The 72089-nt window shown below is 41.5% G+C and overlaps 1 protein-coding gene across 4 annotated transcripts; it reads right to left on the bottom strand.

Annotated features, from left to right (window-relative positions):
• Positions 1-19331: 19331 nt before the first annotated feature.
• LOC147263935 (putative G protein-coupled receptor 85) lies at positions 19332-66404 on the bottom strand. 4 transcript variants are annotated; one of them, XR_015112643.1, is made up of 3 exons: positions 66016-66397; positions 63262-65268; positions 19332-19492 (listed from the first exon to the last, which is right to left on the bottom strand). XR_015112643.1 is itself a non-coding variant. In XM_086202494.1 (2 exons), exon 2 carries the CDS (start codon positions 65115-65117, stop codon positions 63984-63986), a length of 1134 nt encoding a protein of 377 aa, XP_086058620.1. In that variant the 5' UTR covers positions 65118-65268; positions 66272-66404; the 3' UTR covers positions 62045-63983. The 4 variants fall into 4 exon arrangements, 3 of the variants coding, with proteins under 3 accessions (XP_086058620.1, XP_086058619.1, XP_086058621.1); XM_086202494.1 differs by lacking the exon at positions 19332-19492 and having other exon boundaries at positions 62045-65268; positions 66272-66404; XM_086202493.1 differs by lacking the exon at positions 19332-19492 and having other exon boundaries at positions 62045-65268.
• Positions 66405-72089: the final 5685 nt, after the last annotated feature.

Below are 72089 nucleotides of genomic sequence, written 5' to 3'. Positions count from 1 at the left end.
AGAGTAACTACAGGTAGAAGGTCCTGTGTTTGGACTAGTGCAAATTTCTACTGCTTTTTTTTCCCTGCACAAACCGCAACAGTTGACTCTCTTACCTATCCGAAAACGCAAGAACACGGACACACAAGAGTTCTTTTGGAAGCCAACCTTGTTTGGTTCGCTTTTGATGTTCACCATAGTGGGATGGCTGGGTTCACACATGCCCAAACAAGTCACACTCAGGCTGTTTTTCATCTTGATATGACACTTTTGGATTAAACAAGGCAGATGTGGAAATACACTCAAGCCTTTGTAGAGGGCACACATACAGTATTTAGAATATGACTGCATGATGAAATTGAGCGCAAAGATCTATGTTCACAATCAAACCAATATATCTCTATTTTCATGAAAGGAACAATAGACAATATTGGGAAAACAAATAGTTAAATAAAACATCCACGGAATTTTTTTTTTCGAAAAATGCAGAATTTAATGAAAAAATATTATGATGGTGAAATAATTATTTACAATATTAATATTCCAGCAAGTTTGCCGACAAACCGCGAAGGATCTCTGGGCCAAAAGCAGGAGCTGCAGCATGGTGACTATGTGTCGTCACTGAACGCAGGAGCCAGTCAACCAGACAAATGGCTGACAAAAATAAATCTTCACTCTGTTATCCATCTCAGATACAAACAAAGGAGCAAGACAAGTGTTATCAACGTCACGAAATGTATTGCAATGAGAAAGACCACAGGAATTGTCTGCCTCACCGCTTAACGCTTTTCCAACTCTGACCATACGTGGTTTGTTGTGTCTAGCAACCAGAAGAATAGCTTCGTGCGGCAAGACTGACCATTACACCTTGAAGTTAAAGATTTGATGACATCACGCTCTCACAAGATGTTAGGGTAGACTTTCATCATCATTGTGAGACAGATTCTCTTTGAGAAACTGGATGACATAAAGTCATTAGAGCTCCTGTTAATCTACTCTTTAATTCATTACATCCATTTATTTCTGGATAAAGAACAAGGTAGATAATACAATGAAGGAGTCACCACATTTATTTAATTAGCGCCTTAATGTTGCATTCATGTATAATTAAAGAATCTGGTGATGAAATCATCTTCCAGATCTGTAGTGTGTGCTGGTTGGGTATAATGAGGCATCTCTAAGGAGGGCAATACCACAGCCTGATCAGAGCTCGTGAGGTGAAAACATGTTATCATCTCCTGAAGGTTAAAGTGCTAAAAGATCTTCAAAAACACACATGGAGAGAGGCAGAGGAGAGAATGAAAACGAGAGAGATTTTAAATGAGGGTTACACGAGGATAGCAAAGAGTGAGAGAGAGCGGAGAGGAATATAGGAAATGAAAGGAGACAGGCTCATCTGAATTATGCAGAGGGTACCTTCATTCTAATGTCAGACACACCTCCACATCACCTGCATGTGCCTGACTACCAAATGTACTGCTGCACAGAAACGGACACACACACACACACACACACACACACACACACACACACACACACACACACAGATTTACCTTAATTACTCAGAGACATTGGTGTTCAAGTCAGTAATCAGTTGTCTGCAAATACGGGATGATCATGACTAAAATGAAACAACACTAAATTCAGACACTTCAGCTTCAAGGTCGCACACAAAAAATAAATCATCCCAATCACCACATCTTCAGTTTTTACTTAATTACATAATGGGTACATTGCTTCCCGCATACCCAAGGACTTGCAGTGGAGGTACAGTTTTTCACTGTAACACTGGACCCAGGGAGGGGACTAAAGGGCAGGGAATATTTAGCTCCCCTTAGCCACCATCTACAAACAACAGCAAAACTGTACAAACACACCAGTTTACCAACTCAAGTTCATCATCTGAATCGGAGAATTGAGCTGTATTCTCAGGATAACTAAAGCATGGAAAACACGGCTTTGTATTCACAGGAGACAAATCAATAGGCCCTGTATTACCTGGTATTAACATGTACCTGACGAAAAGTGTGAACACACTCAGGACACACAGAGATGGTATGACTCGAGGCTGGATTGCATCCAAAGTGCCCGATGTTTGGTTATCAAAACACAAAGTAGTAATAAATAAAATGTTGTGATGGGTATAAAACTGCCATCTGCTCTAAACTAGTTTGGAGTTTAGTGCATCAGAGAGGCCTTGGCCTGATTTGAATCCAATCCCTGCCATTTAGAACGCCTGTGACGGGTGGAGTACTAGCCTTAATGGACGGTCCCATTCAGCTGATCAGCGCAACAAAACGTGACACCAAATTTGAAAAAAACATTTTTTTTCCTCCAAGAAACTCTGCTTGCGCATCCACTTGTTCTTATTTAATTGCTGTAAATCAGCATATTTCCACAATCACTGAACTGCCAGCTTGTTTGTTCTCCTAACTGTAGCACTTGTTTGATGGTGTTCTCTACTACGCTCTTTTTCCAGCAGTGGTATAAATTCAACATCATCAAGTATGAGAACTAGAAAAACTACATAACTCTGACTTTCTGAATTATAATAGAGGTTCTAGGGATATCTGTCACCCCAAATTCCTGGCACCTATATCTTACTGCTTGAATTGTTCACTGCCAAAATTTATAGAGCTGGGATCGCTGCCTTGGAAAAGAGGGCATATGAGGCAGAGCATGTGTGAGGTGGACTTGTCTGGTTTTGGATTCATCTGGACCATCATTCTTGGATGTTGTGATGTGATGGGGACCAAGCAATAATTACGATAATTAAATTATTAAATTAAATGGCGTATATAAAAATGTGGTGGTGCAGTGGTTAGCACTGTGGCCTCACAGCAAGAAGGTGCCAGGTTCGAACCCCGGCTCGGGCACGGGGATCTTTCAGTGTGGAGTCTGCATGTTCTCCCTGTTCCTGTGTGGGTTCTCTCTGGTACTCCAGCTTCCTCCCACAGTCCAAAGACATCAAGAGGGGACGAGGCTGATTGATACTCTAAATTGACCGTAGGTGTGAATGTGAGTGTGAATGGTTGTCTGTCTCTATGTGTTGGCCCTGCGATGGACTGCCGACCCGTCCAGGGTGAACCCCGCCTCTCGCCCAAAGGCTGCTGTGATAGGCTTTAGCCCCCAACCCCCCACCCCCGTGACCCTTAACAAGATAAGTGGTAGAAAATGGATGGATGGATATAAAAATGTTGCCACCTTTTCCTAAAATAGGGCTAGCTGTGTGGTGTGGTTTAGAAAATCTGACACAAGCTCCATAGGGGTGTTACAAAACAAGATTCACTTGCTATGCGTTTGGGCTGTAAGACTACACTTGGGATAGGTCACATTTTATGAACAATTGGAACACAAATGTGTCTCAAGCACAATCATGTACAGCAGCACGTCATTTATCTTCTTATGGCGCGTCTGATCATTTTTCTATGGTTCAAGGAGAAAGGGACATAAACGGCACAAAGCAGCTGTGGGAGCCATTTAATTATACACTCACTGTAGCAGTGCGGATTTCAGTTCAAAGGAATCCAGATACTGTACAGCTAACTTTATATAAGTCATTTATAAATAGGTTGTAGAGAGTGCACTGGTTCGCTAGCAAATTGCAAGAGAACATCTCACACCGCTCACTGGGTAGGTTACAGGGTATTTCAGCATCCTCATGCTGCCGCAGTGGAAGACACAGGTGTGGGCCTTGACCACCAGGAACGGTCGGTTCGATCAGAGTTTCATCTTCAGCCAAATCAGTGCAATAGAGTGGTTCACCAAGAGTGGATGTTGGAAGCAGACGGCATCAGAAACTGAAATCAAAAGATGTATGTGGTTAGTACATTCATCAAGGCTGAAATGAAAAACCTCGAGATTTGAAATCGAGAAAAAGAAAAGGCTGGGAAAGTTGACAAGGGAGAGAACATGGAATATAGGGCCACAAGATAAGATGCTCGACTTTTGTCTCTCCTTTTCAAGAAGAAAATGTCCTTTCCCTATGAACAGATTCGGAGCATCTTGTTGGAGTCTAGTGTCAAAGAGGAGGGAGACAAGGAGAGAATATGAACTAGGAGAAATCTTTAAAATCTCAGGATATGATAATAGCTTTCATCCTTCCTGTCTTACATCCCTGACATCAATATTCATAACAGCCTGGGACTTTATTTTTCTGTTTTTTTTGCTGGACAGCCTGTATTGCACAGCAAGAATGCAAAAAATGTATCCCTTTTCCTGATTGAGGCTGACGGAACTGAAATCCACCACTCGCAATCATGTACGGCTCAAAAGGAAAGCCATCTTTTTCGGACAAGGCTGCCAAGACGCGTCATTTCGCAGTGGATTGGCTCGACCAAATGACATGCCGCTTTATCTCCTGTTAACAGACATGACGATGATGTTGGTGACGATAACGAACAGAAATGAACCCTCATGTCATATTGAATGAAAAAAATAGTGGAAAAAGTTCAAACTCATGCCACTTTAAGAAGGGTAGAGTTTGTTATGAAAAGAAAACCAAGACTCTGTTGACATTTCTCAGTTTGATAGTAGCTGTTACCTGAAACTATACTCTCAGTCTCTCCGTGGGCATGAACTTTGAAAAGAATCACAAATGGGGGGGGGGGAGACCACTTTACAAAACTAATGTATTCCTTTGCCTGAGAACCCTGAGGGAAGGGACAATGACTTTTTAATAACCTGACCAGTTCAGTTTCATTGAGCTGTGACGATGAAAAGTCTGATTCATTAATTGCGCTGACAGGGGGGAAAATTAGGATTCAAATAATTAATCTGTTTGTGCCATTGTCGGAAATGCTGTACTCTCCCTTAAAGTCTACCGCACACCTCCACCGAATGAATTTTCATTCATTGATTAACGTTGCTGATGATAATAGCATTGTTCATTAAACACCCACTTTTGCAAATGAGGGATTTGACTTCTATCTCCATTGCAGAGCTTTAGTGCTCGTCCTGTAATTGGCCTGGATTAGTCATCGGTTTGTCAAGAGTGAACACAGTTAAGTTGCACTTGCCTCCCCTTGCCAGATGGATCTGAGATAAAGATTTGGTCACTTGATTTTTTTCCACTCAGTTCTACAGAGTGCCCACGCCAGCTCAAAATGGGCTCGTCGAGGAAACCATGCCAGAGATTGGGCCAGCGCTCAGGAGTCTTGCTGTGCTTTCTCAGGTTTAACAAATCAGCATCTGTTGGCCAGTCTCCCTGCCAAAAACCCACTGACTCCAACCTGGAAAAGAGAGAGAGAGAGAGAGGGGGAATGAAGGGGCTGGGAGATGGTGAGGAATGCTGAGATGTTAATCGTTGAAGTTTAGGGTACGGCATCAAAATGAGCTGAAGTGCCATTTTGCCTGACATTGCTGTTTTTTGCCTTTAGCCATGACAGCACAGCACCGATGTTCGTCCATTACTCTGGTCCAAACAAAAGGATGAATCTAGTTAACCCCGTGAACCTCTGGAGTTCAATATTGTAAGTTGTACAGCAGTAACGATCGCCACTGATATCAGGGAGTCTGGCCGAATAAATTCGACTGATGAAACTAGATTGTGAGGTGATTTTGAAGTCCTAGCATGCAACCCTGTTTTAAGATGCATTGTGTTGAAAACACAGTTGTCTAAACTCACTCTTGAAAAAATGATTACGTCAGGTATAACATTTTGTTCGGCATATTATACACCTGGTTATAGGCTGTTCCCACCAAAATATTGTTTTTCTAATGAGCACTTTGAAAGACACTGACAATCTCAACAAAATTTGAAAAGAAGTCGGTATAAGGTACTGTTCGACCTTTGCTTCACTCAATAAGGATGCAACCACACAGAAAGATCCAGACAGACCGACTTGTCTGTCTGTGTGGGTTCATGAGATTTAATTCATCATTTAATTCAGTCAACTGACCTAAATACATCGAGGGTGCTAAATATTTCCTCACGTGTGCCGCCACTGGGAACATAGCAACATTGCTGGAGATGCAGTTTGAATGGTGAATGCTCATCGTTGTTGTAGGCTGCCAGTGTCTTACAAATACACATATACTTCTTTATGAATGACCAACATACACTCGCATAGAGTTGACACAGTTCTCCCCATACCAATGCTGTGCAAATCTTTACAGTAAACGTTTGACTGATCATCTGAAGCGTGAGTTGCCTTAGAACAGAGAATTGACAAAGTGTCGGCACACAAGCAGGATTCATTGCGGTGTGAAGAGGTTTGCGTCATTTTCAAGATCATTATTACTGCATGACTCTAGCAGAAAGTAAACCACTGGAGCACAAATTCTTGTATCAAATGACGAACAAACATATAAATGCTACACTGGCTGTTAGTTGGTGTGCAAATTATGGAAATGTGCCATCCACAACTAGTGGCAACATTTGGGGTAGGACACCTTCTGTGCAATAGATGATGACTCACTTATACCACTGAGCGTACTCATTGTTAGAGTGCAGCTTCACAGGAGGTACTCATCATCATCATCTCTCTGCCTCCTCTCTTTTATTGTATCACATACGCCATTTTTTTGTGTCACTCCGTCTCCCGTTTGCATCACGCTCTTCAAATCATCTCTCCTTCTTGAAGACCGCGCCCGCACACACACACTGACACACACACTGACACACACACACACACACTTACACAGTGTCAAGGTGAGCGAGTTAAGCACTTTCATGCATCATTAGAGCAGTGATAACAGCACAGACATAAAAGGAGAGATGCTTGATTGACTTGGGAATGACTTTTACTTCACAAGATTATAATCGGGGAAAATGTCATGTAGGTGTGTATGTGTGAGTACATTGTGAGCCTATATTATGTGACTTGAGAAGCAAGTCTGTGTTGGATAATTAGTAGCCATAAATAATCAAAGCACAAGATGATTCACTCATCTTTTATTGAAGACAAACATAGCATTGTATGGTGGCCCTGCAGGGCAAAACAAAAATTGCAATTACGATATCAGAAAACACATTTCAGAAATGCTTATCGATTTTGTCACGTCAAGATCTGAGTATTGTGACAGCAAGTAGCACAAGCGAGGTCTGCCCACCATCTTGGACAACTCCTTCTCGTTTCAGTGTTGTGTAAAAAAAAAGAAAAAAACGAAAGAAAAGAAAGGAAAGACTATACTTGAAAAACATAAATCAAGGTCTGGTCAGTTATGCTTTCATGTGAACTTCAACAATGAAAAAGTGTGGCTATTTAGTTTTGCTAGTCGTATACTAAAGCAATATGCCTTTGAGTGTGCAAATATGTATGTTTTTTATTCTTTTTTTTATCAATCCAAAATCTTATTGTGGGGCGGCACGGTGGTGCAGTGGTTAGCACTGTGGCCTCACAGCAAGAAGGTTCTGGGTTCGAGCCCCGGCTCGATCACGGGAGCTTTCTGTGTGGAGTTTGTGTGTTCTCCCTCTGTCTGGGTGGGGCTGAATTTGGCCTGCCATATATTGCATTTTCCAAATATAAAAAAATATAAATAAATAAATATTGCTTAACAATCATCATCATCATCATCATTTAACTCAAGTTTTGGCTCTCAAAGGAAAAAAAAAATTGGGCAACCCTGCTATAGGGAGTCATAGTTAAATGTTAGCTTAAGATAAGAATATTGATTTACTGTATGCTTCCTTGCTAAGCAAAAATATTGCTATTCCTGTGGTATACCTTGCCCTTCACATGGATAGTCACGGCATAAGGTGCCTGCCGGTCAGCTATGTCTTGATTTTGATGTCCTCTTCATTCACCATCAAGAAATTATAATGTGAGTGTAATGCTAGCTTGTGAGTTAAGCTAGCACATGCGTGCATTACTCCTTTAGTCCTAAGATTGTCACGGCTCTCTTCATCATCATACTGGATTTTCTGCTGAAGCACCATTGAGCTTTCCAGCTGTCTGAATATTTTATTGCCAGCTAAGAGGGCACTACACTGCTACAAATCAGCAAACTATTTGAAAGAGAACAAACATTTTAAGAGCAAGAGAAAGTTGAAGAGAGAGAAAGATGGGGACTTCAACGAAATTAAATGAAAGAAAAATAAATGACAAGCTCGAAGCTAAATGCAGATTTATTGCAACTCAAGAACAAGCCAATAAAAAAAAGTTAAAACTGAAAGCTTGATTAATGATTTCATATACTGAATCATACATTGTCTACTACTGTTGAGTCCGAGGATTCAGAAAAAAAGACCCAAGCTAACACATGCCTGCATAAAGCTTGCTTTTGGTCTTCAAAACAGAGAGTCGGTATCAATAAGCCATTCTTGAAAATGTTTTCGCTGGATGAGTCGGAAGGTGTAAACTCAAGCGTTGCCAGCATTCAGCACAGTTGCTCCCCTTCTCCCTCATTCTCTCCATTTCCCAGCAGAGCTTTCAGTGCCATGGTTCACCTGCAGCAATGTTTTCAGTCATAAAACAGCCGCAGTGTTTATTCGGAGCCAGCCTTCTCACTTTTTATGTGGTGACACCATTTAGTATATTGACCCAGCAAGAGCAACACACACACACACACACACACACACACACACACACACACACACTAGTAAGAATTAACTGTGCACAATCTTGACTAATGAAATGAATCATGAAATATATATGTGTGAAGGAGAGGTTCCGCAGGTCCTTCCTACCTGCAGCTGTCAGACTGTACAACAAGCACTGCTCCCAGTAACCACCCCTACCAGACCCTGGAAAATCTCATGTGCAATATTTAACACTTGCTGTGCAATACTTAACACGGTACTATACAATATCCAACACAACACTTATGCTGCTAATATTTATTGTAGTTGTTTGTAGTTAACGATAGTGTATCATAGCGTATTATAGTTTTTTATTGTAGTTTCTTGTAGTTTCTTCTATTTATTGCTTTGTCATTTTTCTGCTGCCTCTTCTGTTTTTCTGCTGCTGTAACAATGCCAATTTCCTCCCTGTGGGACGAATAAAGGCTTATCTCATCTCATCTTATCTGATCTTAACTTATCTTATCTCATCTCATCTCATCTCATCTTATCTGATCTTATCTCATCTCATCTCATCTTATCTGATCTTAACTTATCTTATCTCATCTTATCTGATCTTAACTTATCTTATTTCATCTCATCTAATCTTATCTGATCTTAACTTATCTTATCTCATCTTATCTCATCTTAACTTATCTTATCTCATCTCATCTTATCTTATCTCATCTCATCTTATCTTATCTCATCTTATCTCATCTCATCTTATCAGGAGCAATGGCATAAAATTATATTTGTTCTGTTTGTACAGGTCCTCTTGCTGGCAAGTTTATCCCTAGTGCCCACCCGCCCCGAAAGACTTTAATCCACACCCACATGAATGATGGACCTCTATTCTTGAGTGTGAGTTGAAACGAATAACTCCTGATAACAATGCTGATATTGAACCAATCAATACCGATATTAGTTACAAAAAGACACTTAAGATTGGTTTTGTAATTTTACTACCACACAAACCTGACAAAGCAAAGCACAGTCAATTTGCTTTATTGCAGACAGGAAATTTCAATTTATGTACATGTGACAAGTCCTAATCTTGCTTGTATGGTAGTGACAGTACATTCATGACACAGTATGACTCTAACCATCTTAAAAATATTCCAAAGATCAGAGGCTTGATGTCAAGACAGGATGTAGAGAAACACATGCTTCTATTTCTAGGCAGGATGACTGCAAAGGACTTTTCTGTCTGAGACAGCAATAAGACAGCCTCAGCTGCCAAGGTTAGACGAGAAATAGAACTTCAGTTGTCAGGTCACTGCATCCATTACAAGTTTCCTGCTTCAGAATTATATTTACTTAACCATTAATGACTAAATGGTTTAGGTCCAAGATGCCCATCACACCTTTAATTCTGAATGATCCTTGTAGACCTCTCAAGTCGGCTGGTTCAGGGCTGTAGACGATCGTTATCTGAGCCAAAACTCAATTTTCATAGTTTTCTCCTGAACCTTGTCTTGTTCCTCTTTGCTTTTCATTTTGTTTCTCCTGCTCTCATACCTTTCATCATCTTTCATCCTAGTTTGGACCCTCCCTCTCTGGCACCAATCTGTCCACACCCCCATCCCACCCCACCCCCTTCTTCTGTGCAGCCAGTGTTTGATAATGACATATCAATCTGTAATGTACTCTGGTCATGACTCACCCACAGATGGCTTGGAGAAATGCACTTTTTCTTCCCCTGCAGTGGCCCAGTTACCAATAAAGAGCTGCCCACAGCTGTCCAACCATGCTCTTTCTTGTGGTGTGATATTGAAATTAGATGATTTAGATGCTGTGGAGCACGGTGCCTGTGGGCTGGCAACTCTCATTCATAATTTGGAAATTGGGCCTCCATATATGTTATGATTAGGTGTGGTGCCCAAACCATGCAGAGACATTGGGGTAGCTGGATTTTCTTCTGATGTGCATCAAAACTGTCTGTATTGAGTGTTTTTTCCGATTGTAATCAGAAGTGACAGGGAATGTCTCGGAGACGAATGATACAGTTGAGACTGCTGGAAATGTAGGTGATGATGATGATGATGACCCCAAAACAGGACAATCGATATATGTGGGTATGTATAGGGGCTACAAATGTGGAAATGAAGAATGATGGGAGTGTCAAGGGGCTGAGGGGAAGATATTTGACAACAACAAAGGCAGTCAAAACAGAAGAGGCTACTGAACATTTTTCAGTGATACAGATCTTGTTTTTTAAAAAAGAGTAATTCGTCAACCGTACAGTTTTGGAGAAGGTGGAAGGCAGAGACAAGGGTGTCTCATAGTACTGTTGAGATATACCCGATCAACTCCTGTCCTTTAGATCTGTTAATGGTCATCTGTCTGTCATTGTCAATGTAGTTGTTGCAGTTAAGTCTAACAGAAAATATATACAACATTTTAACACATTGGTTGGTGTGTTAAAGTTCCGTGCATTCACCAGAGAAACAATGTAAATCAGTGGTTCCCAAGCTACGGCCCGTGGAACGGACACGGCCCGCCTCCATATTTGGCCCGGCCCCCTGAACAATACCTGAGACGCATTTTGATTTTTTTTTCATATATGTGTGTTTGTATTTGATAATAAAATTTGGCTTTTGCAATAAAATGTTCCTTAGCTATGAACTACTTTCATTGTTAACAATACTGTGTGTTCACACCAAATGCCAATTCGCACTTTCGCCTTCACAGTTTCCATACACAGTCTATGCAGACTGGATGATTAATGAATTTTGCGTCGCGAAATTCGAGTCATTTGTGCAAGTTGAAAATATTCAACTTTGGCGAAAAATTTGCGTTGAGCTCGTTGAGGTTGTCCCGACATCACTCTGCTGACTGTGTCACAAGATGGACGACAAGTTGATTGTGGCTGTGTGTGGGAACCCGGTGCTTTATGACACAACGTGTAAAAATCACAAGAACCGGTTGAATATGTTGCTGTCCATTCGTGAAATTCTGTCACCAATCCTAGTTAGCTCGCCTCTAGATGGTGTTGTGAGCAAAGATACGACGGTGTTTAGTTTTCCTACGTATTTCGGCCTTCCACAGCAGGTACAACGCAACAGTTCTTTGAATATCCATGGTAAAATGGCGGTAAGAAACGTTGCCGGAAATTGTCGCTACTCGGGCAAGTGATCGAATTCGCGTTTGATGTGAACACACAGTCAGTTAATTAACTATTAAATACACGCATAGAACGTGACATTCTATTCCCCCCTTTGGCAGTCTGTGCCCATATCTGGCATTTGGTAGTGTTATTATGTATTTCCTGACTTTTTTCTGTGAAGAACCCAGAGAGGGTTATTTGGTTGTGTGGCTTTCTGGAGAACAATAAATTTTTACATTTAGGCACCCCTGCGATCGTCACACTTTTTCTGTTACAAACTGACCCCGGCCCCCCCTCAGAGAAGGGGAAAGTTATGTGGCCCTCACAGGAAAAAGTTAGGGGACCCCTGATGTAGATCATGAAGGATTATTTCTCTTGGTGGGCACAAGAGGCACCAGTTCCCTCGTTTAGCATAACACGTTAGCAGACAAGGTATTTGGTGCCAACAGCAGTGGACTCTCCTCTCTGCAAGCTTTATGGAGACCCAGACCCATATCAGACAGCTGACTGCCAGTTAGCTTAGCTTCAATGAACGCGAGCAGTGGGAAAGGAAAGAAAGCTGACTATTTGTGCCTGAATCTAACCAAAGCTGAACTGTATTGAAACATAAAAAAAGTATTTTATCCTGATATGATTTATCCATCCAACCACATGACCGCACTCTCTGTGTTACAACATGATTTGCTATGTCTCCCATTCGTTTTACTCTGGGGGACAACTGGGGTGACCGTCATCAAAGTTTGTCCTTGACAAAATGTAAATGACGTGGGTTTGTTAGTGGATATGCTCACTGCCATTAAAGCATTCAGAAAACTCTGTACTACTGTAGATTTTCCATGTCTTGTATCATCCCTGTGGCTCGAGGTATTTTTTTTCTTTTGTTATTTGCAAGAAAACCGGCTGCACGGTGGTGCAGTGGTCAGCACTGTCGCCCCACAGCAAGAAGTTTCCAGGTTCCAGTCCCGACTCGGACGCGGGATCTTTCTGTGTGGAGTCTGCATGTTCTCCCTGTGCCTGTGTGGGTTCTCTCTGGTACTCCAGGTTCCTCCCACAGTCCAAAGACATCAAGAGGGGACGAGGCTGATTGATACTCTAAATTGACTGTAGGTGTGACTGCGAGTGTGAATGGTTGTCTGTCTCTATGTGTTGGCCCTGTGATGGACTGGCGACCTGTTCAGGGTGTACCCCGCCTCTCGCCCAAAAGCCGCTGGGATAGGCTCCAGCCCCCCCCCCCCCCCCCGCGACCCTTAATGTAGGAATAAGCAGAAGTCAGTGGATGGATGGATTTGCAAGAAAACACTTAATATGGACCACAGTAACAACATGACAAAAAGGTTGCATGTCAAACTCTTGTAAGGAAGTTACATTGAATATAGTTATTTATTGTGGGCGGGTGTCTTCACTCATTAGTTGGACTTTGCTGTAGCATGTAAAAAGTAATGTAAACTGAATATTACAATAAATAGTCGGATTATTGTCTGTGTAGGTTCTCATTCATCCAGGTCATCGCAGATCGAAGCGAAGTAAAATCTGGTCAACTGGACGTAAGTTTATCTTGAAGACGTTTCACCTCTCATCCGAGAGGCTTCTTCAGTTCTAGTGAAGAGTGTGGAAACTCCAGCTTATAAACCTATGTGGGATAGTCGATGATAGTCGGATTATTGTCATCCATGTAAATGTAGCCATAATAGGAATTCAATCAAATTCTGCCAAAAATGTACACCATCGCTGCCTCCCATTCCCTGAGTCACAGAACAGACACCCATCACAAACACCCTGCTGCCTTCACCCTCAATACGTAGGGGTCCAAGACTGAGTTGACAGTTAGTTAGCAATGTATGCAGAACTGATGCTGGGACCCCAATTGTCATCACTCAGTTTTGGAAAAGTCTTATTTTTCTGTTGGTGAATGTGACACTGCAGCCTAAACGGTACAAGCTGGAAGTTCAACTATAATGATTGGTACATACCACTGCACATACCATGGCTGAGACATACACACACACACACACAAATTATACTGTATATACCCACCACTGGGTGGAATTATAATGAAAATCAAAAATTTTAGATACATGTGGGCTCATGATTCTGAGAAACAATGCCCCAAAATTTTTTTAGTATATATGGAAACATTTGCTGCGAGTGAACTCAAATTCTTTTCCATCAGTATATTTTTTTGGGGCAAAATCTCCTGATCAACAGTTTGTCTGATCAAAATGAAACTTGGCAGTGAGGATCCATGGACGGTCCTGACAAAATTTATCAAAAGAATTTGGATCCTGTCCAAAATGCAGAAATTATGAGGAAAAAAATCCTATGTGATGAAATCAAAACAGAAAGTTGTACATACCTTTCTAACAGAAATTTCTATCATCAACAAACTTTGGATTCTTAGTCCTAATGCATTTGAACTTAAATGCCAAATTTAACAACATTTTGCCACTAGGGGGCTTCAAAACTGAAAGTATATCATATTTTAAGAACATTAAGTTCAATCACTACCAATTATGAAGAGTAGTACACCACTGTACACGATGAGTAAAAAATAAAAAAGGCATCTATTGACTACTAGGTGGTACTTGCAAAAGACATTCAGAGAAAAACTTTTGTAAAAGGGCAGCACAGTGGTGCAGTGGTTAGCACTGTCACCTCACAGCAAGAAGGTTCCAGGTCTGAGCCCCGGCTCAAGCACAGGGTCTGTCTGTGTAGAGTTTCCCTGTGACTGCATAGGTTCTCTGCAGGTACTCTGACTTCCTCCCACAGTCCAGAGACATGCAAATGGGGACGAGGCTGATTGATACTCTAAACTGACTGTAGGTGTGGCTGTGAGTGTGAATGGTTGCCTGTCTATATGTTTTAGCCCTGCGATGGACTGGTGACCTGTCCAGGGTGAACCCTGGCTCTCGGCCGAAGGCAGGTGGTATAGGCACCAGCCCCCCTGCAACCCATAATGGGATGGATGGATGGATGGATGGATGGATATATATAAGCATCATGTAGAACATATGAAATAAACATATTTATTGATGAAAAAAAATATATAAAATGATATATGACTCTTACTTACTCAATATTTTTCCTAAACAATTACAAAACCTGCTTTCGACCACAAAATTACAAAACCTGCTTTCTGTTGGCCCATTTTAGATTTTATATACAAACATTAGGGGTATAACGAGATATGTATTTGTATGGAAAGGTTTCGATATCGTGTTCAAGCCCACCCTCCTGTTTGGACTTATCCCGGACCTTTTATTTTAACACGGCTTCAGGAGATAAAAGACCAAGAGGCTAGTCTTTAAATCTATGAGTGGTGTATTCACTCTTCACAGCAGAATTACAGGCACAGACAAGCCCAGTGCTGGAAGACCTCAGACATAGCTTCCGTGGAAACCCGGTGAAAAGTTCTATTAGCCTACATTATTTTAGAAATGCCCCTGAGTGGCCAATTTGGTGGAATGACAAATATTGGCAGAGCGTGGCACATATTGTATCAAAATGTTTTGAATCAAACAAAGATGTTCTGGGTGTGTGTGTGTGTGTGTGTGTGTGTTGAAGCAAATCTGGTCAGTGCTAGCCACATTCAAGGATATCATCATCGTTAGTGAGGCAACGGGAGGAGAATTGGAGCAAATAAGCTTCACTTCTTTGGCCAATCTCCAAAAATCCCCCTTTTGATGTGTTCAATCAACACATAACTACACAGACTTAGGGTTAGAGATACACCTCTGGCCTTATTGGAATAGACTCATTTCCAGTCCCCCTTTAGAATTCCGATTTCTGAGAGGAGTTGGCTCACATCTTGGTTAGGTTATTTTTACAAACATCATTCAACGATTTAATCATATAATAGCATTTATGAATAGCAGACTCGAAGCATTCTTCATTGCAGACTACAAGCACCAAGCATCTCTCAGCACCCTTCGGGCGAGATGTGGGGTTCACCCTGGGTGACTTGCCAGTCCACTGCAGGGCCTCATTCTGTTCTTGGAGTCTATCAATATGATGTGTAACGTGTTTTCCAATTCAGATTCAGAAAACATTTTTCATCCCCGTGGCCGTGGGGTGCAATTAAGGGAGCAGGGAGTGGTACAGTTGGTTACACAACAACAACAACACAACAACATACATTAGGTAAAGGAAGTACAAGGACATTTATACCTCCCAGGGTTAGCAGCAGTTGCCTTGTAAAGTGCATGATGGAAGTAGTAGTGCAGTAGAGGTAGTAGTGCTGAAGAAGTAATAGTGCACAATAGATAAGTAGTATAATTACATGAATGAATTTACATTAATGAATGAGAATCGTTGAAAAACATAGTGCTTCACGCCACTGTTCCCTTTAAGCCAGTCTGTATTGGGGGAGGTTGAGATTGCTCCAGAGCTCACTGGAACAGTAACACCATAAGTGTCCTGGCCTGGAGACCCCCTCCTATGCAGTGTTCCCATATCTTGAGTACCTCACTAAATATTGGGTACCCATTTCTCTGGACTGCAATGGCATCTTCACTAACTCTGGTGTGTTTATTTTGGCTGGATAGTGTCCTCTCAGACCCAGCCATAGTGTGTTGACAAAATCTGACAATGGCTCACTGTCCTCGTGTGTGTCTATACCTGCATGTCTTTCCACCTTCCTGAGTTCTTCCAGGGATAATTCAGAGTGAATTCCAGTCACCTGAGCTATAGGTTATTCCCTTTCCTAATTCTAAAATTTCTTTATCCATGTAGAGGTGTTGTCCTTGATGGAAGGCAATTTAGTTTTAAGCCCTTCTTTATCTTACAAAGGGTGTACAGGTTACTTGTATATGGCCCTGGGAGTTGGTGGATGGAATCGGGGGCATCATGTAGTTAGTTTTCTGCATACAATGGTATGCATTTCCCCCTTGTTGTTTCTGCTTTCCTAGCCTTTCATGTGTGTTAGCTCCTGCTCCATTTCGATAGGCTATTGGCTCATCCTCCGATTCATTGTCTTCTTGATCCCTCCTCTCACTATCTTCTCATCCCTTTCTTTCCCTCTCTCTCTCTCTGCCCTGTCTTTTTCTGCTTCCTCCTTTTGCAACTTTTCGAAGAGCTGTCGCGTTGTCATCCAGGTGCCATCTTTATGCTGCACCAGTTTTTCCATATTAGTTGAGACCCAATCAGCTGTTCTTCTCTCAGGTACTGAGGTGAATATATGGCTATAAACTTGACAAAATCATCCTCCCTTTGAAATTTCTGTACTTATCTCCCTTTTGTGATTGCTGAGGCAATAGGATGTTCGATTGGGTACAGAGCTGTGCATGCATGAGTTCCCTGTAGGTTCTGGTTGTATTCTGCTTGGCCTGCCAGATGCTGTTGCTCATAAGAAAAGCCAAACATGATGCAGCACCCAAGCCGATCTGGCATCCCAAGCAGATCTGGTACCTATACCGGAATGGAAACTGTCTGTTTATTCTCCACCTGCAGCTACAGGCAGAGCCTGTGTATGTCATGGCTACGGCTGGCGAGAAACCAGAGCTTGAAGACCCTCCCTTTCTCATTAAAGTCTCCTGCTTGGGAACACTTTGGCTTTTTGGTTAAATATTGCAATAGAGAAAGATGAATGGATAAAACAAGGGCAGTGTGCTGACATTGTTCAGCCAAGATCGGGTACGTTTGTGGCAACACGTCAAACATGCTAACTCACTTCAAATGGCACCACCCAAGTGTGAATATCACTGCTACAAGAAAAAATTGCCTCAGTGCAAACGGAACTGACTTCAACATTCAAGCAGCCTCTCCCTAGCAGTTCAGATTGGGCCAAAGCAATAACAACTGCCATCAGACTTTTTATTGCAGCAGATCTAAGTCTGTAAACAGTTTTTGGAAATGCTGGTTTTAAACACATGCTAAATAGTGATTGAGCCCTGGTATGAAGTACTCACTCATCTACACTTCAGCCAGAAAATAATACCAGGCCTTTATGAAGAAGCTTAATTTGCTGTTGTCCAAGACTTGTCAAAGGTATGTGGAGGAGCACTCACCACTGATGGATGAACATCCAGAGCTCACGAGAGCTACATAACTGTGACTGCCCATCACATCACCCCTGACTAGAACATGGTGAGCCATGTTCTACAAAATCAGCCCATGTGTTAACAACACACCAATGCAAACCTGGCAGAGGGACTTTAAGAGGCAGTGTTGGAGTGGACATTGGAGAGCCCAGGAACAACAATTACAGTCACAACAGACAATGCCAGTATTATGGTAAATGCAGTGAGTGAAGCTGGAATGGGCCCCCTTATTGGGGGTTTTGCGCACATTATCAATCTAGCTTCACAGAAAGCAACAGGTCTTAACCAAATATCAAGACTCCTTGGTAAAGTGAGACGGATTGTGTCTCTATTTGACTGTGCCCCGACAGCTGCACACATATTGGAGAGTGAACAGGAGATGCTTAATGTAGCAAAACACACCCTTATTCAGGACGTCACCACCTGCCCAGAGACAGGACACCCAGAGGCATCTGAATCATCTCTTGTCAAAACGTCAGCAATGGCTGAACTGTTTGGTGAGCTGATGCAGGTGGGAAACAAGGAAACTTTGCAGCTGTTGAAGGAAGAGGTTGCCGCATATAAGGCAGTGAGCTATATTTCAGTAAACTCTGACCCACTTCAATGGTGGTGGACCAATGAGCAAATATATCCCGTACCTGGGCTGCACGGTGGTGCAGTGGTTAGCACTGTGGCCTCACAGCAAGAAGGTTCCGGGTTCGAGTCCCGGCTCGGGCGTGGGATCTTTCTGTGTGGAGTTTGCATGTTCTCCCTGTGCCTGCGTTGGTTCTCTCTGGTACTCCAGTTTCCTCCCACCGTCCAAAGACATGCGATTTGGGGACTAGGCTGACTGGATTCTCTAAATTGACCGTAGGTATGAATGTGAGTGTGAATGGTTGTTCGTCTCTGTATGTTGGCCCTGCGATGGACTGGCGACCTGTCCAGGGTGTACCCTGCCTCTTGCCCGTTGATGCTGGGATAGGCTCCAGCCCCCCCGCGACCCTTACTAGTAAGGAATAAGCGGAAGATGACGATGGATGGATCCCGTACCTGCCAACTTAGCAAAGGGCTACCTTGCTATAAGCCGTTACCTCTGCCCCTAACAAGAGGGTATTTTCAATCACTGGGGACAGTGAAACCGCCAGCAGTTCTGCACTAACTGCAGACAATGTCGACAAATTAATATTTCTGTTAAAAAATATGAAGGATGAATAGAGCAGAACAGGGCTACATGATGGAACTGTTAGTGCTGCACTTTACATTTTGACGTTTGTTAATCTGAGCTACCTCAAACTCTGAGGAATTTAGTTTTATAATATTTTATGTATTTTTATTTGAGAACATTTTATTTGAAAGCTTATTTTTTAGATATTTTGTTAATTTGATAATTTTATTTAAATTACCGACCTCAAAACCAAGGTATGTATCGAACCGTGATCTCTTTGTATCTTTGCACCCCTAACAAACATACATGAAAAGTTTGCAAAAAAGTTTTGACTACCCCAAAAATGCAAAGGTTATAAAAAAATGTTGCAGTTCAAACAGAGATTGCTGTGCAGTGCTGTAGTAACACAGGATTCTCCAGTGCTCCAGGCTTTTCATTAAATAAAGCTGGCGCTCTCAGAATAGGACCTTAGATGTTGCAACAGGTGGCTGATGGACCAAACAGTCGGCTGATGGACCAAACAGGCAGACACGGGTTAGCTCGAAAACACGATTTATTCAAGGCACTGAGGGGTGAATGGCAGAGGGAGTGTGGGGGCTGCTGGTGGTTCAGCGGGGTAACTGACGGTGGTGACAGACGGAGGAGGAGGTCCAGGATGAGGCCCAGGGAGGATTGAGGTCAAGGAGGGAGAGGGTCCTTTTGGCTGCTAACTGGCACGGCCAGGGATTCTGGGGAGGTAGGAGAGCAGAGCGAAGACGTGAGACAGGAAGCACAGGAGATCAAAACTCGAGGTAGCAAGTGATAAAAAAAAACAATACTCGAGGGGCCTGACACAGACACCACATGGTAGACTGTAAAGATCTGGTGGGGAGTGGGTGGAGAACCGGAGCATTTAAGCTGGACAGTGATGAGTTGATGAGTAGCAGGTGTGCCAGTCAGCAGCTGCCACCATTGGGACCCGCCCCTGAGGAGGAAGGAGGAAACGCACACAAGGAGGGAAGGGGGCACTGGGGGAAGACCAAGGTGGGTGTAACATCAGATGTGTAAAAAAATAGTTCAATGGACTCTTTAACACAGGTAAAATCCAAAGAAACAGTCCAAAGCAAACAAATCCATGTGTGTATCTGGGCAAAAGTTGGTCCAATCAAAATTAAACTTTACCTTTAAATTTTACTTTTCTACATTTTATTCCTGTACCCCTGAACAGCTTTACCAAATTTGTTGGTGGTAGGAGCCACTGTGGCACAAAATTGCACCTAGATTTTTTTGTTGTTCATGTTTGGATTGAAATTGGCAAATATTGTATATACGCTGTCAATGAAAACTTATCAGAATAATTTTGATAACCAACTGCAATGGTGCAGTCCAAATGGGAAGACATGCCTATCTTGGCGTTGCACAAAAATGAATGACTTACTTTACCAAACTCACTTGCCAATTTTGGAAAAACAAATTCCACACCTAATGCATTTGCATTGAAAAGGATAAGTTATTGAAAGTATTTTGATAAAATGAACGACCAAACATTATGAACACATTTTTGAATACCACACAAGAAGTATGGAGTTTCTCTAAAACAAACAGTCATATGAAAAAAAAAATGAAAAGAGGCTGAGTTGTTTCTGACATTTGGATGAGTCTTTGTAAAATGGGAGGTCCAATTTACATCATATCCATTCCATTATCACCAGGTTTTGACTTGGCAGGACTTGTTTTTTTGTGTTTTTCACACTTCATTAAAAAATAACAATCAAAGTTAATAAAGATGTGGTAAAAAAAGATACTAGGTTGCCTCTGGTTTTATCTATGATAAAAATACACATTGTAAAATAAGGAATCAATTTATGAAAGTGATCAGAGTAAAAAAAAAGGCAAAAAATTGATAGAGCGCAGCATGACAGTAAGAAATGGTGGACGGTGATGAATGAAATAATAGGCAGGTGTACCAGTAATTCTGCATCCTTCACTGAAACTGATAATCGTGTATTTATTACTAAGCCTAAGGATATGTCAAACTACCTTCATAATTATTTCGTGGATAAAGCTGAAAAATGAAGGGGGCGCTTATGCGCAAATGTAAACAACGAATCATGTAAGCTCACTGATGATCTCATAATGAGCGGCAAACATTGTACTTCTGAGTTCAATTTGGTTGAAATCAAGGAGGTTGAAAAAAATATTCCGGTCCATGTTTCGAGACAACTCTGCTGGCACAGATTTTTTTGATGGTAAATAATTCAGAATAGCTGTTGATTATATAGCTCTTCCTGTTTGTCATATATTTAATCCCTGTCAGTCAAATGGAACCTGTCCAAAGCACTGGAAACAGGGAAAAATCATTCCCATACCAAAAGATCCCGCATCTACATTCAGTGGTCCTAACTGTAGACCACCGTAGACCTATGACAATCCTAGTTGTGCACAACATGCACCCAGACAGGGTCATTCCATTTGTACAGTCTTGGTAAAAATGACCGATGATTGGTTAAGGGGGACTGACAATTCAATGTTACTTGGTGCTGTTATGTTGGACTTCAGCGCTGCTTTTGTCCTTATTGACCTCACATTGTTGATTGAAAAACTAACACACTGTGGTTTTGGACCTACAGCAGTCTCTTGGTTTGAGAATTACTTATCATTAAGAACTCAGCGGGTTCTCTTAAATGGTACTCTGTCCACTAGCATTAATATTGATTGTGGTTTACCGCAAGGAGGTTGTTTGGGTCCACATATTTTCAATTCTTACAAATGATCTCCCTCTTTATTCAAAAATCCACTTTGGTTTCATGTGTCGACGACTCTACTCTGTATTGTTCTGCATCTACATGTTGTAAACTTAAGTCTGTTCTGTCACAAGATGCAGTGGTGAAGTGGGTTACAGCAAATAGACTTGTTTTAAACATATTAAAAACTGTGAGCACTGTCTTTGGATCATGGCATAGTCTTGCCACTGAGCCTACGTTTGATTTGCAGATTTCTGGACAGCCAGTCAAGCAGGAGAGAAAGATAAAGCTTCTAGGACTTTCCATTTGTAACACTGTCCTGTACTGATCATGTTGGGCTGACAGCTGCTAAGATGAGTAGAACTATTGCTGTAGTCCAGAAATGTGCCATCTTATCAGCTGCTCTATGGAGAAAAGGTGTTCAGACAGACGTATTATGCCATCTTGACGACTGTTCTGTAATTTGGGCCTCCACCTCTAAACCTGACCTAAGCATACTTCATATTTTACAAAACAGGCTGCAAACTTGCCCTTGCTGGCTCCTACAGATCAAACGTTGACTGGATGCATTCTAATCAGAATTGGCTTAAAGTTCATGATCCATTAGGTCCTTGATATTTATGAAGAATGTAATTTCCTCTCATGTTCCAAGAGTTTTCTCCAATGAAATTGATTTCTGCTCTGAAGTGCATTCGTACGGTACTAAAGCCGCAACAGCAGGACGAGTTCTACTACCACACTGTAGAACGAGTGCAACGAAGCCTTTGAATAGGAAACTTTTAGAATATGTTTACAAGTGTATCGGGTGCAATTCTTTCTTTTTTTTTAATCTATTTAAGAGGAACATCACACCTCAGTTTTCATTATGTATAGAAATACACAATGTACATACGCTCAGTGAGAAGTTAGCAAGAATGGTTATTTGCATCCCTAGTCACTCAGGAGGTACATCCAGCCATCAATCATAAACCCTTTATCCTGTTAAGGATTGTAGGGGGACTCCATTTTTTAATTCCGCCTCATAACATGCCATCTCAAGTTCAATAATCAAATTTACCGGAAGGGACCTTATTTAAAAGCTTTTCTAGTCATGCAGGAAGAGTTTGCTAATCCCATTCTCAGTTTTGCATTTTTAAATTCCTCAAATGGGTGATTTACACTGCGTTGTCTTTATTACTCTAAAAGCTGGGAGTGAGTGAGGAGCTATGACAGAAGAGAAGAAGGACAATAATGCATGAGGATCTTAAACTGCCGAAGGCTCAGGGCAACACTCTCCAGTGTTGTAGCACACTGAAGCAGGCAAAACTAACAAATGACTCCCTGGATACATAAGCCAGACCTCTTAGCTGTGAAAGCCTGAAATCCCACCCACCACAGCTATGATGGTCTCGTCTAGCGTAAGCAACAATGAGGGCTGTATCACCGCTGCAGGCTGTCCTTGGCTACGCCATCATGGTGAACCACAACACGTTCACATAGAGAATGGCAACCCTTTCTTGTCACATATTTATAGCATATCCATCCATTACAGAGGGTGTGACAGCACTAATTGGAGGATACCTGTTTGTTTGTTCTGTGATAATAGAGGTGAACTGAAAAGGAAGCGGGTGGAGGTAAAAAATGAGAGGATGAGAGCAGTTGAGACAAAAGCATGTGTCACAGTCACTGTCTGTTGACTGTGATAAGCATGTTGAGGTGCAGCCCTCACTGCTCCCTGAAAAAAGCCCGAAACATAAAGAATGCAAAATTTCTGCTCTTTTGCTTTTTCTTCTCTGCCGTGATATTTTTACATCCAGGCTTGTTTGCCATATTTGTAGTAAAAAAAAGCTAAAAAAATTTTCAGGTTCCTCTGTGCTTGATTTTTTTCTTGAGAACGTTTTACTTTTTCTCCCTCCATTTAACACACATATAAATGTTCTTTCTACTTCATAAACAGGCTCAAAATTGACTTTTGATGCAACAAAACAACAATGATAGGCGTAAGAAGAGAAACAGAAAAGTTCTGTTCAGGAGCAGATGTTTTTTTCAATCTCCCACATAGGGGGCAGTAATGCTATATGGGTTTGTTGCAACTCGCCAAAAAAATTGAAAGGAAGAGGGAGAAAGATGAAGGATCTTGATGAACATATTGGTCATAGTCACTAAATAAAAAGAACAACAGAGTCATGTAAGGGACACTTGAACACAAAGTGGTGTCTTGTCTAGTTAAGAATGTGTTGTCTATGCTGTGTCAGAGCAGTAGCATCAAGTGAGTGACGACATGGATGAAGCTAATACTGAAGGAAAAGCAGAAAAAATACATGATGTACATTTAAGAGCCTGCATTTCTTTTCTTTGAGTAATTGATTGAATCAGAGATTCAAATTTTGCCAGAGTCTTGAATGATGAATGTGCACTTTTGCCAGTTCTGTACAGTATATGCACATCCCTTTTTTAAAATGTAGGCAATACATTTTTGTGTGTGTGTGTGTGTGTGTGTGAATCACTTTTTACTATTGGACTGTCAAGTGAATTAAAAAATGTATCCAGTTACTTACTTGTTTTGTATTTCATTATTTTATCAAAATGAATGACAATTTTGGCCGTGGCAAGCATTTGATAATCTTCTGTTCAAACTGATTTTGGTAAATGCGTATGTCACGCTTTTACTGTGAATTTCTTTTTTTCCTTAAGCAGACTAGTTGCTATCTGTAATCATCCATCCATCAAACAACCATTCACACCTACGGTCAATTTAGAGTATCCAATCAGCCTCGTCCCCAATTGCATGTCTTTGGACTGTGGGAGGAAGCTGGAGTACCAGAGAGAACCCACACAGGAACAGGGAGAACATGCAGACTCCACACAGAAAGATCCCACGCCCGAGCCGGGACTCGAACCCGGAACCTCCTTGCTGTGAGGCAACAGTGCTGACCACTGCATCACCGTGCAGTCCATCTGTGATCAATTTATTGAAATAAAGCACTGTTTTCCAACCACACTGTTTATGCAAAATTATGTGATTATGAGCATCTTTGATGGTGGCTCACAGACTGCTCTAAAAGGGCCATTAAAAAAAAGTAATGACTGAATTTAAGATGACTCATCTAAAATTTGGTAAACTATGGGGAATTGGTCATAAATAGTTATGAACTTGTGTGTGTATTCATCCTCCTTCATGGCTACAGTTGAATGTCATCTCAGTCACATCTAGTTTTAGGCTTCCTATTTGCTTTAGTGCTGGCCAGTGCCCTGGGGGCTGAGGAGGAGGAAATAGCTCAGCACGCTGAGGCAAAGTTCAGCAGAACAAAAGACATTTCGGTTTAAGTGACGCAGTGAAACTCTCCTGGCTCTGCAGCATTATGTATACCACCACACAGCTACAAGGCATACAGCTGCTTGCTAGTAGACCACTGTTCTGATAAATGGAGATAGAAAGGAGAGGGAAGAATTTCCGAAATTTTTTTTTTTAAAAAACCCATTAGCAATGGGGTTCATAGATGGTTCATGTCCAGAAAATTAGAGTAAAGTCTAAGACAGCACTAGAGGCCATGAGCGCCTAAATGTATTGTCAATATTAGTGAGGGGCTGCACGGTGGTGCAGTGGTCAGCACTGTCGCCTCACAGCAAGAAGGTTCTGAGTTTGAGTCCTGGCTCAGGCACGGGATCTTTCTGTGTGGAGTCTCCATGTTCTCCCTGTTCCTGTGCGGGTTCTCTCTGGTACTCCAGCTGTGTGAATGGTTGTTTGTCTCTGTATGTTGGCCCTGCGATGGACTGGCAACCTGTCCAGGGTGAACCCCGCCTCTCGCCTGTAGAAGCTGGGATAGGCTCCAGCCCCCCCACGACCCTTAATAGAAAGGAATAAGCGGAAGACGATGAATGAATGAATGAATATTAGTGAGCAGGATGGAAATGGTGCCAAATTAATATCCCCCCCCCCCACACACACACACACACACATACATGGAATTATTATTTTATTTTTGGTATGTCAGAGATAAAATTAAATGCAATCTGACAGAAAGAACATTCAAATGGTTTATTATATTGGTTATAAACAAGTGTGTTCCTTTCTTGTACCTTTCTCCTGCCATTTGTTTGAATTGCTGTCCAAGCAAATGACACCATAAATGACTCATCCACTAAGGGTTAGGTTCTGAATCCTGACCAGTCACATACCTTGCGGGTGAGTGTGTGTGTGTGTGTGTGTGTGTGTGTGTGTGTGTGTGTGTGTGTGTGTGTTCGTGAATGTTTATACGTGGGTGGCTGCCTTCACCTCGATGTGATTTGTGTGTTATTGATGTTGTGTGTGTGAGCAGTCAGTCGTGTTGTTGTAAACATTTATTCCCCGTCGTGCTTAGGCATCATTAGGGAACAGCAGTGGCAGACAGTGCAGCTTCGAATGCAAATGAAGCTCAACAGCAAAATTTTAGAGGAAATTATTAAAGGAGGTTTTACGTCTGATGTCGGGAATGTAAAGGGTCCTATTTGTTGGTGTGGTAACAGTGTGAGATCAGGATAAGCACCATCATTATTATAAACCTTAAACAGTTAAGTAGAGGAAACATATCAGTTGCACGCATCATATGATAAAGAAGTAACTACATGAAATGAAATGATCTCAAGAAACTGTGAGATACACAAACAGTCCTTCTGATGCCATGTGGTGTGAATTTTTTCTGATTGTGCTCCTCCATCAATCAATCAATACTGTTGCCATTTTCCAATGTAGCTGAAAAAAATGTGGTGAAGATTGGTAGGGATAAACAGTAAAAAAAATACTGTTTCTGTGATTTTTGTGTCAATTAAAAGTGACAGGACTGATGCACCTCTCACTACTGATATGGTAACGGCAAACAAAATATATAGCTGCAAGCGGCAAGATACAGTTGCCATGGAAACTTGATTGGATCAAGTGTAGCTATAAGATAACAAATTTCATGTCAACAGGTAAAAGGTTGGTATGACAAATAAACTTATATTTGTCCATGATTTGGTTGGACAAGCAAGTTTGAGAAACCTATTATTCTTTTATTTTTCCAATACCTCATGCAGGCTCTATATAACTTGTTTTGGTGTGAAGGCATCATAGAGTTTCATTGGCTAAGATGAATGAACTGCTTTGAAAATCGAAGTCTTTATGATTTTGTGAAAATTGGTCTGAGGATCATTTGTACAATTTTTCTACTAGATTAGAAGAAATATATGGCCTGTGAATAATGTTTCATTAAATCCAATATGGAGAAGGAAAAAAAAAACAAAACTCCATACAAGATATCTCCCAACACGAACAGGATATCCATCTGATTGAAATTAAATTTCAGTCCAGCCTGAGTAATTAGTCATAGCATAATTTAAATGGTTACTGTGGGGAAGCTGCAGGATTTGTTTACATGTGTAATGTGGAGCACTGCAGTCAAGAGTACGCCAAACAGAGAAAGTCAACTAACTTTTTGTGTTTTAAAAAAGAGATACAGTTGTAATTTAGTGTATTTCCTGAGCTAAATTAAAATGTAGCTACTTCCTGTATGTGTCCTAGCTTGCCGTACCTGCTGTCTTTAATGAGTGTTGTCAGCCTGCTGCTACACCTTGTATTCTTTACATGACCTGAAGATTTTGTGTTTTTCGTCAGACAAATACATGTCAAGTTGATTGTTTTCTTCGCACCAGCTGACATCTATGTTTGAGCCCCACTGCCTTAAAAAAAGACATGCAGCATTGTAGCATTTCTGCCTTTCAGCATTGCCTTAATATTTTTCAACTCGTTTTTAAATAAGTCTACTAATGTATTTGAGTCCAAGAGACCATTCCTTATCCATAGAATCCTGCATCATGCCTAGTGTGTTTAAGAAGCTCCTCTATCAGTTAGTTTTGGATGTGGTACTTTTTTTTTTAATTCAATGGTGGCACGTTGGTGCAGTGGTTAACACTGTCATCCCACGGCAAGGTTCCGGGTTCGAGGGCCGGCTCGGCTGTCGAGTTTGAATGTTCTCCCTGTGCCTGCGTGGGTTCTCTCCTGGTACTCCAGCTTCCTCCCACAGTCCGAAGCCATGCAAATGGGGACCAGGCTGATTGATACTCTAAATTGACTGTAGGCATGGCTGTGAGTGTTAACGGTTATCTCTCTGTATATGTTGGCCCTGCGATCGTTTGGCGTCCCATCCAGGGTGAACCCTGCCTCACGCCCCGAAAGCTGCTGGGATAGGCTCCAGCCCTCCCACCCCCCCAACAGGATAAGAGGAAGGAAATGGATGGATTGGATGGATTTATTTTATTGTGTTTTGAAAGACCTTGGACAAAGAGTATAGACGCCCAAGTCATCAAACTCTTCTTCCATTTTGAACTGAATGGGAACATCATAGAATAACTTCTACAGAAAAAAGTGAGATGACCAAGTAAAGAAGTGTGGCATCAGTAAGTTCCTGGAAAAGTTAGCTCATATTTTCCCATTTATCCTTTAAGTTTTGCAGTCTGAAATAACAGAAAACCCTGAATTAAGTCCCTCGCAGGGCTCCAGAGGGGATTCCATAGTCCTATAGGGGCATTTCAACCCACACGTGTGCAACCACAGAATCACTTGGAGTGGCACGATTGGAAGGAATGGTCTCCCTGATCTAACTCCAAATGGTGTTTTTTTTTTTTTTATTGGATCTCTGTACAAGTCATGTATTGTCCATAAAAACCACAATATTTGAAGATAAGGATGTTCATGAGTGTACTTGGTACCAGAGCACCCTTGGGTGAAGGTCGATGATCAATTTCATTATTGTCTCATCAGACCTGAGGAAATATGTCTTGGACACTGGGGTTAAGAAAGGGGCTGAGTGGTGCGGGTGACTGGGAATGTCTGAAGGAGGTACCTGTTTGAATGGCCTTCAACTCTCCCCTCGGGAAGAGCTTTTCTGGCATGCAACCAGAGCAAGCAAGATTCAAAGCTTCTGTTGCCTAAGCTGCAGCTTGGAGCTGTGGCCTTGGGGTCCTAGGGACTTTGATGGGTGGATACCAGTGGTAAGGGAGGCAGTCTGACTGAAGAAGGAGGCCTTTCAGGGTAAGTTATCCTAAGGGACTCCGGAGAAAGTTGCTTGCTACCACTAGGCCCAGGACACTGTGGCCTTGGTTACCACCAAAGAGCTTAAAGACTGCTAGAACTACTCAGGAAGTGGTGTCACTGTCCCAGCATGTCTTCAGGTGCGCTGCTTTGGTGCTGTAGATGTGAGAGGGGCTAAGTTGCCAAAGGCACCCAACCAGCTGCTCATGCTTCATAGGACATTTGCTTGCCTAGGGCCCAATGAGATTCTAGCCATTGACTATACTCTCTTGGAACCCACTTGAGATGGGTTGGAGAATGTCTTTGTCATGACTGATTTGCTCAGTAAGTAGATTTAGGTTCTGGCAGCAGATTGGTTATCAAAGTTTGGAGGTCCCAGCCTGCATACATTCAAACCAGGGCCAAAACTTTGTGAGCCCCATGATTCAGCAGCTCTGCAGCTCTATGGCATCCAGAAATCCTGCATGATTTCATAACATCCAGCTGGAAACGGCCAATGTGAACAGTTTAATTGGGCCAAGTTGCTGCATACTCTCCCTGCCCACAGAAGGGGGACTAAAACTGTTGTCTTCTACAGGTCCTGTTTTCATATAACACCACTCCCAATAAGGCTACTGGTGACACCCCATTTTTTCTGATGTTTGGGCAGGAATCGTGGCTCCCAGCTGACTTCCTGGTGGGTTGAGTTCGGGATCTGTTGGTGGCAGCAGAGCACAGAAAGAGGAATCATGATCAGCATGTCCGAGAGTCCCCTCTGGAAGAGAGCCAGTAAGTGCTGTTGAGGGATTTTTATGCGAAAGGGCGTCATAAAATAAAAGATGTTGGAGTGCTGTAGTCTATAAAGTTATTCAAGTGCCAAAGAAGGGAGGCTTAGTATACAAATTTGCACCTGCAGATGACCAGACCAAGGCCGAACAAGTGCACTGTACACTGTTAAAGGCAGGGGGTTGAGATAATTCCCTGGGGAATGCCCTGCGCCCTTTTTCGTTCTCTCCTTTCATGTGAGTCTTGACACAAGAAGCGCCTTATGAGACCCCCTCACAAACTATGACAGTGTGACAGACTCCCGCCCAGTGGCTCCCACTTTCAGTCCCAGTCCCCACTGGGCCAGATCTTGCAGTGGTTCCTGCTGCTGTGATGGTGGATTTTCCATTTGCCCATCGGACTGTGCAACCAGTCACCTCCCTTGACATCACTGAAGGGACGATATGAATGCAGGTCAGCACTCCAAAGTTCATCATCTCCCAAGATCCATGGGAGAACTGGCACATGGGAGTCTGAACTGTAGTCCTGTGTCTAATGCTGTCTCTGTTCTTTTAGAACCTGGAACAATGTTTGGCATTTGGCCTTGACTGAGTAATCATTGGGGTGATGATACAAAAAGGAGGGTCCAGATTATGGCAGGAGGGCCAGTTTGGTCTTGCTCCTGGACATGGAACCCTGTATATTTCTTGGTTGCTGCACTTTTATCCTCTTGCCACCTGAGATACAGGTACAGTATGTTAGTGATGACTATCTGTGGCAAGAAAGTGTCGGCAGCTTGTTTGCAAACATCAGTTTTTAATTTATAAATGCTACCTTAAGCAGTCCTGTTACGAAGTGTGTGCAGCATGCAGATGCCCGCTGATTTTTGCTGCTGTTTGAGCAGAAGATTGCTTCTTCCCTCAAGTGATTTCAGTTGCAACTGATCTGTATGTGTGCCTCAGAGTAGGTTTTGCTACTCAGCCGCATCAGTCAGAACGTAGTTAGTTCTTCTTTTTTTTTAATAATCAACTTCAGGTGGAATGATCTGACTGGTGGGATATCAAGTCAGAGAGCACCAGAAATACTTCTGCTTTGCTTGGCTTTACCCTGTTTGGCCTTGTGTTGCCTTTACTGCTGCGCATTCCTGCTCCACTCTGCCTTGCTGCCATCTCACCTGGCTGCCTCGCAGCTTGATTTTAAGTCTGCACGCCCTTGACACAAACTGACCAGCCATCGTTCATATCAGCGGATCTGTATTTTAATGTTTGAACGGTTTGTGGGGTTAACTCCCCTTGAGTTCTTTGATTGTTCACGATCTAGGGTGGGACGTTTGATTTTGTTTAATTTATTTAGCTTTTTCAGTTATTTGGATTAGTGAATTTTTCAATAATTATTTTTTGGGGGGAATTGTTGTATATTCCTTTCATTGGCTTGTTTTATTTTAATTGAAAATTTTGTTTATATCATTTAATTTAGTTTCTGGTTTAGCTGCATAGGGATTTGCCTAATCCCTGCAACTGGCCTACTGTGGGTTGAATTATTATATTTTTTTCATTTTCTATTCTTTGTTTCATTGATATTCTTTTTTGAGTAAATTGTTTTCCTTTATTGCTTAGATTTTGTTGCTATTTGTGTTCTTTTGTTTTCTCCCCACTGGTTTCATCTCCTGTCCATTCAGTTGCAGAGAGCCAAATGTGGTGATGCTAGTGTCTGGGTGGGAGTCTCCCCTCCTTCTTGTGTGCTGAGCTGCTCTTGGTTGTGAGTTCCTTCACCGAAGTTTGTGTGGTTATCACGTGTGATTTAATTATTTTAGTTAATTTATTTATTTTACAAAATTTCATTGGATTCCTCATCTTGTAACAACTCATCTCCACTGGTAAGCTTCATTTCTGATAAGGATCCCCCTCCCTTCTGTCACTGTATGAATGCGGGCTTTATAGGGTTTTCATTAATATTAATAAATTACATATTATTTTTAAAACTGGAACCACATCTCCTGTCCCTCAGTGGGATCAACCCGTGTGCCTTGCTTTGATTATCATCCCTTTAACAATTCCCTGGGTGAAATTCCCAGGATGGCCCTAACCCAAAAGAAAAGGATTTAATTCCTCTTACCACTTGTGGTTATATGCTGCCATGTAGTCTGCGGTTGTCAGGGCAGGTCATACCCAAGGAGCATCTCAACAGATGGTCTGCCTGTTTTGAAATGTGCTCGTGGACTTTTTCTCCAGTTGAAAAGAAATTGCAAAATAAAATTAAAATCAATTTTTAAAAAGAATTCCACCTTGTCAGATACAGCAGGGCTGTGATAATTACCTTATCTGCATCGAACCGCTCCGCTCACCTTCCAGTTGATTGATTGATTGATTCACAAATACTCACAGGTACGCTTGACCTAATTTCTCTGTTGTTTGCGTTCTTGAGCAAGCGCTTTCTCGCTTGCTCTCCTCACTCCTGTCCAATCAACATGGAAAAAAGCTGCCATCGCCATAGGTTTTGTTTTTTGACCAGATTTGTTTGCTGCTATGCTGCCCTATGATGAAAGGGGTGATGATGATGTGTGCTTCATTTGTAGATAACCCAGTTGACAGGTCAGAGGACATTCAGCATATGATGAATGAGTTTGGGGGCTCCCTAGCAGCCCTAAGAAGCTACTTATTGGCTTGTAGGAAGGGCCCTTGTCATGCCGAAAAGTTATTCTTTCCCAAAAGGAATTCCTGTCTTCCTGAGTGCCTGTTAAAGCTGTATTATCCATACTGCTACAGCTTAATATTCTTGTCTATATGTACATTTGGAAATATACTTTAAAACATTAATGGGTAGTATACGTAAAAAAGAAATGATTTTAACTTTGCGATCAAGCTCATGACTCATAATTTTGTCTACCTGCAGGCTCTATTTCTGGTTTCTGACTACACTTGGAAACTGTACTGTAATAAAGATTGGGGGTTACAGCTTTAACAACCTGTGTACACTTCAACTGATGGGAATAACTTTTTTTCAGAAAAAAACAAAACAAAACACTTTTTGGACGATACTGGATCTGAAGGAGTCGCATGTTAACCCTGTCCCTGCACATACACCTGTGTATCCATGATGTACTCATACCAAGAGTGCTGCAGTCCCGCTCAAAAAAATTACGGACAACAGACAAATCTACGTGGAAACAAAGCGCCATAGTTCGGGCGATGCAGAAATGACTAATGGGCCGCATTGTTAAAGATTAAATGTTCTTACACATGTAGAACTTTTTTAACCCTCAATTTAGTCTTTAAGACAGGAAACGCGGCCTGATGACTATCTATTACTCCTTGCTGCTGACATTTACTCTGCACCTCTCGTAACTGGCCACCACCCAGGCTTGCAAAGACTTAACTAATACAAAAGGCACACAGTAAATGTCAGGAGAAAGCTTTACAAACAGCCTTCAGGCTACAATGCTATCATGTGTACAAACATTTGTGCATATAAACATAGCATGAATTCAGGCATTTCAACAAAAATTTAAATCTGAAGTTACCTCTCACCTACATTGAAATTGCAGATTTTACCAATATAATGCAATGAATCTGAAGGGTCACAGTTCCTGGGACTGGCATTGTTCAGAACCATTGTTCCAAGTATGCAATTAAGTTGATGAGTTATTTATCGGATAAACCCACACGCATACATATTCAGGCGCACACAAACATATAGATGATAGTATACCCAAGGGAAATGTGAGAAGGCACAAAGAATCACTTTGTGAGAATTTAACCATGAATCATGTTCCCAGTCTGGCTCCACCTGTCACCACATTGAAAACAACGCAGCATTACCTCCCACTGGGCTCTGGGGAGTGAGACTCTATGCAGATGGATGGGCTGATACTGGAGGGATCTGGTTCATGGGATTGGTTTCTATATGCAGCCTGAGAATATAGGTCAGTAACACATTTACACTTTGTAATATTGAGCTTTTACACCAAGTGCTCTGCATCATTATGGCTCCCACTCTCCCATCACGATCGCTTTGTTGCCAGTAACATGAATCAGAGAGAGATTTTTAAGGGAGGGGGTAAGAACAGCAAAACATTTTCAGCTCAGCAGAGGAATGATTCTATAATAATTCCATGTTTAATAGTATTTATCCAGACACAAGCAAGACACCTCATAGTTCACCCCCCACCCAACCTCCCCCAAGAAGTTTAAATTGAACATTTTTTCTTCAACATTTCAAGATTGTCACGATAAATTTCTCTTATTTGCTGCAGGAGTAGGTTGTTTTGCCAGCACTGGAATTGTTTATGCTGTAGTTTGTGCTGTGTTTACAACAGATACGGAAGAGAGGGAGGGAAGGCGACAGCCGAATACAGTGAAATGGTAACGAGCAAGAGGAGAAGAAGGGAGTAATAGAGGGAGATGGGGAGGGGGCATGCTGCAGTGTTCTGGCTGCTATCCAAGGGCAGTTGTGCTTCCAGTGAACAAGCAAAAATACTAACCTCAGCTAAATATAACATTTCCCCTCATACACAAGGCTTCAGTAGAATGACAGAGGCGAGAGAGGGAAGAGAAGATTGTGTGTGTGTGTGTGTGTGTGTGTGTGTGTGTGTGTGTGTGTGTGTGTGTGTGTGTGTGTGTGTGTGTGTGTGTGTGTGGAGGGTATTGGTCACTATGCCCCTGGACCGTGCAGCCGGACAAAAGGAGCCACTTGGAAATGAGAGTAGCTTTACAAACATGGGGGGGTCTGCTCCCGTTTGAGCAGCATCACACCTTCCTCTTCTTATTTCCCTTCTTCCCTCCAGTGTCACACTGCTCCTACCACCCCCAACATTCCATGAGAACTAAAGCTGTCTTAATGTAAAGTGCTAAATTAATGACTAAATAAATAAATGTAGAAAAAGCTCCATTATGGTGGCACGGTGGTGCAGTGGTCAGCACTGTGGCCTCACAGCAAGACGGGTCCTGGTTCGAATTCCGGCTCCAGCACGGGATCTTTCTGTGTGGAGTCTCCATGTTCTCCCTGTTCCTGCGTGGGTTCTCTCTGGTACTCCAGCTTCCTCCCACAGTCCAAAGACATCAAGAGGGGACGAGGCTGATTGATACTCTAAATTGACTGTAGGTGTGAATGTGAGTGTGAATGGTTGTTCGTCTCTATGTGTTGGCCCTGTGATGGACTGGCGACCTGTCCAGGGTGAACCCTCGCCTGAAAGCCGCTGGGATAGGCTCCAGCCCCCCCTTAAGAGGAATAAACGGAAGGAAATGGATGGATGGAAAAGCTCCATTATTTAATGTGTTCATTTGAAAAGAAAAATAAGCAGAGAAATGAAAAATAAATATATCTAAATATTATCCAAATTAATAAATACAAAAACGAAATAAATGAAGAAAAAAATATCCAGGAAGACACACTCGGTGGATATAATCATTTTTAAGGGAAAATACTAAGTATAACATTTAATACTGTAGTGCCAACCATGACCACTCATACTAATTATAGTAATAATAATGACAATAAAATGCTCTTATATTCATAAGATTTACACAATTATCCGATGTTGTATTTGCATTTCTGCGTTTATTTATTAGTTACATCATGGCAGGTTCAGTCTTTCATACTTCTTCACCTTGTGTTAATCTGGCTTGACAAACGGTAAAGATGACCCCCCCCCCCCCCATTAAACATCTTTTTCTTGCTCTACATTTTCTGCCTCTACAGCTATTATACGATTTCAGCTTGCCTCTCTTTTCATCCGACACAAATACAGAGCTTTAAAAATGAACTACTGCTGCCGCCGTCGGACATTAATAATTCACGGGGCAGCTGAAGCGGCAGGAGAATGGAAATTAAACATAGGTTTTAGTCTGTGTATGCAAGACAGGAGACCAGCCATGCATGGCGTAACTGCTGTGTGTGTGTGTGTGTGTGTGTGTGCGCGCGCGTGCGTGCAGTGCGGGATGGTGGGAAAATGAATATGAGCAACCACATATACAGGCTACGATGTTCTATCATTAAAGCAATAGATATTGAAATTTAACTCCCCGCAGGTGTTTGTTGAACCCACAATTCTTGAATTACTGGTGAACTACAGACCAATACACACAAAACCATTTCACCTGGAAATCAAATCATGGCCGGTTTACTCTGCACGTGTGCATCGGTGTATGAACATTTTACATCTTTATCTTCCTCCAAGCTATTTTTCTGTGAAAAACAACTTTTTCAAAGACGACAACAACATGAGAAGGAAGACAGCCCGACGTTGGTGGCTACGAGGCGTGGACCAAAGACCTGGCACTGTTCCTCTTCAAGGAATTTGGATCCAGCCTTACTTGTGTGATGGTGAATCTTTCAGGTGAGAAGCTACAAAATAATAATAATAATAACACCACTGGCAGCACATTTGCCTCCAACCGGTCAAAGCGGAAGACCGTCCCCCTGGATCTGCTCGACGTTCCTGCCTGTTAAAAGGAAGGTTTTTCGTCGCCATTGAGCCTGGTGTGCTTGCTGATGGAGAATTGTTGGGTGTCAATTCATTGAAGGAGTGTGGTACTGGACCTGCTCTACTAGTAAAGTGTCATGAGAGAACTTTTGTTGTGATTTGGCGCTACATAAATAAAATTGACTTGACTTGACTTGACATATCCAATACAGGAGAAGAGAACAAAGGTTGACAAAATTAATTTAGCACCACTGCCTGTCCTGACAGCAAGTCAGATCAATAAACCCCACCGCTTACGCTGTGAACAACAAACCCGTTTTCAAGCGGGGAATTGTTTGTCTGAATCGAATCAAGATGGCATTCACTGTTACCATTATGATCACTGCCACAGGAAGAGCTAAATTAATCACAGATAAGACATTCACACCTCCCTGTCAACTATTTCCCGTCCTTCAACAAATACACAGGGAGACAGACGAGCTGCGTTGCCACCCTCCGGCTGGGCATGACTCGCTATGCAAATTGACAGTTGAGCACATATTATAGACTTAATGATGAAATACTAATGGTATTTTGAGCCGGCGTCTCCACTTTTTGACATGTTTTGATTTGACAGCGCAGAACCTGTGACCTCCAGGTGTGAACGATGATATTTAGAGGGACAACCTCCCTCAGAGTGTGACAAGCTCATACCCTGGATGGAACAAATTTCACTGGAAGACGAAATTCTCTCGAACACTTGGGACATTCCTCGGGCGGTATGAGACATGACTGTCAGACAGTGACAAAAGGGGAGGGGGGTGACTTTTTCAAGACAGAATAGTCAGTTTCTCTGCGGCTGCTGTCGTGTGACAGTGTGATGGTTCACGATTCCCGCCATCACTCTTTAGTTACTGCAGTGAATCGTGCCCCAGGTAACTTACCGGGGGTTAACTCTTAGTGTTACCAGACACTTTCCCCAGTTTCATACAGACATGCATAACCCTGCTGATGCAGCTAAGTATCCTCACTGTGTAACCCACACTCCACACTTGGAACCTCAGGGACCCATTTGTGATGTGACGCACTTTGTCTTCTTTGAGAATTTTTCTGTGATAAGCCACAGGACTGAAAATCTGTCCGACTTAGGTCTTTCATTCCTCTTAATTTTGTAATAATTTAATAAAGGCTGAAATAGCTTGACATTTGCGGCATCTCATCATTTTCTTTTAGGATGAATTGGACACAGGGGTCCATCTTCCAGACACCCTGGATCCATTTCCTGGAGATAGTGATGAAGACTGACAGCTGCTGCAATTTTTAAAAAAAAAATTCATTTTATTAAATATTCTTTGTCCGTTCATGTTGTGTGACTGGTTTTGTGGACCAGCGATTATTGGCTTTTCAATTGTTTAAACCTTAAAAATGGTCAAAAAGATTGAAAGACAATTGTACTGCAATTTGAATGCACAAGATTAATATCCAACTTGTAAGTGACTTAATGAATTGTTTTTGCCACTCAATTATTCATTGTTTCCCTTTGTCAATTTTTTTTTTAATTAATTTTTTTTTTTATCACAGATCTGTTAGTAGGCTGTCCAAATTATGTCGTTAATCCAAATTTAACTTGCGGTGCTTGCAAAAATAAAATCTCTCCTTTCCTACAAGCATGATTATGCTGTACACTAAATTCAAAAACCCAGAACTACATCTTATCACTGATTCGTCTCTATTTTGAATGAATGCATCAATAAATCCAATTCCTAGTATAGGAAAAAAGTATCCAGCAGCATATACCATTGAAAACTACAAGCTGCACAAGCTACAACATGTTGTTAAATTAACCGTTCAGACAGTGATGATCAAAACTGAAAATTATTCACCCCTGCAAAGTCGGAATAACACGGCATGTTGATCTGGATCACACTGGATTGTATGAGAGGATCTAAGACAGTGGGAGATGAAGTTTACACACACACACACACCATTCAGAAAAGAAAAAAAAGAGAGAAAGAATATCTCTTCATACTCTGACTCCTCGCATTGAAAAGTAATAACCTCTTCCCAGGCGATTATGTTGTCAGTTGAAGTTTGTATTTCTGAACGAATATTCTTGAAACTTTAAGCAGCAACAGAAAGTTTCCAACTTTCCCTCTTTTCCATCACCCCCCTCCCCCCCCCCCAAGCATTGCATGTATTTATTTGTGCCAGGTGTTGCAAAGCCAACCAAGTCCCTTTTTTCAGGACTCAATAAAAACCATGATGATAGAAAAAGGCAGTTCCGCTGGAAAGGGAAATGAAAATTGTCACACTTTCATATTGAATATTTATTGAAAACTAAAAACGAGTCAAGACAAGTCACAAACAGGATTAATGGGAGGATGGGGCGTGAACAAAAGAAGACGGTCTTCATTTTCCGAGCAGATAAGAACATAGTAGCAGATCCAGGGTTTTTTCAAATCGCATTAAACGTGACAATTTTGCAGGTTTCTCGGAAAGTACCAGATATATCACCATGAAAAAAAAAAAATGTAGGAACGCATGATATGAAAGGTTCAAACAAAATCTATATATTTTGATATGATTAAAACTGGGTACTTTGTGGATGCTTTGTGTGTGTGTGTGTGTGTGTGTGTGTGTGTGTGCGCGCGCGTTTGTCAAGATTTCTCAAAAACTATTTTGATTATAGCAGTAGAAAGATACGTTATACCACATGAGGAATGATTCATTTTTGGACATGTTTTTCTTCTTGGTGGAGCTACCTACCTGCTTTCTAGCTAACCGTAAAGTCATAACCATCCAAGGGAGATTTAAGTTTTGATTGAGATTGTGAAACATTGGTGAGTGCTCATGTAGAGACCTTAAGGTCAAATCTTAGTGTCAACCTCGATGAGTTGATCCTGGTTCTGAGCGGGATCCAATGCGGGCTGCTTGACATCTGAATCGGTTGTTTCCAAAAGACTCTTGATTTATTCCCTCAATGCTCGAGTAAATATTCATGAATAGGATATATACTCTATAATACATGCATGTCGATTGAACATTTTTGCCATTCAAATCTATGGAAAATACATTTACATTCTTGTCATGGGTGTAGTGCTCTACGTCATTTGTAAAGCTAAAGTCATCTCAATCACTCATTTGGGGAATTTTCCACAAAAATTTGAATGAGTGCAATTATCCGCATTGCATAACATCACACCAATGGTGAATGTAACACTGAATGATTTCTGCAGCGCAGAAGGCCAGCTGGCTGATAGTTTATCAAAGTTTTTGCCTGACATGATGGTCAGGTGGAGTTTGTGACATTGATGAATGCAGGTTCGGGCTTGATTGCCCGTTAACACATGGAGTTAATAGCCAAACACTCTCTCTCCTGTTTATTTTCCATAGTTCCTGGCTTAAGGTAAGGCATATGCAAACTAAGGAGTTAGGAATTCATATATTTGATCTGAAAAGGAACATACTGAGGAATATGTAGGGATAATGTCATATAAATGTACTTTTTTCCTTTCTTGTATGAATTTATTCATTGTTGAAACTGTATTTTCTTTAAGACTGTGTGTGAGATGAAAGATGGAAGGTGGCTTATGGTTAAAGTGAATGAGCTTCAAAGAGCTAATGTGGTAAAAGCCCACATAGCTCATGATATATTAAAATTACCTCCATCTCACATATAATGTTTACTTCTTAAGTTGTCTAAACATACAGTCGACTGCCTATGAAATGAATATTTCATTACACTTAAATGGCTCTCACCAGCTATTTTAATTGAGCTGCAGCAACCGCAGAGCAAACCACACATTAGAAAAAGTCTATTAGACTCCCATTCACCATCACGAGAGAGTCTATTAAAGTTAACAAGGACTCATAACCTCCATGACTTCTTCTGCTGGAGATCTTGTTGTTCATCTCTCTCTTACTGTAGATACCAGCCTCATTCTGTCTCTTCAGAGGTCTTTGGCCTTGGCCTCTAATGTCAGTCGTGTGCAGAATAACATGCACTTGGCTCCGTTTCATAATTAATTTTGGCAAAAAAACAACAACAACAAAAAAACAGGTGTCTGACCCCATATTCAGCAACCACAATGTGGTGGCTGCTGCCTTAAGGCAGTCACTGTACTCCCACAGTCTCTCTTTCTCACACCCATTCACCCCAAATGGGGATCACTCCCCAAATACAGATTGTCACTGAAACATGGAAACATGGACATAGAAGTATTTAATCTAGCACTTGGAAACAAAGTTATTCCAACTTGAGCTCCTGTCATATTATTTTGAAATTAAAAAAAAAATATTTAAAGAAATACTGATGTGGCTGATGAGGCAAGGCTGCAAAGCCCAAGCAGGGGCCAGTTGGCGACCAAGCCACTTCCCGTATGAGACTCGACACCTTCTTTCTCAGTCAAAGTTCCAAAGTTCGAGACACAATTAGGTTCTATTGGTGGAGGAACTGAATATCTATTGACGATACATCTCCTCGATACGATTCATCGTGTGGGCGCAGGGATGTGGTTCTTGCCATGTCCCTTTTTACCAATACTCGTCATCATTATCCTGTTCATAATGGAATCTATTCAGGTGGCCAGCTGCTGAAAAACAGCTTTTTATTAGAATCATAAATCATGTGTTACTTTACCCATGGGAATGGATACATTCATTGGTCTGGTCAAGCTGTTTTTGCCATCGGGTGAAAAGTTCTTGTATCCTGTAACTTGTCTTTTTTCTTCAAAAGAGGTCTCAGTGTACACGTACAGTACAAGGGCTGCTGTGGTACAGTCAGGTTGTTTGAGTTTCAGCGTTTCTCAAGCAGATACATTTTAAATGGGAGTGCAGTCGTAAAAACAGTCATGATATATATAAAAAAAAAATAAGTACAAATGGTGATCGGGAAAAATCGTCCTTAGATTTTACAAATGAGATACCACAACATTCCTCCAGAATAGTTTTCAGACACTCAGAATAATACAGTACTGTGCATCGCGACATATAATGCCACACACGTCATGTTGTAAATTTCACTAGCCATGATTGAAAGCATATTTCTACAAGGCTGTAAATAACATCCCCTGGTGAGAGTCAGGAGACAGGCCGATTACATACATTTCTTCTCCATCCATAATGCATTACCAGATGTTAGTTTATATTGAATTCCAGGTATGCGCGAGCAGACCCTGTGGTTTTTGGAGTCTGTCTCTGTGAAGGCATATAAGACTACTTGGAGAAAAATACCTTACAAACTCACCCCTAAGGACATACTTGCTGAGACAATTTCTTATTTTAGTAGCATGATGTTATCCTTTTGATCTTTTTTGTCCTATTGTTAAAAAAACAAGGTGAGAGCGGTGTGCAGCACTGCTGGGTTGATGGCGCGCTAAGGAGGACCATCCTAAATATATATTAAAATGCCCCCTAACCTTCTAGACACCTAGAAACCGGCATGCCACTGTTTTCTTTAAAGAGGATCGTCTTTGAAGGAGAGGATGGGGCCGCAGTTGTGGGACTATGTACTGACAGTGAACATGGAGGAGTTGTGAAGATAATGCTCACGCTCCCGGAGACAAAGTGTGTTATTCTAGGCAAGCCTCTGAAAATTCATTTGAACACCCACTCAAACACCTACGAGGCTGGCTCATCCATAGCCAGATCAGGTCTAGCGCTCAATCCATTACTTGCAGCTTGGAATGGATGGCAGAAGATTCCCGCAATGAGGTTTCAATTGTCAAAGAGGAATGTAGAGAGAGAGGGACTAGGAGATGGAAGGATGCCCAAAAGAGATGCCTGGTAATTAAGAAGGATATAAATATCAATCGGGGCTGCACAGTGGTGCAGTGGTTAGCACTGTGGCCTCACAGCAAGAAGGTTCAGGGTTCGAGTCCCGGCTCGGGCACGGGATCTTTCTGTGTGGAGTTTACGTGTTCTCCCCGTGTCTGCGTGGGTTCTCTCCGGGTACTCCAGCTTCCTCCCACAGTCCAAAAACATGCAATTGGGGACGAGGCTGATTGATACTCTAAATTGACCGTAGGTATGAATGTGAGTGTGAATGGTTGTTCGTCTCTCTATGTTGGCCCTGCGATGGACTGGCGACCTGTCCAGGGTGAACCCCGCCTCTCGCCCGTTGACGCTGGGATAGGCTCCAGCCCCCCCGCGACCCTTAATGTGTAGGAATGAGCGGAAGATGACGATGGATGGATGGATAAATATCAATCAGATTTTTCTGTTTCTCCCCGGTTAAAGGTACCATTATTTTTTTGCTAAAATCAACACTCAATAGTTTTTCTTCACGAAGCTTGACAACATCATAATTATCCATCCATCTGTCCACTTATCTTATCCTGTTAAGGGACGTGGCGGGGGGGGGGGTGAAGCCTTTCCCAGCGGCTTTCGGGCGAGAAGCGGGGTTCACCCTGGACAGGTCACCAGTCCATTGCAGGGCCAACACACATAGACAGACAACCATTCACACTCACATTCACACCTACGGTCAATTTAGAGTATCAATCAGCCTCGTCCTCTCTTGATGTCTTTGGACTGTGGGAGGAAGCTGGAGTACCAGAGAGAACCCACGCAGGAACAGGGAGAACATGCAGACTCACACAGAAAGATTCCGTTCCCGAGCCGGGACTCAAGCCCTGAAACTTCTTGCTGTGAGGTGACAGTGCTAACCACTGCATCCCCATGCTGCCAGAAATTGTTAGTTTCCATCTGACAAAATACAGATGAATATGACTGAATGGACATGACTGAAAATGTTTGCTAAGTACTGTTGGTTATTTATGAATTATTCTACATTACATAGTGTGGATGACTACTGACACAGGTACACTGTTGTATTACGGTGTACACAGGAAATAATCACCTGGCCTGAAGCTACCATGGCTTCATCCTCAAAGTCTGCTGTCTGAACACATTGAACCACTTCCCCCAGACGTGATAAATCAAACTCCCACACAGCCTCTCTGACAGAGAGATTCTCCAGTATTAACTGTGTTCCCTCATGGTGCTCCACTTTAATCTCTGTTTGGCCAACTGTCTCTAAAGGTTCAGGTAGTAGCTTTGCAACCGAACAAAGTGGATCAAATGAAGAGAATAAAATTCAATGAATTTTTAGAAGCGGTGAGACAAAAGGCGTCACAGCTCCCTTCGACAGAGTTCATGGGGTCCCCCGCCCATTTTTTTTCAGGGGCCATTTAAGTGGGAGCATTATCTGAATCTAAGCGTTTTACTCACTCACTCTCTCTCTCTCTCTCTCTCTCTCTCCGAGCCTTCCAATCTCTTCCCCTTGACTGCCCGTGTCACGTAGGATTATGGCTACATACACCAGTAAATGTTTTTGTCACAGAAAGACACTCGCAGTTGCATAAGGAAAATACTCCGTTCATAGTTCGCATGATTTGTAACGGAATACTCATGAAGCTATGATATCGCTCACACACACAGAAAGATCCCATGCCTGAGCCGGGGCTTGAACCCTGGACCTTCTTGCTGTGAGATGACAGTGCTAACCACTGCACCACCGCGCCGCCTGACACAAACAACAGTTTAGGGATTTTGATAATAGAAATGAATGTGCCTAAGGTGAACTATTATTAAGACAAAAGTATTTTATTGGCAACATTCTGAAGATGTTTTGCGGATGTTGTTGAATGCTTCATGAATTAAAACGTTATAATGTATTGCTTGAACAAACATTTGTACAATGTTTTCGAGAATTTCGTCTTACATTGCGGAAGAACGTTCTGGAACAAATTAAGTGCTTAGCACAATATGGGACATTGTAATATTAGAAAAACGAAAAAAAAAACAAAAAAACGTTACGGTGTGTACACATAGAGGACGACAATGCAGCAGGGGAAAATCTGTCCCCCAGCGTCAAACAGACATGGCCGTGAAACAGCATAAATACAAAAAGCAAGGTAAATGGAAGTATTTGCCCCAGCTGGAGTATACCAAAATCTAGCAACACAGTCAAATTGCAGTGCTAAATGACTTTCAAAGCCTGTGTTGTTTCTGTATGTATGTAATTATGTAAATGCAAGTACTTCAGGAGACTAACAATATTAATGGATAAAAAATAATTAATGGCATTTTTGGCCTGCTAGCAACAGATACAGAAGTTGTAGAATATTAAGGCTGGGGGTTGGGGGGAGTCAGGGGGATATTAATGGTGTCCTAATTAGCTTCTGTGCTTTGAATGCTTAATATTAGTGTATAACTGTTTGAACAGTGAGGCCCCAAAACTCATCATCAGCAATCCCCTTCAAAAATTCTTGATGTGCAAATTTTCTATATGAGCAAGCACCTCTCTCTCTTTCTCTCTCTACATTGAGGCATGGCTTTGTCATCAATTGGCCCCCAGCGGGTAATTAGCTTGCATCTTATCATTGCCACTACGACTTATTTCACCCCAAATAACGAGACAAGATAGACACGTCATATTAAATCTGCCAGCACAGAAAGTTGGTCATTTATTTGTCTAGTCATATCACACAAGTGATTCATGGATGAATTAAGAGGTTTTGCAGTGAGAAAAGCAGTCCCAAGGACCCTCACCATACATGTGGGTCTCAAAAAATGAGATACAGTAAAGGAGGCAGAGCAAAAAATAGGGTACACGTAGCTGCAGATGTAAATGCCTGTGCTCACTATTGTGCTCTTTCCCTGCTAAAAATGTAGGTGCTCTTCTGTAACACCTTGATGAGAATGCAAGCCAGTGCTTTGGAGGCGAAACTCTCGCTATGATCAGCTGAAGTCCTCCCTCTTTTCTTTGCTCTGGATTAAAAAAAAAAACACTGAACCACACATGGTAAGAGGACAGACCCACAGGTCTCTGCGTGATCCATACGTTTTTGTAGATGACGAAACATTTTGATAAATCCAATTTTCTATTTCAAGAGATACAAAAGTAATGTGTTTCACCTATGTACTGTAATTGTGACCCGTGGCAACCTAACTGCTGTTTTTGTTGGATTCGTTACATTTTGCGGCAGTTTTTTTTTTCCTCTACCAAACTAGAAGTTAGACACAGTTATCGCAGCGTTCTTAGAATGATTGCACTTTGAATTTCTGGTATTTTGCATGAGGTTTTCATTGCAGGGATTACATTGATCAATCAAGCTGTAGAATCAGGCACAGAGAATAATGCACAACATGAAAATATGTTTGATGGTTGTGCGTCACCGATGGGATTTGCCATTTGTATCAAAAGTGACAATGACACACGCGGTGTTTTACCAAAAGTTGAACATTTTTCATGTCTTGGGGGATGAGAAAAAGCCCTTTGTCATGGCGCTGCTGTTTGTATTGTGTATTCAAAAGATATCCTGACTTCATGAAAAAGTGCTTTGGTGGACACAGGCCCTAAGAGAACCCTTCTGCTATCTCTGAACCCATTAAATAACACTCATCCAGCGGCTCTTGGCTGGGTTATAGAGTTATCAGACCTGGATATTTGCTGTCAAAGGCAAAAAGGAGGAGGCCAAGCCCTGAGCTTGTACAGGCCAATTCAATTACTACTGGCCGCTGTCTAATGGAGAATGAACTAACCAGGCAAGGGGTTACTTTGGGATGTCTCTGCTGACTACTGCCTCTTGTCTACAGGATCTAATTTACTAAGACACACAGCTATTGATTGGCTCCTGCATGCCAACGGAGGAAAACCATTATAGATGCACTTTTGCCATCTAGAAGAGGCAGAGTAATATGCTGCTGCTGAACATTTATAAGCATCCAGAGACATAAACATACAGGTGTGCACATCGAGCGAGGTAATTTTCTTATCTGTGTAAGCTGCGATAACCAAATTGGCGAGGACGTCAAGTACATTGGTCAATGAACACAATCAATAGGCTCAACTGTGAGAAAATGGCTGATTTGTTCATTCCTTTATCCATATCTGCGGTTGAACAAGAGGGTCAAAGGGCGAACACAAACAATGTCATCACCCTACATTTGTCAGAGCAGCATTTTGCATACCATCTTTCTCCTGAACAACATCCCTTTTACCCCCCCCCCCTTTTTTTTTCTACCTCGAAGCTGTGGCTACAACAGTCTTATCTAGCGCTGCCTTGCTGTCAGCAAGAGTGGTCTATTTTCAGGTTTATCTTGAGCAAAGGCTGGGCTCAAGCCGTGGGTCTGAAGCGGAGCCGGTGCTGCGAGAGATAAGGCAGACAGGGACACTGTAACCTGCGTGTCTGCGGTCAGGGTGGGAATAGATGGCGGCTGCTCCACAATCAAACAGCTTCCACTTTGTGCTCGATGGATCGGATCAGGATCAAACAGCTGTGGAGGCAGGCTTAAAAATGTCTTTAAAGGCACAGTTTGTTTGAAAGGCTAAAGAAGGCTTTTTGCGGGTGTACACTAGAATTCTGTTATACTGTGGTGAAAGCTTTCATACCGTTGCAGATCTGGATGAATAGGATTGACTTACCGATCTACTTACACGCTTTAAACTTGTCGTCGGAAATTAAGTTCATAAAATGAGCTTGAATTGAAAAGAAAATTTAAAACCAAAATTAATTCAATGTTCACAAGTGATTAAGAACGTAAGTTTTTTTGTATTTTGTTTTATTTTGGACAAAATCAAACACAAACAATAGTTCAAGAACCGGATGGAGTCCGAAAAGTAATGAGGAAATTGGAGGTGTGCCCAGCGTGTGATCTGCATGAAAGACCCCAAGGTTAAGTTGACTCCTGTATGACAGATTCCACAAATGGGGAAAGCACAAGTGCGTGGGGCACCTTGGGGGTTTGAGAAGTGCAAGGGAAGATGGCGTGTAGAACGTGGGATGTGAGGTGGAGCAATATCACTATGGTTGAAGAAGTACTCTGCCACTGCCACGTCAAGGAGTCTGGTTCTTTGGTGATGTGGTTTTTGAGCATGTTTGTTACCCTATGGATCTATGTTCAACACCAGGTTGGTTAGTCAACCCTCACTACTCTTAAAAATACCGGATCTTGTCTCGGGAGATCATCAGAACATCCCAGCAAGTTGCAAGTTTGTTTGAAGTTGGAAAGACATTCGTTTTCTTCCACCTTGATGGTTGGAATTTTTTCCCCTTCCCAAGTACGAACACAGTATCAGCACCAAAAGATGCCAACCCAAGCCATTTGGGAATGGGGACATATCAGAATGCAGCATTATGCTTGCATATGTCATTCAGTATTGACAGACTATAGGGGTCTATTGTTTGCTGTGGAGCGTATTGTAGTACATGCCAGCTTCTTGACATGACATAACAGAGCAGCAGCACCTAGGTGAGAGAAGCAAAAGACAAGCTAAATCAAAAGAGGGTCCACTCAGACACTCAAGACAGCCTTCGCTACAACACAATGCAGTGAGACTGCAGATGAGAATATGTCTGTCTGAAGAGGGGGGGTTGGGGTAGGAAGGCAACGAGGAAGATAGAGAGGGAGAGACACCAGATGAGACGAGTCAGAAATACTCAAGCTCTCTCCCGCTGATCGGCATACTATGTCAGTCGACCGATTTCATTTTTAAAGCTTTTGTGTGCCAACGTGCCAGTGTGCGTTATCAAACAATGCCTTTTTGACTATCAACTGCTCTCCTAATGAAAAGCCCACCGGCAATGAAGTAGAGTTCCATCCCTGAGGATTTTGAAACATATATATTTACTTAAGCGCTCTTCTCCTTCCCTCAACTCTCCTGTCTCCTGACTGAACTCTCACAAACATAAGCGTAACAAACATCAGCTCTGCTCCTCTGCAGCATGTTGTGAAACCCAGTCTTATCACCTCATGAGCCAACATGACATCCCCCTTTGTCCTAGCTCTGTGGTTATTTAACTGAATTGGCGTAGTGTTATTTCAGGCTAAACGATTCAATTACACATGGGCTTTTTTGTTTTGTTTTGTTTTGTTTTTTGCTTCTCATTGGTTCCAAAAGGACTTGCTTTACAATCAGAAATCATTCAGGGAACAGACAATGTAGTGACACCTCATTGAATCACTTCAGTGGTTTCAGAGCAATCTTAAGCAAGCAGGTACAAATCAAGGGAAGGTTTTCCTCATTTAGCCCTGCTTGAATCATCTTTGCTGTCACTTTATAATCTACACAAAGCTGCGTTGTTCTACTTTGGTCTCCAATTTCTGGCGGTATGAATGTCAGATAAAATGTTAGTTTCCATCCATCCATTTTCTTCTACTCTGGAGCCTATCCCAGCGGCTTTTGGGTGAGAGGCGAGGTTCACCCTGGACAGGTCGCCAGTCCATCACAGGGCCAACACATATAGACAGACAACATTCACACTCTTTAGAGTATCAATTAGCCTCGTCCCCATTTGCATGTCTTTGGACTGTGGGAGGAAGCTGGAGTACCAGAGAGAACCCACGCAGGAACAGGGAGAACATGCAGACTCACACAGAAAGATTCCGTTCCCGAGCCGGGACTCAAGCCCTGAAACTTCTTGCTGTGAGGTGACAGTGCTAACCACTGCATCCCCATGCTGCCAGAAATTGTTAGTTTCCATCTGACAAAATACAGATGAATATGTGCTGCGTTATGGTATGTGTGGTGGAAACAATGCCAGTATAAATCAACTAGGAGCCGTCTCCTGGCGGACACACACATTTCCTGGTTACAACATCACGCAGCGTTGCTCACTGTTATAATAAAACAAAAGAAAGTCCATCTGAGTGGCAGGATGGGGTTGGTTGTTAGAATCAATAAGTAGATTTTTTCAGCAGGAGAAGGGTGTTTGAGTCCTGTCACAGCAATGTGTTTCGCATTTACCCAGCCAATGGTATTTTCCTAACCATAACCTGCTGGGGTTTTTTTTTGGTTCTGGATGTAATCAAGACCTAGATGCAGCTGTATTGACTCATAAATCCTCTTTTCAACAGATTTATTTCAAGGAGCTTTTGTTCATGAAAAAATTATATGAACATTCTTCAAAACTAGAAAAGAGCATTGAATGTCCTCTTCTGTGCTTTTTTTGTTTGTTTAACCAGAGCTTTCACATCTCCAACACAGAAGAACTCAGAGAAAGTATCTGTGTGGTGCCACTGGGATGTTGTACTTTTGTCAGCCATCTTCAAACTCAGCATCATCGTTGGTTCCCCCGATCAACAGCCAGTTGGATTTTTACATTGGATTTTCTGTCATGAGCCAAAAGCAAACCCTTTATGACATGAATTTAGTTTTTTTTAGTGTAAATGCAATTTGAGATAAATAAAGCTAAGAACAAAGTACACAGCCAAGCTTTGGTATTTTATGTCAGGCCTTATTTTTAGGAATTTAACTGAAAACTGGTTTAAAAAACTCACACAGACTTTGACACGAGGACCGATTCTTACGCCATCCTGTAGCCATTGCCCATGTGGTGCTGGCTCCTAATTTTAACAGACGCTGTACCACCACCACATAATGCGGTGTCGAGATGTTGTGCTCATTTTAGTGGTAATTTCATATAATTCTGTGAAATAAGTTGTTGCATTCAAGGATTTTCTAATGGACGAATCATTTTGTCAACATAAACTTGCATCTTGTTTGCGCATTTGACCCGATGGCATATAATGGATTTCACAAGCAACTGATTTTGTACCAATAAGTGTTCCTCTGCCCACTGTTTAGGCTGATTTACCAAGGATGTGTTTAATTTCAATGAACCCATAGGCTACGCTAATGCATATTTATATCGGGAAGCTTCCCGGTTGAGCTGCAGTCATCTCTTATTAGCCACTATGCAGCACCACTGCGACAATTAGGTTGCACATCAATGAGGAGTCTGTCTCTACCATGCTGACCTCTTCATTTCATATTCAAAATGTTAAGGACTGTTCTGCATTCCCAACTGCGTGCGTTGCTTTGATGATAAAAATATTTCAAATTACAGCAAAAAGATGGCACGCTTCAAAGTGGTTTTCAATTGTTGCTAAGCAACAACAAGACCAGCGCTTCCCCTGTTTGGAACTATTAGCTTTAAAACAAGTCCCCCGTGGAGAGAAAAAAAAAAGGGTTCCTCATGTGAATATTTTTAGAGAATAAAGATTGATTATTCACCTCAGCAAATCAGTTGTTCTCATAACCCCCTTTTTTTGTTTTCCTTTGAGTCATCATGATGTATAATGCAGTTTTTTTTCATGCAATCTGTTAGGCATATGTTAAATGCAACATGTTTTCACCGTAGCTTTACCTTTGGGGCGCTCCTGCTTTATCGTGCATGTATTATTCAGTCACCTCCATGTTGGGGAACAATGAGATCAGTGCTCTGGATTTGCAGGTAATCATATCAGTGACACACATTGCCCTCAGCTGCCAAGCAAGCTGCTGATAGAGCTGATTATATTAAAACTTCATTCTCAGTAAGTTTTTTTTTTTTAACTGTTCCCCAAGCTATTGCACGTATTCATACATTTCCTTGCCTTAAGGTAATTTTCATTTCATTTCATCTCATTCATCACCACGTACAGTATATACGGATGTTCCCTGACATAAGGACACATGCTTCTTATAAACTATAGGAAGAACAATCAATTCAATGTGTGTAAATGACAAAAAAAAAATCGTACAAAAAAAAAATGTAGATTCTGCATCGCCGCTTTAAAAATGATTCTATCCTGCTTTGCTGTTCGTAGATGAAACTACCGCAATTATAGTAGAAGATAATTTTAGAAATAAGCAGCTCACTGTGGGCATCTTCTCACCCACGTTCTTTTCCTTTTCCTAATTTTTGCTGGCTCATTAAAAATCAGCGCACAAGCAAATTTCTATTGTGATTTCTTTTTGAGAGGAAACATTATCTGGAGACCCAACAGACTCGTGGTGAGACCCTCTGCGGTAGCTTAGTCTTTCATTGTAGTTGTGAAGTGGGGGGGTGGGGGGGGGGTGTCATGGAGTAAATGATCCTACATCAGAACTGGCTTAACACTGCTACCACCGCACAACACTACACATCACTACTCAGAAACTCGTGAAATCGCAACAAAGAAATACATGCTCTTCTATGCCATCTACACAAAGATCACTCCTCAGCTGTGCGCTGTACTCTTCCTTTTCATGGACTGCTACAGTAGCACTCATGTGACCCAGTGTTCATCGAAATAATTGGAGTGAGTGATGAGAATTTCTGATCTTGTTTAGCCAGGGAGAGCTTTTGACCCTGGAGATGCAGTGAGGCTGCAGCACCAGTGGGGATAACTCAGATAATTGGCGAGCAGGAGAACCAATAAAAGGGCATCTGGGAAGAAATACAAGAGCGCTTACATTTGACAAAAGTGAGTGATAACACATCCATGTATAGAGCATTTCAGCTCAACCAAGCCTGTGTATTTTCAGTTTATTTGACTAAAATATCTTGCTCCTTTAAAAAAAAAACACGTTAGTCATGCCTGCTCTTTCAATTACTGCTAAGCTCCCTTGACCACATACCTATGGTAGAGTATACTGGTACTTACACCACTATATCTGACTGCAGTCAAATTACAAAGTAATTTATTTTGAAAATCGATTGAACTGTGATTAATCGTAGCACAGGTTAAATCTAATCAAGGAGCATAGTGATGAATGGCCTTGCTGACATAATGAGAACTCCATCCCTCTAGTATTTACTATGTCATCCCCAGCAAGTTAAAATGCTACTGCTCGACTTCTAACTTCGAAAAGGAAGTGGGAATACATAACACTAGTACTGACCACCCTTCATTAGCTTCCTGTCTGCTATGGGACTGATCTTAATATTTGGTTAACTGTGTGTAATGCTTTGAATGGGCTACTGCCTTTTTATCTTTCAGATGTCCTTAACTACCACAGCCCCTTTTTCATTTTGGCGTTCGATTCTAGCTGAGAGAAGTATCCCCTCTGCCCCTATTCTTGATTACGTCTACAGTTATTGCTCCTGTTTTTATGTACTATTTCTGATTGTATTTTCATTTATTTAACCTGTTAAGTGCTCTGTCAATCACCGCTGTAAAAATGTGTGACAAAATAAATATGAAAGAACTCATTTAGATTTTGAGCATTTTGAGCAGACTTTTTCTGACTGTAGGTACAGACTAATAATTTGTGTTTTCTACTTTTGGAAATTGCGAATGGTCCAGAATCCTAATATGATCCTTGACTTTTCCTGTGATGCCACCATGAAGTACACATTTCTCACTTCAAGTGAATTATCCAAACAAGCATTTAATTCCATCCATCCATCTTCTTCCGCTTATCCTGTTAAGGGTTGCGGGGGGGCTGGAGTCTATCCCAGCGGCTACGGGCAAGAGGTGGTGGACACCCTGGACAGGTCGCCAGTCCATCACAGGACCAACATATAGAGACGAACAACCATTCACACTCACAGTCACACCTACAGTCAATTTAGAGTATCAATCAGCCTCGTCCCCACTTGATGTCTTTGGACTGTGGGAGGAAGCTGGAGTACCAGAGAGAACCCACACAGCAACAGGGAGAACATGGAGACTCCGCACAGAAAGATCCCGTGCTCGAGCCGGGACAAGCGTTTATTTTTTTTTGTAATTTTCTTATGTGTTTACATAATACATAGCATGCCGAATTTACTTTGTGACAATGTATTTAATCAAACAGTCCAGCTAGCATGATTTTAGGTTCAAGAAGTAATTTGGAATTCTTCCTTCAGAAATCATGTCCAAGGCAAAACTACGGAAAGAGACACTTTTTCTAGAACACCAAGACTAGGCCATCAGTCAACTGAAACACAACGAGATTGTTGGATCACTGCAGCCGACCAGGGTCAGCACAGCATCTTAGATCTGTTCCAAAGACAAAAAGAAAGAAAAGAAGGATGTAAGGAAGGATAACTATAAAAAAAAAATGGGCCTATGTGCCATTGGCACCAAGGCGTTGGATTACCCAGGAGGCACGTGATCAGCAGGCCCAGATATGTACATGAAGGGCAGATATATAAAGAATGCTCCAAGCACAACTGAGCTTCTTTGTGAAGGACTACATACCATACCCTTGGCACTCCCAACAACAGCACCTCTGGTATCTTGGAGAAAGGGTAGCAGGGAGATTTCCAGAGGATGGACCTACATCCTTGCATTTTTTGTTGTGGTGAGGTTTTCTTTTTAGTTCTCAATGGGACTTCTTTGTGCCACAACCACCAGCAAATGACAAGGTGATGAGCATCTTTTCAGCACAGAGTTCTTGGCAAATCAGACAATTGTATTCACATTTTGCACATTAACCAGATGAAGCCACACAAACCAGCATGTCCACCAGCTCCCCCACAATGGCTTTGTCCTTATTTCATCCAGAGGAAGAACTCTACTCAGTGCAGACATTTTAACTTCTGCTGAATTTCAGTACATAGCGATTCCTGTTCCTCTAAAGCGCCCTCAAAGGCTCCAAACCGGGAACTTTCAGAAGAGTGAATTGCATTTTCACCTGGAAAAACCTAAATAAACAAAACATGAGTATAGGGTGCTCCCAGTGGATGACCCTGCAGCCAGCACAGTGTCACCGTCAGAGACACATGATAGTCCCTGAAAACCTAATGTGACCTCATTGGCTAGAAATAGAAGCATGCATTCACGCCGTTCTTCCCTTTATGAAAGTAGAAAAGAATGGTTGATGCAAGTGTCTAACAGGTCACATTCATTTAGTTATATTTTTCTTCCCATACAAATGTATTATTTTCAGTAACACCCGGTCAAGTTTGCTTCATATTTCGCATAATTGTGAGCTTTTGTTTTGCTCACTTTGCCATGCGTGCACAGCTCTGCAACACCAGCTACATGATGCATTATTACCGAGCAGCAGTCTGATTGTTTAAAGATGCATTCCTGCCATGCTAAGTGGTTGCTATGCTAACTGATGCGGTAACCAGGAAGCTGTAATCAGTGAGTTGTTTATGTGGTAAACGAGAGCAGGAAAAAAAAAAAAAAAAAAAACAACCTGGCATGAAAAGCCTTTTAGTTAGACTTATTGCTAAAACATCACCCAGAGTTCATAAATGTCACACGCGAGACTGCCTGGCTGGCTAAGATTTAGCTAGCCTTTAACGTTTACTGTTTTCATTGCTTCTCTTCTGAGCTGAGTGGAGTAGCCCTCTATGAACTTGAGAAGGAAGAATGTCTATTTGTAAAGTGACAAAACAGAGGTTTGTCGTCCTACATCAAGAGATTAAAAGTGACCGCTTTCCTCCGTTGCTGGGAGGGATTCGGGTGAGGAACAGCTCAGTGGGGAACAGATGCGAATTAAACTAGTGGGTGGGAGATTTGATATGAAAACGTATCACATAGGACGTGGGGTTGTTTTTTTTTGGTCTTATTTTATATACTTAAACCTTTAATCATTCTTATAGAAAAAGAAAAAAGAGCGCAGCAGGTAAAAATCACGCATCTCGTGTTTGCCCAGTGTCTGGCCGTGGCGTAACTTTGGTACAAATTGTTAGCTTTATATCCGTCATGAATATAAACACAATCCAGATAAAAATCTTGAATCCAGTTCTGAAAAATCTTAAAAAGCAGCAGTGCACAAGCAGAAAAATGTCAGGCGTTTGAAGAGCTTTTTTGAAAGGCAGGAATATCAATTTATTCCTGAATTGTAACGTTCCTGTTTCCACGCATGTGAACCATAACAATCTAGGACAGAGGAGCTGGAGGAAAAAAAACACACAAAAAAACAAAAAACTGCATTGATAAAGAAGAAAACTTTCAAAACACTGCTTTTTTCGGGGCCAAATGTAGTTGTTGATGACTAATGATGCCGCTTTGCTCTGGCTCCTTTTCAAACATTTTGTTTTTGTTCTTTTAGATGCATCAGGTCTGTTTCAGTGCTCACTCAATACACACGTGAGTCATAAAACAAGTGGTACCGCTTCACAACATATGATACACACATTTTTGCTGCAAATGGGCTCAGTCTTTGAGAGAAAGAGAGCCACTGCAAGCAAATATAATTCTTCGAGAGGAAAATTGAATTCTTTGAACGCAGGTGGTAGAAAATTACTTCTTCACTGTGGTGACCATGTTTATGGCAACATTCTTGAGGAAAGTCGTTAGGTCGCTTTGTTCCGCTTTAAAGGTTTATGTTTACAGCGGGGGGAAAAACAACTTCTAAATGAATGCAGCACAGGTTTTAAGATGTAATCAAAGTAGGAGATGATGCCTGCAGATATGCATCCTTTGAAAATTCTCAGGGGAATGAATGCTCACCTACTGTCTTGAAAAAAAAAAAAAAAAGTTATTTACAGTGGAATATGACTGCAAAAATATGAAAATGTTGGTTTAACATTTTGCACACGCCTATAGGCAAATTAAATCCTTATCCAAGACAACAAGCGTCTATCCTTATTATTTTTGAAAAGTGCAGAAAATGCTTGATTTGTTCCATCAGGTTATCTCTAAAATTAGCACAAAAAGATGAATCATCTTCTCCACATACGCTCACAGATAACAGGCTGAGACAAGTATATATTTCTGCCAATAATGTAACAAAACAAGCCTTTAATCATGCCGAAAACCTCACCAGGAGTATGATCAAGTGTGCTGGTCTTTCCACAGTAACTTCATTTAATGGCTTCTCATTAGATTTGTCAGAAAAAGAAGTAATCGTGATTTGAAAAACCTGTTATTAGCATGTCGCTTTGCAAGCACCATAGATGGGATACATGACAAATGGATGATAAAAGCGCAGGTGACGTGAGGATCGGTCAAGTCGAGCATCGTTAATCAACATCGCCATTGATGCTGCTTGCCAAATTAAGATAGATGCCAAAAAAATGTGGTTGCATCATCACATTGATTTTGTTCCACAAATGGAACATAAATTCAGCCTGTTTTAAATCCACAGCTTTGAATGAGAAATTGCTACCTGTCACCTTCTGGAGCATTTTTTCCCCTCAGTCAGCTATTACACACATCATCCATAACCTGTCAGATATTCATAAAATTAAAGATGACAAATTAACATGAATTATTCCCTTCTTCTCTGAGAGAAGTTCCCTTCTGCTTGCCACTCCTCTCAAACAGCAGAGGAGAGCGCTCTGCTCGACTGAGCCTTTGTGAGCGTGATGGGCCTGACTCACGAGAATGAGATGTTTCCAAAAATAAAGTGGGGAGGGAGAGTGAGAGAGACAGAATGTGCTGAATAGGCTGGAGCACAAGAAACGAGTGGATTAATTCCCCCTCCCCCTCTTTTCCAAAAGCCCTTGGATTCAACACAAAACATGCCGAATTAGTGGGAACAAATCACCCGTGTAAAGCCCCTAAACAACTTACCCGATTGTCAGGATGCAAAAATAAGATAAATTAAAAAAAAAAAAAATTCAGAATGTTTTAAAAGAATCATATCTTAAAAGGAAAACTGTGAATATGAACCCAGCTAGTATCTTCCCCTCTACTCCTCCGAGGGCAGATGTGCCTCACTGCAAGCAGATGTAAGCAGTTGGTTGCATGTTGTAAATAGGCGCAATCATGTATGTTTGGCTTTTCATCATGACAGATTTCCCTCTGCAAATGTAGTGTGCTATGAGAATATGGTACTTTCAGCCTTCTTGCTGTGAACCATAATACTTTGAAAGCCCCTATAAGCCAGATAGAAGCTTCTGAATATTTTAGTCTGCCGGGAAAATGTTTGCAATGCCCGTAAGTTTTGTCAGTTTTAGTCCGCAAGCGTGATCTAATTTGAGCGCTGTAAAAGGACTACTGGCTTATTGGTGGAGACAAAAATCATCACAGATATGTTCCTCTGTGTGCTGCTGTAGGTATATCTGGATCTTAGTGGATAAAATGATTATCTCAACATTCTTGCATATACAAAGAGATGATTTGAGATTGTGATCATCCACAATCTGGAATAAGGATTCAGCGCCAAGCAAAATCACCCTCATCACCAAGCTGATAACAAAAGAGGTCATCATTCATCATCAAGAGCATTGATTCACTATCAGGACTCAGACAGCATGGCAGGGTATCATGGGACCCTTTAATCTAGCATGAAAGACATGAGTAATCCTTGTGGGAGGGATTACTCCTAACCAGTACTCTCCCTTTGCATATTACAACTTTGGTGTACATGTGCTTAAGTACAAGCCTGGTCACGTCTACCCATCATGATTTATCCCTGGCTGCATCACTTATCCTGAGACTTAGCGGCGTAAAGGACATGTTTACTCTTGACTCCCACTGCAACCAAGAGGATTTACCAGTGAAGAAACAGAACCTATGAGAGCTTAGATTTTGACCTGTGCTCAAAACAGATTCCATTGCTCGCACCATCCATTCATTCACAGCAAAAACAACATTATGTAAATGCATTTACACTCCCATGAACAGCCAATCCTGCAGAATTTGTTCCGTCCAAAAAAAAAAAAAAATGGAGCCTGCAACTGACAACAACATTGAATTTTTCATCCCTGTGCATTTGTGAAAGCCACTCTCAGAAGAAATGACCACAAAGATATGAGACATCATCTAACCCTGCATGTGTCACGCAGCAGGCAAGGCAAGGCAAGGCAAGGCAATTTTATTTGCAGCACTGCAGCATTTTCTAAATAGCTCATTCTGAAGGTGGAACCACAGGGCAGCAGTGATGTAGCATTCAAATCCTACCCAAGGTTTTTTCAAACTCAAAGGAAAATATCGATATTTTGGGACACGCGTATTCTCTGCCTATGAGATAAGAGAATGGATACAACTCTCATTTCTGACTGGGCACTAAATATGCAGCTAAAGGAACCTAGTTTAGCTTAGCATAAAGACTTGAAACAGGGGGATACGGCTAGCCTTGCTCTGTCCAAAAGTATCACACTCTAAATCTCACTAAGAAATGTGTTATCACTACATTTTTTTTTCTTTTTTGGCCGGGACCAGTTGCTAGGCAACCAGGAGCTCATCTCAAGGAAGTTACATATTCTGGCCAAAAAAATAATCTGGTATATAAAACAAGGAATTGTGATTTTTTTTTTTCCTCTTCTTTCCTGGTAAAACAAATAGAACCTAAAAATGTTAATCAACGAGTTTCAATGCCGGTGATTGTAGGCTGGTTGTTGAACCTTTAGACATTTCTAGGCTAGCTGAGTGTTAAACTGGCTGTCTGCTTTGGTTACATGTTGAGGCAACATTTTCATGCATTTATTTTCATTTGGAATATGAGGAAAAATGTGAGGAAACATGATGATTTTTAACATAAAGCATGTAAACATATTCAAGTAGACATCCAAAATAAAAGTAAGTAAGTAAGTCAGTAAGTCATTTTTTAAAAAATGAGAACCACATAGCTTCTTGAGCAAGTGGAAACCTGCTCTGGAAACAGTAAAGAAGGAATTCAATTAATTGTATACAGAAATATGGATAAATCATAATAAAAAATATTGTTATATCATAAACCTATTCTAGTAGTATCCAAAAGTCATAGTGAGAACCTTAAAATTCAGAAATATAGCCTCTACAATAGACTCAGCCACATAATCAAGCAACAAATTCATATGCAAATATAACAATAACAATGATAATTGAGAATTAAGCAGGTAAAACCCGTCGAGTAAACAACCAAAATAAAAGCATTAACCCCGAAAATTTGTATAAAATGGCCTCTTAAAAGAACAGATCTCTAATGCGGCTAAATATTTAGACAACATTTCATTTATTTTCATGTACAAATAGGGGGGAAACAGCAATTTTCGATTAAAGTTAAATTAGCATAATTGCCTCTTTAGTTAATGTGTAATTGTGGCAGTGGCTACATATTTAGAAATGAGTTGACAGGCAGTAGAGTGGTATCTGTACTCTAACCCTTAGGGAGGAAGAGAGTAACTAATCTGTTCAATTATCAACGACTCCTTCAAACCAGAGTCTTCAAAAGGTGCGTACCCTCAGCTGACGAGCAACCTTTGCCGTAGACTCATTCCTGTCTAGTGACCTTAATCAGAAATGTTTTTGGTCGACATGCTATCATCCAAATACAAGCTATAATACTTCGTACACAGTGTGTCGAGAAAACTCAGCATAGCCTAGAGACACATTCAGGTGCATACACGTGTGAAGCCAAAGATAGAACCAAGACTAACTCCTCTTCTAAATTTGCTCCCAGCAGATTTCCGCAGAAATGATCCAAGCACCGAATCTCACGTTACAGGCGGGAGAGCTAGAGAGAAAAATACTGTTTAAATATGCAGAATGGAACCTTTGAAGCGCCACCCGCAATTTAATCAGTTAATATTTAAAGCAGGGATATTCTTTATATAAGGCATTTGCATGATGGTTTGCATGAGCTGGGAGGAAATGAAGACATGAAGACTGGGATGTTTTATGTTGGACTCCACTTGCGAATTATTATCAGGCCTGCTGATCATTGCTATTCAGAGGTCTACACCGCCTGTTATAGCTTGTCTGACAATAAATACAGCAACATGGTTGTTTTTTGGGTTTTTTTTTTTTTTCAGGGCCTACCCCTGAGGAGTTGGAATTACGCTTATGTTCTAATTCATTGGAGCTTCTGTGCATCTTTGCTAATATAGTCACGTTACCTTTCATGAACCTACATGTAATTGGACCATGCGTTAGCACATGTTCAGAATGACATCTTTTTGCTTTAGAGAACCAGCTTGCTTGTCAGTGGATTTTCTCACACTGTCCTTGATGCTTAAGTGACGTGCTTTTTTTTTTTATTATAATCGTCTTCGCTATTAATGGGCGGGGAGCAAACCATAATAAAACTCAAATTTAAAGTGTAGATACAAACATGTGAGGCTCCCACTATCACCAATTTGATGATAACCTATTTGCTGCGATACATTGGTTAGAAAGCTGCAACAGAATTAGCAAGAGAAGCACAGCGGGAAATGGACTATTTGGCTTCACACACACTCTTATTGCGCAAGTCAATGTGTGTTGTCACTGGACCGCGCTCTTGCATGCACATCTGACCAAACAGAAAATGCCACGGCAAACATTTTGTAAGTACATTTTCCATTATATGTCCACATCCTGGCGACACAAAACCAAATATACAGATCAGGGTGATGCCAAAACATAAAGCAAGACCTTCTTTTTCCTGATTTCCTTATAAGAAGATTGGGTCATCCATTCCATCATCTCCAGTCATCTGAGGTGGCTTTGAGTGCTTTTCTTTACTGCACTTTGGTGTACGTGACACAAATAGAAAATGCTTGAGGGTGCACAAAGGCTCACATTAGATGAGCCCCCCCACCATTGTAGAAAAACAAAATATCAACAGATGGTATTTACTCAAATTGTAGACAGCAAGCCTACTGGCACTCAATTAAAAACAATTGCGATTGTACGTGTAAATCCACTGAGATCGAAGGAGAGTGACACGGAATTAGGCATGGTTGTGGTATTCCTTGGCAGCCCAAGTCCAATAGTTAGTCCTCTGATCATAAAATGAAAAAGTATCTGCAGCAAAGCGCTATAATTGCCACATATAAAAAGAAATTACACACATTTTTTTCTTTCTTCCGTGATCTAAACACAAGCGCAGAGCCCATCCCTGTCAGGCTGTACAGTCGACTACAGCATCCTAATTGCTTTGATTAGGAACAATATGTTTCTCAGGAGACACGCTACCTTGCAGGGAAAAGAGTTCAGTACGAGAGCTTGTCTGCCAGAGTGAATCGCTTTCAAGCCAACCACCTCTGCCTGTCATCTTCCCTCAGTCGTGGAGGGAAGCGGAATTACTGGGGCAATCAAATGAACGTGTGAGGAAACGGGCCAATCCTCAAAAGTGCCACTGTATGGGATTTGGATGTGGTAAATGAGGCTAAAATATACATAAGTGAAATGTTAATTCTTGCTCAAGTCTCAAGTAGCACACTTTCAGGCCTAGTTTAAAGACTAAATCCCACAAAATGTCATGTCTTTTTCTTCAACAACAATGCCCCCTCTTAATCTCAAAGGGCACTTTCACACGTTTCATAAAACAAGACAAAAATTAGGACAGCATCGTGGCCAAAAAGTAAGACCATTCTCTAAAATTTCTGTCTGGGACCCAGGAGCGATCGATGTCTGAAATATTACAGTAATGACCAACCTCGAAATGAAAGTGGAGGGTTAATAGCAGTTTTCATCAGTGTATCCCAGTATGCAATTACCTGGAGTGTTTACAAGCCATTCAGCATCATTTTTTTGTTTCCAGGCCCTGGACTGAAGTCTGTATTAAACTGAATGTTTTTAGGATTATATTAGTACAGCGAACAGATTTCTGGTCAAAAACAGAACATGAAATTGACGTCAGAGCCATAAATATTTAGAAATTTCCGATATGATACTATTCTGTTCTTGGAGATGCACACGCCGGCTTACAAACGTAACAGAGAAATACCACTCAATTTAAGAATAAAGATGGATTACTCGTGGCCTCTGTTTTATACGGTTACGGTGCTCAACAAGAGCAGCTCCATTGGAAAAAGGTTTCTTTTTTCTTTATCCTTGAAGTGATACACACTCAAAAAAATGTATTTTGCTTTCACAAATAGTTGTCTTGAGCTCACTGAAAGTAGGGTTTTACTTTATTTTCTAGGCGATGGTTACGAGACATCTTTAGTTTCAGGCTAAATACATGTGACTGGCTCTTCCTGCTTTCTGGAATCACAAAAAAGGTGACGCAGCAGTAAAAAAAAAAAAAAAAAAAAGTTTTCGTGAGCTCAAGACATTTATTCATGAACATTGAGAAGCATGATAAACTTTTTAGGTGAAGTACAGCTTTGAGATACGCTGACAAATGCTGGCCTGAAACTGAAAATGACTTTGCTTGGAGCTTGGTTCTATCATTATGTTTTTTGGGGGAAGCAGTGGAGTTGGCACATTTCTTCCAAAGTGCATTTAAAACAACTTAATTTTTTCACATTTAGTTTCACTTCCATCTTTCCCAAATTCATTTTCTGTGCAGCTGCACCTCAATTTGCACCTCGAGAATGACACAAAATGCTAAGTCATTTGGAGCTAAAGACTTGGGCGGGGAGGGTGTAAAGGTTTAAACAGTTGTGTTTTTTATATATATATATATATATATATATATATATATATATATATATATATATATATATATATTTCCATCCAATATATCTGAAAATTCAGTGGTATTTTCCTTTAAAATGGTATGACAAACTACACATGGACGCTCCCCGTACATGGTCATGGAGATCACTCCCATTAAATGTCATGTCATGTTCCAGGACAAGTTTCAGGATACACTGTGTTTCAGCCAGGATTCCAATCGCATTCCAGAAAAGGTACATTTGCAATGTCTATCACTTTCACATGTAGGAAGGAAAGAGAGCGTTGGCATGAACACAAAATTATACATATAGTCGTCCTGTTAATACAAGATAACATCATTTCGACAATGCATTTCAAATATGAACCAATCAGAAAGCAGCAACCTGTTTTCACCAGTGTGGATATCCACTGTTTTATAAAGAATCCAGGTGATACAACCTCATTGTAGCGATACATATGTAAATCTATGAATTGCAGCAAAGTCAGAAGCGTTAAGTTAATGATTTCCAGCTACTACCTTGACTACACTGAAGGCCGAACAGCATGATCTCCATCAAATGACAGGGATTAAAACAACCAAAAAAAAAAAACAAAAAAAAAAACAAAGTTGCAAAATGGAAACTTTTTATTTTCAAAAAAAGCAACAGATTACACAGTTAACTTTCAGCAAATGCAATCCTAACTGAAACTGTACTCACATTCGGGACTTCAAAATGAAAGACTCACATACTTACACACAATCTACCTATAATATACAAAAAAGAACACATAATAAATATTAAAATGGCCACAAGAGAAAAAATCATCAAAAACAATCAGTAGAGAGCAAATGTAGGGAAAGTAGAAACAAGACTGTGTGCCTTAAATGTCCCTCTTTTTTCTCCTTTTTTTTTTTTCCTTTTTTTGTTTCTTTTACATTTTTTACAAATTGTGCAAGATTTCATACTAAGGCTCTGGTCTTGAAGTGACTGTTGTCTGATCCACACACTCTGATCCACACACACACACACACACACGCGCGCGCGCGCACACACACACATGTTCCCTGTGCTCTGAGCACTCGGTGGGGTGTAGCAAACCATTGCAGAATAAAAATGGGGCTGCTCAGTGTATGGCCTGTGATGCTCATGGGAGTGGACCAGCTTTTAAAATGGACATGCACTTCATGTGTGAAGACAGAAAAATGGCCCTTGCATCTAAAACAAATTTTTTTTTTTTTTTTAGGAGTGCATGAAATTAAAACAAATAAACAAATAAACCAACAACCAAGAAACATGACAATATCATAACCATTAAGGCAAGAACACCCGGAGTGGCATCAGCAATACTGTAACAATATGATAAGTGTTTAGGTACATGGATATGATGAAACATTGAACTACTTCTTCTTCAGTGTCTTTGTTGTTGTTGTTTTTTTTGTTTTTTTTTTTAAGCACAAGGTTCTTTAAAAGCAACTTTTTTAAAACATCATTTCAACTTTTTTTTTCCTCTTTTTTTTTGTAAAAGGTGATAAGAAAATAACAATGGAACACTAGGGACATATGGTTTGTAAAACTACAAGAAATAATTTCTAGTTTTTAAGTTCAAAACCACACGATGTAAATCCCCATTTTTAAGCCCCCACCCGGTAAATGAAAAAAAAAAGATATCACTTACATTAAAACCATTTTATCCTCTTGTGATGGTGTATTCCAACAGTTTTTGCTTTACTTACAGCGATTGTGTAGTCTGTTGCAAATTAAAGCATTCATTGTTTAGTTTGGAGAGAGACCAAAAAAAAAAAACAAAAAAAGGGAAAAAGTTGTCCTTGCAAAGCAACCCAAAAAAAAGCATCTTACATCTTCTTTTTAGTGCAACTCTTAAAATGTAAAACATTTCCAGTGATTCCTTGAGAGGTATCATTTCTTTGTTTTGTGTTTTTTTTTTTTCCCCGTGTATCTTTTCATATTTTTCACACCTCACAGAGTAATGCATCTTCAAAAATATCCAAAGCAAGAGGTTTTTCATTGTTTTGTCTTTTTTTTTTCCTTTTTTTTTCATGACTTTTTGCTTTTCTGCATCGGCATGGCCTTCCATGGTGTCTGTTTACTAGAACATAAACACAGGAGAGGGATCCAGACCTCCTGCGTATTCCATTCCCCCTCAGCCTCCACGTTTGATCACATTCAATCACTCTGGCAGTGCCTCGTGATTGGCAGTCCGCCTTCTACCTCGCAAATGAAGGGAAAGGAGAAGGAGGAACAGGAGACAAACTGGAGGATGAAGAAAAGAGAGATAGAAAGAGACAGTTCGCTGTACAGTGGGAGCAAGCCCAGATCAAGATCAATCAGGGAAATAGAGACATTGAAGAGAAAAAAAAAAACCACACAGCACAACCTTCATATAACGCAGTAGGGTTCCCTTGGTAACCTGGATTTTCTGCAGTAGAGGAGTGTGGTGCTGAAACAGCGCCGCAGCTCCCTGTTGGAGAAGATGCAGATGAAAGGATTGACCCCAGCCTGGGCAAAACTCATCCACACGGCTGCTGTGAGGTAGCCTGCAGGAACCACGGGGCCCCTTGCAAACACCCGCCAGTAGCAGGCTACCAGATAGGGCCCCCACAGAGCCAGGAAGAAAAACGTCATGATGTAGAACATCCTACTAATCCTCTTCTCTGTTTTGAACTCATCCAATACCAGTAGGCGACGGCGGCCCGCTGCATTGCTGTTCTGTCGGATTCCCAGCAAAGTAGGTGGGGTGGGGCCTCGACCAAATCCGGCTAGCCAGTTGGCTGCTGCCTGCCCGCTGGCACCTGGACCATGGAAAGTCCAGTTCTGGCTGACAGCAGGCACAAACTGGACGGGCTTCATCTTTCGGCGGTCGTGGACGAAGAAGATGAGCTTGAGGTAAACCAGCTGTGTGGCCAGGAGAATGAGAGCCAGCAGGAGCATGAAGCCCAGTGAATCATTTGCCCTGAAGGAGCGGTGCTGGAATGTGCACTGATCCTCCTCTTGGATAAAAGAATACGTCCCTACGTCTAGCACTGGTGGGAATGCCATAGCGACTGACAATGTCCACACCATGCAGATGACAGCCAGACAGGTCCAGAAGGTCAACCTCTTAGTATAGAAGCGGTGATGTGCAATGGCCAAGTAGCGTGTGACACTAACACAGAATAGCATGAATGCAGTGTGGAAACAGGACAGCACACCCAGGAAGGCGATCACTTTGCAGGTTAACGTGCCGTATGTCCAGGCGGAGCCATTCTTGACTGAGGTGAAGACAAAGGGGAAGCAGATGGCTGAGCGCAGGATATCAGAGGCGCACAGGTCCAGCAGGAAATAGTAGGGTGCTCGGTGCAGGCTCTTGTCTTTGACCAGCAGGATAGAAATCAGGAGGTTCCCAACCACACCAACACCAATAATAAAACCCAGAGAGGTCAGTTTGAGGAAGGTAGCGAGAGGAGAGACATTCTGCAAGATGGTGTGGTCCCCTGCATGGCTATAGTTCGCCATAGATGGAGGAGGGATCATAAAGATAGCGGAATAGCTTCAGCCAAGTATCATGATCTAGAGGCAGGAGGGGGAGGCGATAGATCCATTTGGCGGTGTGCTTTGAAGAGGTTTCCAGGCATATAGGCAACCTCTCCTCTAAGGCATCCTTTGTTCTTTTGTCTCATCACACCTAGAGACAAAAATATTAACAACCCATCAGCATTCAGGGCCATAAAACAGCTGCATAGTTTGCATTTGTGAGGAGCAATCCGTCTGGTTGTCAATTATTTATTTATTTGTTTTAGATTTGAGCGTGGAACGGTATGGAGATAAACAAACCACATAGTGATTATTTTTCTTCTTTATAATGACCTTAATAATTAAAAACAAAACAAAACATTGTGTTAGCAGCACAGTCCTCATTAACAAACGACGCATTTTTACCCTTGATGGGTTGGGGGGGGGGGGGAGTGCACAGAGAGCAACGATTGGATTTAACCGGACATTTCAAGCATATATGAAACATTAACAGAAATGCAGTCCAAGCTCGTCTCGATCACACCCTACAGCCTGCAGTACGGGAGAAGACGTATAAACTCACCCAGCCTTTTCTGTGCGTTATTGTGGCAAACTGACGGAGCGCGCACACAATGAAGCATCCATGTTTTGTCTGATTAAAGGTTAACTGGATTACGTTAATATGCACCGTTCTTAATGGGGCGATTATTGAGCCAACCTCCATTTTCCAGATCATCTTTTACATGACTAATTACAAAGAGTTGCCGTGGAATATTGACAGCAAAGCAACATTTCGACATCATAACGCGGGTTGACAACAAAAAATAAATAATCAGGTAGTAAGGATATGACTATGTTTTATTCAAGAGCAATTAGATAAGAACATATCTGCTTTCATTCATATTGGCTCTATACTTACGCGTCTTCTCCCCTCCGATTCCAGCCAGCGTCGGTCAAATAAAAGGAAGAAAAACACACAGTCGCCGTTGCTGCATCCCAGTCGTTAATGGTCAAATAAAGCACAAGAGTGTGGCTGATCCCCGCGTCAAATAGAGGAGAATTATCCCCAAGTCCTCTGCTAGGAATCGAATCGAAGCCACTACACAAGACGAGGCCAAAAAAAGAGGTGGGGGGGGGGGGCGGATTGTCGATCACAAAATCAATCAAAATCCTACCTGTTGATAATCCGATTTCCTCCTGGAGGTTATTTACATTGCATGCGTCGGGTTTTGCCGTTTTTAAAAAGCCTAATATGTTGCCTGTCCCCCTTTTTTTTCCTCCTCCACGGTGAATATCATACAGTAAACGGAGCCCAGTGCGCATGCGTTCTGCATCCCTATTTGTGATCCAAGACGCGTCTTGTCTCTTGTTGCAGCAGCGGCGGCGGCGACGGCGGCGGCTCCGTCTCTCTCATCTGCTCAACTAGGCCGCAGCTGCTGGCCGGTAATACGTTACAGTATTTAATCGAGGATCGCGGTGTCATTATTTTGATATCTGGGTTTACAAACGCCGACCTAAAAACAGCCACCATCATCCTGAGGGGTTCGAGATCGGTTTCGACCTACCTTCAAAACTCATTTTGTAATGTCACTCAACACAAAAGCGTGCTATTTTATTCATCCGACCTTTTTGAATCCTGCTTGCGTCTGTATGAGAGCGTGAGTGACAACAAGTTTTCACCTTTTGTGTGTACAAAGTAAAGGGTTAAACGGGGCAGGGGAGTTCACCTCAAGGTAGAGTGACTTCCCTTTGCTGTATATGCATAATTGACAAGCACTTTGCCCGCTGTTGTTCGTCCTGCAGAGCCAAGGCAGCATGACAAATTCATTGACTTTGATTTCTGCATCATGTATGGGGAGCCCAAAATTCCATGTACACTAAAAAAAAAAAAAAAAAACGCACCCATATTAAACACAGCAAGGAGTAGTTGGTGTTGGTATCTACCTGAGCCAGGAGACATAAATGTATGATGATCATACATGTAGGGAATCTGTTACCACTGGCAACTGATGAAAATTTCACGGAGTAGGACTGGCGAACGATGCAGATTTCTATTTTTTATGATTAAAGAGCAGTTAACATGCTTCTCAATTTCAGCTTACCAATGATCGCAGATGTGGTGAGTTAATAATAAATAAAAATGAATTATGAACAAGGATGGCGCGGCGGTGCGGTGTCAGTCGCCTCACAGCGAGAAGGTCCCAAGTTCGCGCCCCGGCTCAAGCCCGGGACCTTCTTGCTGTGCGGAGTTTGCATGTTTTCCTTGTACCTGCGAGGGTTCTCTCCGGGTACGCCGGCTTCCTTTCACAGTCCTAAAACATGCAAGAGGGGACGAGGTGAATCAGATACTCTAAATTGACCGTAGGCGTGGCTGTAAGATGGATGGATGGATTATGGACAAGAGCAGGCGTGGAAAGTCCTTGGCGATGCCATAATGTTCCAATTTGGACCTTCACTCATGGCAGTAAAATCTTTTGATATATCATCATGATCAAATGTTAAAATCGTTCAACAACTTTAAAAAATTGCCATTTTCTCATAAAAAAAAATGTAGCTGACATCAAGTAAGATAGGATCTTCAATACCTGGTTTCACCTGCACAGTCGGCCCATAAAACTACATGCAGTGCGCTGTCTGTTTTCTGTCTTGTGTTTTCTTTGGACCTTTGGATCTGAAAACTAGATTAACTTCTTTCAGTCAGCGTTACCCGAATCGTGTATGTTATTGTTGTTGAGGTCAATTTCACAACGTTTTCTGACTTTAATTCCTTTCTAAATATTTATTCTGGCCTGGAAATTGAAATTCCATGATTTTCCAGCTTTTACGTGACCGTATGAATAGTATCCCGTCCCCTATTCAACTTTAAAAGGCTTTTCGTGAGCGTGAGGACAAATATCCAAGCAACTCATGCAGGATATACTAGCTAAAAAGTGTTGCACCACACCAGTATTAACTAAAAGGCAGACTGCAACTATTTCCTGAGTTAAAACATCCCAAAAAAAAACCTAAAAAGTCAATTCAAAATCATGACCTTGACTTGTGAAGAACATGAAAGCCATTTATTTCCCACAAAGCTGTATTGTCACGATTTTAATAGCAAGTACACCAGCACTTGTCATATTGTGCTTCAGACAATGTTGTGTCACCAATGAGGAAATTCACTCCAAAGCAGGAAAGATAGGCGAAAAACAGCAGCTTCTTCAGTTTCTCTTTGTATATAAAAATGCTTCAGAGTTTGGTCCTTAATCTCAGCTGTGTGGCAGCTTCCTGGACTCACGCTTCCTCATTTTACACCACGTGATTCCTGCATAACCAAGGCACGTTTCTCCTCTCAATCGCTTCTTCGACACAAACCTTGTGCCAGGAGCTCCAACGTTCATCGAAACATGAGCACGGGGGACTGTTATAACAAGGACGGGAGCACGACCCCGGAGATCCCCTCTCTCCTCTCACAGCTGTCCGTTCCGCCTCCGTGCGTACCAGCCCAGGAAGGCGCAGAAGCCCACCACCGCGAGGACGGTCCCCAGCAGCAGGGCCAGTGCGTCGCCCGCGTCGTACGCCTCCACAGGGGGGATCATAGAGAGAAAAAGTAGGCAAATTATCCCCAAAATGTGAGAGACTGCAAGTTCGGGGACCATATTGAACTCTTCCGCGGTTGGCGTGTTGAGTTTCTGGAAGCGGTTGCTGCGTAAGAGTCACGTGATAGCAGCGTACTGACGGGACTTCCTGCTACAATCAGCCAATCAGCGATGCGACTTTATTTGCGCCTCTTGCCCCCTCGTAAAAGATCCAGGTCGATCTTCGAAACCTTACAAAGACTATTTCGTTTGTATTAAAAGACACGCCCACCTCATTACCCTCATTTCACAGAGGACGAGCATGTGTTGATATTATTGGCACACACAAAAAAATGACCCTTTCTGTCAGAAAGTCCCTTTTGAGTCTCTGTGGTTTACAGTCTGTTGAATCAGAAGCATTCATGAAGGTTTTCTGACAGCAAACCTTAAGATTCAAACTTCTGCTTTTTACCACTTTTTTACCTTGTTGGTGAAGGTCAGGGCTGACAAAATGTTAACAAGTGAAATGTTAGCCACACCAGTGAAGCTATTAGCACGTCCACATGCGTGTCAGCACTCCTGGCCCGTTGTAGTTTGTATTTTTTGTTTTCTTTTACTTTCTAGCTGTTCTGTATTATTTGATTGCATATTTATTCGTGATATTATTTTTGCTGTTGTTTTGTCACCTAGCAGGCAAAGCGCTTTCGACTGGATTCATGTAGCATAGGTACTTGCCCCTGAGGAAATTTGGCTGTTTTTCCACCTAATTCATTTTAGAGTGTGGGACCTGTAAAGTGTCATAAGATAACTTGTGCGATTTGGTGATATGTAATTAAAACTGAATAAAAAAAAGAAAAGAAAAAAATCAATTACTTCATTTGTCATGGCAGATTGAAATACACCAAAACTTCATTTGATAACAAACCGTTCCAAGAAGCAGCATATTCATTTTAAACACAGTTATTTAAAAAAAAAAAAATGCTGTACGACATCATGAACAACAATAATAATAGGAATAATGATAATACTAATAAGAGGAACAATGATATTAAACTACTTCAAATCAGCTGTGTTAAGATGACATAAAATTTCAACTCATTCTTCTTTGGCTATGCTGGGTCTTTGTCTGTACGCGTGTTCTTCTGGGGCATTTTGTTCATAATTTACTTAGAGAGCACAAGCCAAAGTAGAATGTTGACCCTGTAAGGCTGCCATACCTCTGTACCTACCAGCTCCAAAGCAAGCAATGAGACAAATAGGCACGCATTTCCTCTCCTCACGTCATACACACTCTCCCTTGCTCACTCCTGCTGTCTATTTGGCAGTTTGACTTGTAGCCTACACACACTCACACACACACACACACACACATAGAGAGAGAGAGAGAGAAAGAGAGCACAACAGCAGCAACACTTATGCTGGATCACAGCGGTGTTGGTAATTGATCAGTGGGAGGATGATCCAGAAATGCGAGTGTTTGTCTAACAGGCCAGAACACTGGCATTAATCTTCCCCACTTATGTGATCTGCATTGTAATGTGCTGCCGGGGCACCAAATCCAAACTTTGTACATTATTCAGTTTGTACACTCACTCGTAAGGAACAGTTTATTTTGAAGGAGCCCTAATTGCTTGTAAATTGAGCGAAATGTGAAGGTTAAAGAAATAAAGAAGAGTGCATTGGTGGCAACTCTCATGTTACAGAAGAAGCTAAAAACACCTTTTTTGGTCATTCTTATGTAAGCCTTAACTCAGCCTAAGTGAAGAATGTTGGAAAAAAAAAAAAGAAGACATCATTCCATTTTCCATTGAAGAAATCTATAGAAATTTGTATCACATTATTTCAACGTTATTTTGTATCAGGTTTTGGTGAAAAAAAGTAATAGAATATAATTCGAATTGTAAACGTTTTCTTTATTTTACTGAACAAAACATGCCACTTAAGTTTATTTTCTGCAAAATCCATAATCCAGTGGAAAAAATCATATCGGCCAAGGGGAACCACTACGCTGCTTTTGTTGCATATTATTCCGAAAACCTGCTCAGCGCACATTTGTCCCTTCATTGCCCGAATTAAAAAAAGTCCATCGAAGAGACCCTTTCACACCAGATATTTATTTTTTCGAAAACACAGTTGTAAATTCTGGGATTAATTAATTCGTTCGTATTCATTCGTACACTCAAAACAAATGCTTCAGCAAAAGCTTAGAACAACCAACCCGGCTAATTTCCGGTTTTCCTCTCCACACGGATGTAAGCATCGTAAGACTTTTGATCACTGAGTTTAAACCTCATTGCAAAGGAGGGTGTTTTTATGATTTTCAGTTTGACTTTGACAGTTGAGTCAAACTGTGACTGACTGCCAGGAATCATGTTTTCATCCATCCATCCATCCGCTTATCCCGTTAAGGGTCACGGGGAGGGGTGGAGCCTATCCCAGCTGCCTTCAGGCGAGAGGCGGGGTTCACCCTGGACAGGTCAACAGTCCATCGCAGGGCCAACACATAGAGACAGACAACCATTCACACTCACAGTCACACCTACGGTCAATTTAGAGTATCAATCAGCCTCGTCCCCTCTTGATGTCTTTGGACTGTGGGAGGAAGCTGGAGTACCAGAGAGAACCCACACAGGAACAGGGAGAACATGGAGACTCATGGAGCCCGGACTCAAATCCGGAACCTTCTTGCTGTGAGGCGACCGTGCTCACCACTGCACCACCGTGCCTATTTTAGTTTTCCTTCAGCATGTAATTTAATTGACTGTATTTTCATCTTGCCTCACTTGTGTTTTCCTTCATGTGATCCAAGGACATGCTATCCTCAGGTTGTCTGTCCTCAAATGATTCAGCTGCAGGATGAACTTCTAGATTTTGAATCTATTCCTTTTGTAAACATCACCCAATCTCAATTAGGTTTCATGAAGCCAAGACAGCTTCACCTTCACCAAATAGCACAAAAATCTCTCCCTGAAGATTAATTACTTTCTGAAATTGGTTTCTCAGAAAACACTGAAAAGCTTACTCTTTAAAGCAATTGCCGCTTTTGTAGAGGTTCAGTGCACCATCTATAATGAATTGTGCAGTGAGGGACATGACAAATGGATTTTCCTGTGTCTTTTATGTCAGTGTTCTAGATGTTAAAACACTAAAAGGGCCTGAAACCACAGTTGATAAAGAAAGAAAGGGCAGCTTGGATCTGTAGAACATGGTGTTGGACCACACTGACTCATGCTGTAAGGGACGTGGGATGAAGTGAAACGCATCACAGACCTGCAAAGAGATGACGCAGTGTAATTATTCACATTGAAAGAGAGAGTCTGAGGGTGGATGCTTTACAATCGTGAGTGTGATGCTGAAATTTATGTAATGCCTTACTTGAGATCATTCATCATGCATTTTGTGATATTATTATTTTTTTGGGGGGATTATATTCATC

The sequence above is a fragment of the Aulostomus chinensis genome, chromosome 4 (genome assembly GCF_037954235.1).
Source record: "Aulostomus chinensis isolate RoL2024-O1b breed Wild chromosome 4, RoL_Achi_v1.0, whole genome shotgun sequence".
NCBI classification, from domain to species: domain Eukaryota; kingdom Metazoa; phylum Chordata; class Actinopteri; order Syngnathiformes; family Aulostomidae; genus Aulostomus; species Aulostomus chinensis.
Note: the sequence above shows the minus strand (reverse complement) of the source record. Positions and strands in the feature narration are given on the sequence as shown.

What these genes read in the sequence shown, in the direction of transcription:
- LOC147263935 (XM_086202494.1), bottom strand. Translation starts at nt 65,117, where the DNA reads ATGATCCCTCCTCCATCTATGGCGAACTATAGCCATGCAGGGGACCAC.